The 72,089-nt window shown below is 32.1% G+C and overlaps 1 protein-coding gene across 2 annotated transcripts; it reads right to left on the bottom strand.

Moving 5' to 3' along the window:
- Positions 1 to 46,287: 46,287 nt before the first annotated feature.
- Positions 46,288 to 67,189, bottom strand: LOC106709857 (elongation of very long chain fatty acids protein AAEL008004). Of its 2 annotated transcripts, none has more exons than XM_014501748.2 (7): positions 66,997 to 67,189; positions 52,754 to 52,819; positions 48,942 to 49,132; positions 47,539 to 47,619; positions 47,031 to 47,193; positions 46,805 to 46,941; positions 46,288 to 46,619 (listed from the first exon to the last, which is right to left on the bottom strand). In XM_014501748.2, exons 1-7 carry the CDS (start codon positions 67,001 to 67,003, stop codon positions 46,326 to 46,328), a joined length of 939 nt encoding a protein of 312 aa, XP_014357234.2. In that variant the 5' UTR covers positions 67,004 to 67,189; the 3' UTR covers positions 46,288 to 46,325. The 2 variants fall into 2 exon arrangements, with proteins under 2 accessions (XP_014357234.2, XP_014357235.2); XM_014501749.2 differs by lacking the exon at positions 66,997 to 67,189 and adding an exon at positions 53,684 to 53,764.
- Between the last annotated feature and the right edge of the window lie 4,900 nt (positions 67,190 to 72,089).

The following is a 72,089-nucleotide window of genomic DNA, read 5'->3' as shown; positions in this document are numbered from 1 at the left end:
TTGACTGAATGTTTAATTTTGCAGGTCCAAGAATACTGAAATCCACATCTAAAATAGTCTTCTTTTTATTTTTGGCATAAAAACGATCCAGAAAATAAACAGCATCCTTCTCCGATATTACCACTAAACTGACTAAGATTTTTCTTAAAAATCGTCTGAGTATTTAATTATAGACTCTTCGCAGTGGAAATAGACCTTAAACCTACTTTAGCGCGTGCATCACCAGTCCTAAGTATAGTTACAAATAGCGGCATTTGAGTCAGCTTTTAATATGAAATCTGAGACAGAAAACATTGAATGTAAGATAATAACGTAATGTAAATGTTTTTATTCGAAGAGATAATTATGAGGTAAATTTTTTAAAGTCTGAAAGTTAGAGAAACATTAAACATCAAAGGAAAAGTTTTAAACAATTTAAAGTTCACAATTGTTTATTTAATCAAAATTCGTTCAACAATCAATGCAAAATACTTTAAATAGATCAATAACTGAGTAAAAGATAAACGTAAAACGAGCGAATAAGCACTTAATAATGTTTAAAAGAGCCACGGACAATGAAGAAGAGAAACATTTCCTTCGCCACGATTCATCAAAGATTCTTACGAAGTAGAAACGATGATTGTATGAAGGTATAAAGTAGAGACTACGTCGTATTATTGTGTTTAGTCGTCTATTGTGAACGAGAAGAAAGGAGTTTAATAAAAAGGAGCGAGCGGCGGAGCTGAGAAAGCAGAAATGCAATATTCAAAGGCACGACGACAAAACACAATATCAAACAAATGATTATTGCTTGCATATCTTTCTAAATATAACTATTGGTTGTACCTAAAAAATGCATCTCAAGTGTTAACAAAGCGACAACAACATGTCTTTAAATTCCTGATTAAATATTAATAATGATAAGGCAAAATTACTTAATAATCCGTGAATAATCTTACTAATATTATAAATGCGAATGTTCAGATGTATGGATGGATATTTGTTTGAAGGTATCTCCAGAACAGCTCAACAGATCTCTATGAAATTTGGCATAAATGTAGAACATAGTCTGGAAGAACACATAGGCTACTAATGTTTTTTTTTGTTATTCGGGCGGACGGAATCGCGGGCGGCAGCTAGTATAGTATAGCTGTTATAGAAGTCTTATTTGGAAATAAAATCTATTGTTGATGTACTTATGGAAAGTTGCATTTGGTATAATTGAGCTTCTTAACTTTGCTATTTTGATCATCAAAGGAATACGTGAACTAAAATCAAGTGAAGCGTTTGTGTAAGCGCCGCAACATTCAAAAGAAGTAAAATGGTAAAGGTACGTCTGCCTCGCTTAAGTATCAGCTACAGACTTGAATTCCAATAGACTTCCAATCTGCGGAACTTTAGGTATTTGAAATTCAGTAAAGCTCGCTTCGAATACGAATACAGACCTTTTACGAAGCTCTCGATAGTATTTTACTTGCACTAGAAGACGTATCGGAAACCATTAAATGCGTACTTGATATAAATAAAAGAAAATCTTCGCAGCATTCAACAATTATTACTGAGAAGATTTCACAAAACTCTTGACGTTTCTATTGAAAGAAAAATCTTATAAGCGAATTCACTTTTATTAATTTTAGCGCAATGTTATTGCATTTGTTTGCCATAAAAAGAATATTTTTCCAAACATTGTTTAAATTGATTTGAATGTGGTTTTATTATTCTGACACGTTACTCCAACTTGTTAAAGTGGCCGTATTGAGTAACAAAAGGATAACATCACTGAAAACAAAGTATTGAAGAGTGGCTTTGTCTAAAGTGACACAAAAATATTGTGCAAATAAAACAAATGAAGTATGAACGTGTTTACTTTTATTTACATTAACTTTATAGGTATAACTATAAAGTAAATTCTACTAATATCTTCATCACTTTGTCGGTTTTAATTTTAGTTGAACATTAAAATTTCCTATAGAAATATTTGAGCATGTCAGCTATGTTCAATGGAAACAACAGTTGTCCATTTATTAACCTTCATTTCTTTGTTCTGATGAGCAACAGTCTTTCTATTCATCTTTTTCCGAGTATAATGAACTTCTTTTTGAAGAATTCTTCAATTTGTCGGCTACAAGAGTGATGAGGGTCGTGTATCGTGAGCGCAGACACGTGAAGGTCACGTGAAACATGTCCTGACATATTTCGGAAGCGCATTGTATTCTTTGGCTTCTTTGATCTTTCATCAGGACAGAGAAATCTTTGTAACATTTTTATATTATTTTCCTTAATTATACAGTACCTTAATCATCTTGTCAAATAATAATAGATAAATATTTTATAAGTACCTAAAGAACAGAGAAGAAAAGAGAAATGGTCAAGTTTAAAACAAATAGCAGTCTACTCGCTTTCGATCATCACAGATGATTAAATCACATCACCACATATATTATGAAAAAGAAAGAACTAATGTTAAAATTTATACAACGATCAGGTTCAAGTTGCACTTTACTCTTTATATCATAAATTAGACCTTTTTTAATTTCTTTCCAAACAAATTGTTCCACCCAATTATCTCTTCATGGGATGTTTGAGTGGATTAATGTCCTCTTTCATGTTATTTTAAAAACAAACTTCGCTACATTTTAGTGTGGTATAAAAATAACTGTACTTTTACTCTACGACAAGGGTATTTCAAAATGTTTGTATGTATCCTCTGTGGTATTTTCACAGGCCCCCTTTGTCAGTGGTGTGTCAGAGTCATTCCGTTTTTCACTCAGCTAAAAGCTAACAAAAGATTGGACAGTCTCTTCAGGCACGTTTAAATAAAAGTTATGAAAAAGCTTGTTGATACAAACTTTCATTTAGAAGGAAACCGTTTTGTTTATTTATGTTTTTCTACAGTGGTATGCAATAAAATTATTTTTATAGTGGTAGTAAACACATAGTCAAACTAATTTTATTTGATAAGTGAACTTTGTTTTATTATTCCTCAAAAGTTCTTAAGTTTTCAATCGTCGCGAAAATGACTATTAAGTAGCTTTTATGATCTTAAAGTTGATTTGAATTTACTAACTTAAAGTTTTTCTATCAAAAATAAAGCTTTTCTTCTCCAATAACATCGACGGCTCGTTTTAACTTTAGCTGTGAGGCATTTTAAAATCCCGATAGATCGCCCGGAGAAACCCCTCCCTCCCCTTCCATCCCCGAGAGAATCGATATCGTTGACTTATTATATTTTCCTGTAATGTTGAAGAAAATGCCGACGTCAAAATTGTTTTAAATTTAATAGTTTCATTTTATTTATAGTGTTCTTTAAAGATTTATTCCGGGACTTTTACGATAGTTAGTACTCAGCTTGCAGATGTAATTGGAAGTTTTAACATTGTATATTACGAAGAAGAATTCATAATATCAGCATTGTATTTTCGATAACTTTATTTTTTTTGGTTTCCCGACCTTAAACCTACGTAGTATAATTATTATTATGTGTACAAAAGAATTTTCCATCTCGATATTAAAGGGATTCAATAACAAAATGAATCTCCTTTGGGTTTTGGCCCATTCTGTTACAATCATCTAAATATAACCTTTTATATCGTTACAATGTATTATCTCTGATTTTTTGGAAGATATAGGGATGTTATATAACTTGAAGCTTTCTCAACGGTTTCTTTAATTCCATAAAACCGTAGTAAAATGTTAATGTTTTTTAAATTTTATCTAAAGTAAATTGTGTCGTCTTCTTTTTTTTCCCAGTTTGCTGTCGTTGCAATTATCTATCTATATATATAAAAGAAAGTCGTGTTAGTTACACTATTTATAACAATTCAAGAATTCAATTATCAAGATCGGTCGAACTAATTTAGCTGAAAATAGATGGGGAGGTAGCTAAGAACTAGGAGACGGACATAGGAACTTTTTTTATCTTCTGTGCATTTTTTTTATTCCGCTCGGACGGAGTCGCCGGTAAAAGCTAGTCTATTTATATAAAAGAAAGTCGTGTTAGTTACACTATTTATAACTCAAGAACGGCTGAATGGATTTGACTGAAAATTGGTGGGCAGGTAGCTTAGTACCAGGAAACGGACATAGGATAATTTTTACCCCGATTTCTATTTTTTATTCCGCGCGGACGGAGTCGCGGGTAAAAGCTAGTTTTGTATCAAAAGTTAAAGTTCAATCTTTAAAATGTAATCAAGGCCAATTCATCGCACTACCGGAGCAATATGAGTGGAACATGTATTTTATTTTCCGCTTTTATTAATATTTCAGGCGTTTTATTGAACGACGCGACGTGAAATTGAGTTCCGAGTTTTTCCTTTTCTTTTTTACTATATAGTTGAGTACAATTTCACCCTATATATGGCAAAGTAATATTTTTAATTTTAAACTTAATTTAGATGCTGATAGAACTCTGTATCTTTTATTGGTGCAATAATTATTTCGACATTGTTTTTATTCGATAATTAAAAATATGATCACAGAAGCACAATATTAAGCCAAAACACTCGTATTGGTATCGTATAACAAACGCCCAAAGGCTTTCACAAAAGGCCGGGAAAGCGATTATAAATTGCAAGTTGATCCTTTACGAGGTTCGTCATGGCCCTGTACACAATATTCCGGTAGTGGAGTGTCGACGCTCGTCCGAGCTTAATTCCCCGTGTGACATCACTGTGGCCCCACAATCGTCTCATATGACGTCATCTAACATCCTCATAACGTAACGAAGCATCTAAACTCACTGCCACAAACTTAGCGAATATCCAGTCAGTATGAAATATCAACAGAAGCAGAAAACAAAAAAAACTTTTTGCCACGAAAAAAGATCAAAAATATCTGATTGAGTTTCGTATAGATTTTTTTTGTTACAATGTGCTGGAAAAAAAATTCTACGTACTCAGTAACAAAGGTTAAACATTTAGGACATACGAGGAGGTTTGGTATTCTAAAGTGATCCAAGTTGATGATTTGAATGTCACAAAGGTACTCACTGACACTGCTTATTATAGAATATGCACAGAAACTGAATAAAACAAAACCCCATCAAGTAATTGAAGAGAGTTAATCGAAGTTATGTACATTATTTTTGCCGCAACAAGGAAATACATGTTTTAAAAGTAATTCGAATTCAGATGAGAACTCGCTCGTGGCCAAAGTAAAAGAAACCAAAGTTGTACAATTTATCATGTGATTGTGTTTACGAAACAACAGCGAAGTTTAATATAAACAAAGGGACAGATATTACGGAAATTTAATACAAATTAGCCTGAGAACTTTTTCGCAAATACACAAGTAGAAAGTTTAAATAGAAATTGTAATACGGATAAATTAATTTGAAAGTAAATACATAAGACAGCAACACCTCCTAAAATTATAGGATCATCGGGTAAAAGATCGAACACCTCCCCGTCAACTATAACTAGATTATATTAAGTACTAGCTTTTACCCGCGACTCCGTCCGCGCGGAATAAAAAAATGCACACAAGATAAAAAAGTTCCTATGTCCGTCTCCTAGTTCTAGCTGTTTCGAACACCTATTTTTTATATGTATATTGAAAAATCTAGCGCTTGACCACAATCCCACCCGATGAAGTGATGATGTGGTCTAAAGATGGTACGCACTAGCTTTGTAAATGCCTATTCACTCTACTTTTGAAGGCCCAGACGTCGAACTTATTGTGGTATTCACATTTGTAGTGTTTAATATTGTTTGTGAATTTGAACTTCGAATTATTGACTATAAATACACGATACTGAACAAAACGTAGTGGTCGTGCGAGACAAGTCACAGCCAGCGGCTATCAATGTATCTGAACTATTTGTGTTTTAGCTTGTATCAGACATGTAACTACACTATACTGATTATAATGTAATAGTAGATATGTTTTCTCTCTTGGTATTGCAAAGATTGGATATAGCTATCTCTGTTTTTTCAAAGAGTATGAGTGAGATGGTATATTTTATACAGTGGATTCCCACAGAAAATTGTTGTATCGTAAGTTCCATATTCAAATTAAAAACTGTATCATCCATGGACCTTCACTGTATTTGTATGGTTCGTCTGAAAATACTGAAACTAAAATAATTTTATTACATTTATTCATAAGTTTATATTATTTTTCATTCCCTACTATTAGCAATCGGAACCACTTCCCGTTGTGTGATTTTTTTTTAAATTGGTACACACCTTTAGTACTGATGACGCATTTTTTTTATTCGGGGTGATTGTAAATACAAGATGTTCCAAAATCCGTAACACAATGGCTGATGACATTTTGTACACACCTCAACATAGGTATCAAATGAAATGGTTTGACAAGAAGAGTACGAAATTGGCAATGACACATTTTTACTCTCCCCTAAACATGGACATCAAATGAAAGGATTTGCCTAATAGAACAACGTGGTGAAGATCAAGTTAAAATATTTACTAAAAAAAAATTTTCAGCAATAGTTTTTAAGACTTCATTTTTTCTTTTTAAATACATAATGTGAATTATTATACGCAACTTAGGTAACGGAAAATACATTCTCATTACCAATTTTTGCCTTTCCTAGATTAATTTAGAAAAAATATCTAAGGTCAGAACTACGAGTATATCTGTATCAATATTAATCATCTCATAATTTATCTTGAGCAAACGTAATTAAATCAAAATCAACCGTTGTTTAATTAACATCCTCACATTTCAAAACAGAGCATTTAGACTAAATAGAAACAAAAAAAAAAAATTATTACATTATCTTCGTATCTCCAAATGCGATGACTCAGAGTGTACCAATTAGAAAGGGTCTTAATTAAAATATCTATCAGACAAAGGGTAAAATTTACTCACCGACTATAAAAAAATCCTTTTCAAATTATTAATTATCTTTTTAAAACTGTATCTCACTGCACCATCCCGTATGTCACATGCCACTCAACTTTACGAGCGTTTAGTAAGATAAGACCAACATGACTATTTTCGTACGAACTTATAGGGTAGGGAGCGCGCACATCCACCCCTCACGACAGTCACCACGCAACTGACTCGACTGATATGTTCTGCTGCATCGAAACATGGCAAAGATTCCGGTCTGTGTATTCAGCCATGAAACTTGGCGATGCATAAACTGACAAATAAATTATAGATTTTTATTGGTAATGGCATGAACTTTGATCTGACCTCCATTTTGTTTAGCGAAGTATATATTTTCATAAGACTTTGCGGCTGAGCTTTTATAAATAAACGATCGGTTGATGTGTTTGTAATAAAATTAAATCTTTTTAACAGATATAGATTTTATACTTCCGTTGATTTATTCGTTTTAGTAACTTATTAACGATTTTAAGCACTGCGTATGATGGATATATTTTTTGTTTCTTTTCTTCATTAAATATTGTAGAGTGACTTCTGATGTGATTAATATTTGCGATATTTTAGCAAATATGATTCTATGTATGTCGAAAGAGTATGGTATATATGTTTGTACATATTCTATTTTTATTTAGAGCATCGCTTCAAGCCGGAGATGATTTTGATCCGTTTTAATTAATATCGACAAAATAAAAACACTTTGTTTCCAACATAACGCGATTAATGTTTCAAAGCTCTTTATGGCTGCGCTTAATTATATGTCACTGTACACTTTGTGATATATTAAACCAGAAATGAAGTTATATCATATATGAAAAACAGAACAGAAAAAGAGAGCGTCGGTGGCTCAGAAGTTAAGCACTTGACTTGCAATCAGCAGGTCCTGGGTTCGAATCCCGCCATGTACCAATGTGTTTTTCGATTCTCAATTTACATAATGAACATTTATCCGACGTTCTTACTGTGAAGGAAAACATCATACAAAAACACATAAATCCAGGTTTGTATAAAATCTTTGTCCTCCTATTGAGACTAAAATGAAAGACAATGAAATGGGAATCCATTGCAGGTGCGAGTTTTCTTAGAAAATATACTAACTTAGTTTAATTAATTCAAGAACAAGATGGATGGTACAAAGATGCAATTTAGAGAAAACGTAATTTCTCCTAAATTAATCCAGTCTCGAGTCTCATCGGGACATCATATCGATCCTCTTGAAGTCGCTGTAAAGCTTTCCGCTGACACCGCACCGATGTTAAAGTATTGAAATACGTATATTTACGGCGGTATTTGTCATTTTATGCTTCATAACGAAGTATTGGATCTTTTTTTATGAGAAAGGTTATCATGTTTTTTTTTTTAAATACACTCAAGCATGTAAATAGAATTTTTTTTTCACTGTCTTCTTTAAGTCACTGGTTTTAAATAAAAATTCATTTTTTTAATTACTGAATATAGACCCAACATATCTCAGACAAAAATTGAACGGTACCAAACTCTACTGTGAAATTACTTCGTGCATCAATTGTACCACAGAACCTATACCTTTAGCGGTATAACCACATAAATGCGGCGAAGGCAGATCAAACAAATGACTCTCGTCTGTCCCATTGACCAGATGGCTTCTATGTGCGCTACTCTGTGGCTCGCAGGTGCTACGTGTTGTTTGTACTGTGAAATTCCTCTGTAACCAAAAATGTTCATAAAATCGTGTAACAATATATTATACTAAAAGTAAGCAGTTACTTTGCTAGATATGTTTTACAGTCAAATCTCGATAAATGTCAACCAACCTTCAAATGTCGTCATTTGAATTTTCCCCCGTATTAGCTTTCAGGTAGAGTAACTAAAAGTCGATGAAAAAACTCTTTGAAATATTTCACGCGCAACGCATTTAAAAAATAAATATTTTATGATATCAACAAGTGAGTGAAATTAAAAAAGAATAGTTTAATTACAAGTTATTAAGTTACTTTTTGATACTTGCGATAGTTATATTATATATAATGACGTTCAAAACAATTAATTTTGCCGCAAATTGCGAGTATAAGAAAATAGTAATTGTTGAAATAGTTCGACATTTGGTTAACAAACACAAAGCCTCTCATTACGTATTCATGAAAACACATTTAAATAAAGCGGCAGGATACAATGTAAATTTTACTATTCCCTCTACCCACATAAAGAGGTGTTAGCAACGAGCCCAAAATAACCCTAGGTCAACAGAGACTGCACTCAAACACGGCCATTTTACAACCAAGACGCCAAGTATTCGATCAAACGTTCCAACAAATATTTGGACCAACATCGATACAGGAAACTATATGCACAAATGTTTGGACCAAATGCGGGTAGCGTTTGGCGACTTGCCAATAGCCATGAATCATCGTACGCGGCACAAACCTACGGCTATTTGTCAGCATTACAAGACCGTGGCCGCGACGTTCCGACTTCACCGCGTCACACCAGCGTACTCGTATGAGTAAATACTATCGTACCTTATGTTGTTTTCTGAGAATTTTATATTTGCTTATATCTTATATATCTTATTAATGCGAAAGTTTAGATGGATGGATGTTTGTTTGAAGGTAACTCCGGAACGGCCTAACGGATCTTGATGAAATTAGGAACAGATGTAGATCAGAGTCTGGAAGAACACATAGGCTACTTATTAAGTTTTTTTTTAATTCCGCACGGATGGAGTAGCAGGCGACAGCTAGTAGATAAATATTTCTGAGATTTTTACTCGTACAATCGCATTTCAAAAGTATAATGACATTTGTAATGACATTACATAATATTAAAGTGTTTTTATTTTTAGGAAATACGTGTTATTTTGATGACAATTAAAATTGGTTAAGGAACCGGATATTAATATTTTTCCACAGACATTTATCATTTATGACACCATCCAATGAATACGTAAAAACAAAACGTGATCGCAACGTTTGCAATTTCAGCATCAGTCAGTTGTGAAGTTGTGATGCATAAAATGTTGTTTTACGTTTGTAAAAGTATCTATGCATTTTGATTTGTAAATTTTGCTATTCATTTTATGTTTCTAGCGGTGTTAAATTAAATAAAAAAATTTAATAGTTAAATTAAACGGATGGATTAGATTTTTAAATCTGATTTCCATAACTTATATTATTGTAAACAGCTATTTTTTTTTGGGATTACTGTTGGTCTTATTGTGATTTATTAATTTTTTTGTTATTTTCAAAGTTAAGAAAATTCCATAACTTCCACTAAGATTAAGCTCGTTTAAAGGTAAGATTTTAAATCTTTTTACCAACGAGGAAATAATAAATCTCAAAGATTTTAGCGGTGGAGTCATAATTTCTGGTGTAACAACATTAAGGGGATCTAATTTACTTTCTGAAGGCTAGATGTCCTCACGTTGTTCGTAGCGGAGGCGGCACAGCGACACAGCGGCACAGCGCAGTGCAAACGAATGTAATTAGGACATCGCGGGCGGCGAGCTCTGAAAAATGTCTACAAAGGTTAAATGTATAATTTGCATCGCGTTGTTAATTTGATGGTACAAACACAATGTCTTGGAATTAGTGGTTACTCACTTTTTACACTTTCCATGTATTATTCCACGTTATACCTGAACGGCTGAGAAGGCGTTTTTAGGCTCTATAATAAATTTATTAAACTAAAGAGTTCCTTAAAAACGAGAGGGGGTTAATTTCTTCTAAGACTAACGTAATCTTTTTGTATCAAGGATTCCATATTTTTTTTTAAAATAGCAAATATAATAACTGTCACTTTTGCAATATGAGTTTCTAGATGATAGATAATGTTAAGTACAATGCACCAGTTCATAGTATTACAGGCACTACGTATGTATATGTATGTAGTACGAGTAAATAGCAGAAAGCTTTAACTAAGAAACTACTTTATATGCAAATGAAATCCTATGTTCTCTATCATTAGATTGCAAATGTTAAAAACAGAATTACTCGCTAATGAAAACCTGTTTTAAATTAGATTTATTTTAAATTAAATCTCTCTACATTAAAGCTCTAATATTATTTAGTCAAAAAATTTCCTTAAGTATCTCTCTCTTCCTCTCGTTACTTTAACCATTTAAAAAGTAGAAAAGAAGGAAAATAGCAAGTTGAATGTGATTTCACCGTTAATGTGGTTAGTTTCATTATATTTCAACATTAACTGTTCGGTTAGGAGCGCGTCAAACCGCACTCAAAGCGTTGAGAATATCACCGAGTTGTACGAGTTACTGTTACATTACTACTCACATAATTAATGCATCCTTTTAAATTATATTTCATTTTGTATTGTCTTTTGTATACTTTAAATGTACTAATTACAACAAAAGTATATTTTATGAGAGAGAGAAATGTGGTAAAAATGATAATTACAGTAATGTGTAGATAAAATTTTTGGATATTTAGGAATAAAATAAATTAATACGTACCACTGAACTACTACTGAAAAACTAAAAAAGGGTAAGAACCCTACAGAGAAAAAGGCAGATTGTATTTATTTATTTTCCGTGGTATATTTTGTTAATTCAATCTTGAAATCGTAAAATCAACCGAATCATCCATCAATTCCCGATTTTAATAATATTATTAGATTAACTTATACTACAGCTTTTTTGTGATTTACTACGTTTGATTTTTTATCATAGAATTTTCGTCTTCAAAAGGAATGTTTTTTGGCAAACCGATGCTATTATAACAATGAAACTTACAAAGTGGTACTTTAATAAATATTTCATGTACTTGGCTAGAATTGTACAATTAATTTACTTCAGAAAACGCGGCTGTAAATTTTACCTTATTTCATAGGAAGCTGAAATTGTGCAAATTATTCGCGGACAGAGAGACCTCGCGTGCCGCATAATAATGTTCTATTAAAAGGAATATAAAACATTTTTTGGTATTACAAGTTTTAAAACATGATTAATTTGTTAATTAACGGAAATTTAATTAAAGTTACTATTTTAAATTAAAAAAAAGAACATTAAATCCACACTAAGTGTCACAAGCGAATTTATCCGCGAAGAATTGAAAAAAAGAAAACTGACAATTCTATTCCAGATTGTGATGGGGCCGTTCTGGAGTTGGAAACATTCATATATCCTTCATCGACTTTCCCGTACATTATATTATCTGGTATGATGAAAATCGCGAAAACCTTGTATTGCCTCACTTGATTGTATTAAGTGTGACTTGTGAATAATTCAATTTAACTAATAAATATTAAGTCATGTTAATGTTAATGTGATCAATAGAGTGTTCGCCGGAGTGCAGGTTGTAGATATACCGAGTGGATTTGCAGGGCATTTAAAATAAATCAGGCTTTATTGGCACCGGGAGAGCCGTATCAATTCGGAAGATATCTATTCAGAATCTATGCCAAGCGTACGTGCTCTGAATACCGCACTAATATCATATATGTGTTGTGCTAGAATTAAACCTCACTTTTACTACCCAGATTTTTTACCGTTAATGTTGAAAACTGAAAAAATATCTTTAACAGTTGGGTCGTAAAAAGAAATATTTCTAAGGAGATGATAGTCGAAGGCTTCAAGTTTAAAACTTCAGTGTTATACCTATATCATTTTATCATATTAAATTTCGGAAACTCCGCAAATAATCTTAAGAATACTTGAGCTGTTGACTACACACTCAATTCCCAAATAATATGCGAGGTCGACACCCCGATACCCCGAGGGTGCGCCCCTTGGGTTCCACGACAAAAAACAACATTAGGGTAACGTGACAAATTTGCAAATTGATCTCTATCGAGTATATTAGTGGTTAAAAAGGGATATATAAATATATAAATATTACAAATGTTATGTTATTAATATTTAACTATAAATTTAGAATAATATCACAATCAATAAGATTATTTATGTGTTATTTTACTTTAATTTTTTAAATTATGTATTACATAGAGCTTTTATCATGAATCAAATTGGCAAAAGTGTTTATCGTAAAGTGTTGTCTTAACACTTACAAATAGAAAAGTATTATATAAATCTTACTAATATTATAAATACGAATATTTAGATGGATGGATGGATGGATGTTTGTTTGAAGGTATTTCCAGACCAGCTCAACGGATTTTGATGAAATTTGGTACAGACATAGGACATAGTCTGGAAGAACACATAGGCTACTTATTACACTTTTTTTTAAATCAGCGCGGACGGAGTCGCGGGCGACAGCTAGTAATGAATATTACTAACACAAAGTTCGTGGTATTATGATCCCACGCAAGATTGTTTTCTTTAAAAACAAAATGACAGTAAATAAGGGTTGTTAGAAGTTATATTGTGTTTGTAGCCAACAGCTGTGTAAGGAATTAAACGTTGTTAGATTTATTTGTACAAATTATAAAATGTTCTCGTGACTTTAATGTAAGCCTAAATGAATTAGACAAATTTAAAACTTATATGTGCATAAAGGAGTGTTTACATTCGTGAAAATTTTAAACAAATTAAAAATCATGTTTTAAATAATGTAACTAATCGGTGTTTTAGTTTGCATTCTTCAAGGATATCCGACTAATTCGTATAACAGTATATGTATAAAGTTGAATTTTATAATAATAATAATTTTATAATAAGTAATAATTTTAACATGTAGTTGACATATATAAAATTATTCATAAAATTGTATAAAATTATATAATGTTTATGAAATGAACATGTCTCAGTGGTCACACATGTGTGTCATAAAGTTAGCGACGGCGACATGAGGGCGCGAGCCCTTCTAATGTTATGCTTCACATGCTATATGAGGGTCTTTGAGCAAATTTTTAGCAGACTATATTTTTTATTTGTTTCCATAAAACAAACAATCAAACATTTCGTTAAATAAAGCAGTAAAATAATACCATTTTATGAAATGGGCAATAGAAAAAACGTTTTTATTTGAACTTCGGGTTCGGTTAAATCGTTACGAAGTACTATTGCATTTTTTGTGTTATTGAAATATTAATTTTCAGATTATTTATGCCAATAAATTAAACCAAATTTTAATATCGAAACTCGGGACCTAATTATTTAAATCACATTACATCTAAACTTCAAAATAGCAGTTGTTTAAACTGATGTTAAAACATTGTACTACATTAACATATAATAAATATAAATAAATAAACTAAATGAACGAAACATATTGTTTATTATTCAGGGATAAAATTTGTTGTGATAAAGTTTTGTTGAGTCTATACTTTCCAAATTAATGTGTACAATTACAAGTACATTGTAATTTATTCAATTATTCGTTTTGCAAATCCAAAGCGAATCAAATGTAATTTAATTATCAGGAGATTGGATATCGACGTATATTTGCACAACTGCTCGAATACGTATCCCTCATGTCTGCTTTCACAGTGCTTACTTTGGATTCCTTTTATTTGTAAGTACGTTATTTTAAATTTAATTTCAACTTAGAAATGTGCAAACTAAAATATTAATAATTAAATTATAACGTTTCTAACTAAGCTTTTGCTATAATATGGCTTTCGATAATATAAAAGGGTTGGATTGGAATCCACGACACCTTGATCAAATGACTGTACATGTTACCATTAAGGTATTCTCGCTTTGCAATGTTCGTATGCGGTGGAAGTTGAGAAGCAGTAAAGCCGCGTGTTATTATGCTGTGTCGTGCTCCGTTGGCATGTAGCTTGCATCTTACCAACTAATATGGCTCTCTCGATGCAAATAAAGCCTGATTTATTTTAAATACACTGTAAATCCTCTTGAATTTGTGTACATTGCCTTTACAAATAGCTTTTAATGTATCTGTTTCTATGTTATTTGGTTGAAATTACTTTGCAGTTACAGTCGTGATACAAAACCTCAATTCAAATGCAAATCAGGAAGCCTAAATTGTATAACTTTACCTATTCGATAATAAGAATTTCTTCTTATTACTATAACAAATTAATCAACTACAATATTTAAGTAAATGAAAGGTTTAAAGCGGTTTTTTTTTGCGATTCACAACGATCATCATTCGATCAACGATTCTGGTCATTCGTGAATAAATACTATTTCGCAAGCCAATCTAAAAACATTTAATATGGTCTTAATTAGATTTATTTATTTATTTAAATGGCAGACTTACAGCTAGAAAACAACAGTATCATAAACAAGATAGTTATCATACAGCTAATTACAAGTCCACACTTATAGCATTGGCATAACTAATTTGTAAGTCAGCACAGGAAATATAAAAGTAAGTAATTCAATCACTGCTCAAGTTAATAGTTAGATGAAAATAGTTGTTCTTTAAGTTTCATAAAAGAAATGATAAAATCTCAACAAAAGTTTGTTGTAAAAGTTATAAGAAGCATTGTACGTATTCTGTGAAAATTTTAAATCGCATTTTATATGCGTCTGTTCCAAGAGCCCATGTCAAACAACAGTAATAACTCTTGCGAACATCTCTGTTGGGAATTGATTGGAAACTAATACTCCAACATTATACTTTTTCGTTCCATTTTTTAAAGTAAAATTATTTTTCTTTACGACTTAGATTTTCTGATACTAGCATTTTTGAGCGTAATTAATTCGAGAATTGATTTACATTTTTCCTGAGATAAAAATCTGATGACAAAAAATACGTAAAATAAAATTGTTCATAGAGAACGATTAAACTTTTCCAATTTAGTTTATTCAATTTTTAATCGAGATGAATGTATAAACAGAAGAAGCCGATAAATAATTGTAAAAGTTTTATTATTTGCATATAAAATGTAAATAAATAATCCGCTGTTTTCTATCCAATGAACCGTTTACATTGAAATATTTAATATTGAAATGAAACAAAAATTTGATTTTGAAATTATTCATTAAATGTTTGTTTAATAGTTTTATTCGGGAAAATAATACGAGTTTTGTTAGACTGAGTATTAAATCAAAATATTACTTAGAACAATTGGAAACAACTAGATCACAATGGTGTCCTAATCAATACCGGATTTTTTTCCTCTTTAAAGACAGAGAAACATCATTGCATGCTACATGTGTAAATTTATAAATGGCCAACACCACACATCATCATTTTTCATTTCCTTTTTACTGTTTTTCTAAGGTATTTTCGCACTTAAATGGAATAATAACCAAACTTCATTTAGATTTATAGAGACGTTTTTTTTTAAATAAAAATCAATCACGGCTTCAAAGGGTTATAAACTTTAAAGATTTTAAAAATTCAGACAGTCAATAAACTTTGTTGGATGGCAAAAAGTAAAGTTTAATTTTTTTCAATAATTATAATTAGTGAAGTGATTTAACTACCTCTATAGGAAATCTGTAATATGCAGTCACATTGAAATGCAGCACGCGGTTCTTGATGGATGAGTCATTGGCGTCACACGGACCATGGGCGACGGCGTCTGATCGATACGCTCTACCTGAACTAACACCATTTATTTCATACATTTTTCAAATTCAGAAAATGGATTCAAAATTATATACACATTTACGATGGTAACTTGTACAAGTTCATATTTAAATGCTTCATTTCGTATTATATTAACGAGAAGAACTCGTTTGCCGCGCCACGCAAAGTTCATTCACTTTCACGGAACATATAAATCAAATGTGGGCCACCATTCTCTTATTCCTATATTGTGCAGATTACTGCAGCATTTTATAAATAAAGATAGCTCCATCGACATATTCTACTATAAATTACCAGTGTTTAAATCCTAAATCCTCGACATATTAAATCCTAATAAATTCGCAAACGTCTAATGTTTTGTTTGCTAAATAATGTCATAGGTACACGTTTTTAATTCTATACTTAAATAAAACTAGCTTAATTTAATTTTACTCTGTTTTGTTAGTTAGTTTATTTTGTTTCTTAATTTGATTATTTATTCATCGATACTTGTGTTGTGTTTATCTGTACGTAAAATTACAACTTGCCTGAAACTGGCTAGTACTAGTGCCTAAAACTGATATAAGAAAACTTGTTCTTTTCTTGATGAACTTAATATATAAATTAAAATTAAAGTAAAACAAGTATGTGAATGTTTCTAGAATTCTAGAATAATATAGCGTTAACTTTTATATTGTAAAGTCCAAACAATATCTAAACATACTGTATTATATCTCAGATAATACTGAAATTGTTCTTTTTATTTTACAATACTATGCTTGTGTTTTTTGTAATATTTAAATTACGCACTAATTTGACAGAATTTCTGACAAAGCATCGGTTTATTTCTACAATCTTTCACATTAATAGCTTATTAACTTCTTTGATGAATAATGGTGTGCAAAAAAAGAGTACAAGTTTCATTGTATTATGTAAGTGGGGCGCGGCTTATTGCTCTCCGATGTACTGAGTCCTCGGTTATTGGGAAATGTAGCGAGTATGTACTTTATTTGTAAACTGTTTCTGCATGAAATTGACTTATTACGAATGTTACAATGCCTATTCAACATGATCTGGGTCACTTGTATTTAAATGTTATATTCTATATTTTTTATATCTTATTTAATTGGACTCAGCATTAAATGAGAAAAATATACGAGGTGGATTACATTTAATGCGGGTTAAAAATGTATTTTTTATTATTTATTAACAAGCGCATTTGTGCGTGCTTACATTTTATAATTATTTGCTAATTATGTGTCATAAATGACCGGCTACAAGCTATCGTTACTTCATATTTATGAAAAGGACATAGCTGTCTTGGTCATTGTGTCAACAATTTGCCAAACATTTAACGTTCAAAAAAGAACAGCAAATCAAGTGATATAATGTTAAAATAGCAAAATATTCAGATTGTTTAAACTTTCGTGAAACATAATAATTAATTAATAAGAACGGCTTAACTCACGCTTGATCGTACGGTGACGGCACCGACTAGTTTCGGACCCGTCGGGGGTCCATCTTCAGGGCGAGTGTTATATAAACACCGTCACCAGATGATCACACGTGAGTTAATCCGTTTTTAATTTATTAAATATTCATACATTTCAGTAGTCATGCATCTAAAAGTACAGTCGTAAGAAGTAATGAAGCGTCTCAACGCGACTGTACTTCGAGTTTAATCGTTCAGATATGACTCCGATCTTAATATTATCACGAAGCTCTTAGCTTCATTTAAGAAAACGATCTCCTTACTAATTATACCTGAGGAAACAAACGTCCCTATTAGATAAGGTGAATGAAATTTTACATATGTAAACTAGAATTATAGCACGGTATTACGTATATAGTATCAATAATTAAAACAAGTCAATTTCAATAAGTACATGAAACATTAGCTTAAATTAGTAACATGAAACTAGAAGTCTAAAAAGAACCATAGAGTAAAAACATAGACGTACAATGAAATATAAAAGAAAATCATCCTTGGAGTGTAACGAAACTAATCATATTAACATGACTATTACATACAAGATTAAATTAATATTCTAATCATGTTGGTTAGTAATTTTGACACACATTTTATAATATTGCCACATATGAAGAGTAGTTCTTTAACGTTTCCGTCAAAGAAGCTTATGGGATTAGCGATAGGCAATCGGCTCACAGGCTGTTATTACTTTTGCACTTACACTCTGATTGAGTTGCTTGTTACCTTCATAAGCCGATATATTTTATCCGTAAATCGAAATACGGCGCTTTTAACACACATTTTTCTTTGAATATTCTGAATCATTTATTAGCTTTTAACGCCCTCCTAAGATTACCCAATATGTCCCTACTTATTTCAATCTTTTCCAAATAATAGAGAAGCCAAAAACAAAGCAAAAAGAGTACATCATCGTTTATGGTCTTATATTTTTTGCGCGATTTCTAGCCTGCATCTCCTGTAAGAAAGGTTAATTGACAAGGATAAGATAAAACTTTAAGAGCGACGTTGGAGGTATACGAGTACAAGTCGTAAAACACTTGACACGCAAAGTGTTCCGGCGACGATGTGCTCGTCAGTTTTAATTGCCTCGCAACGTGCTAACTGATAAAGTAAGCACAGACGCAAAGTAAACCAACATTAGTCATTCCCTTATTTAACATTGCAAATGTGCCTTTTCTTATTAACGAACACCCTTTGTCTTAGTTTCTTGTATCAATAATTCAAATTATAGTTGGTTTGCAAATTACAAGAATAATTTAAGATAGTAAGAGATCAACACAAAACTAAGATCATTCAGCAGTTTCCTCGTATATATGCTACTGAAATAGCTTTAATAAAATTTGAGAACACATTCGTAACTTCTCTCCTTTACCACCTTCTACTATAAAAATAATTTTACAGTCTTGAGACATTTAATATAATCTAGGGCAAGCATTCGTCAATTATCGTGTCCGTCGAAGCGTCGCTAAAGCAAACGGTGACATCGATCACGTCACCAAACCCATTATTTGTACCCCTGACATTCTGACTGTCATCAATCAAATAATGTCTGCAAGACACGCAATTGTACGATACCCATTAGGCTGTGACGATTACAATGTCTCCACGCAGATTCAATAATTTTGATAAGAAGATACCCTTTAGAAATGAAAATGAAAATGAAAAATGAAAATGAAAATCTTTATTATTGCACACTAAGTTTACAATATTCAATGTTGCCTTGGCTCCTTAACTAGTGAAAACTGTATTTAAGGAGCAAAGGACTTCCCTTATGTGAAATTACATTGTTCTTAGTGAAAATTATAGATTTAATTAATTCAAACAATAATTTAGAATAAACAATCAAAAATCTCTATTTTCCTTTCCCGTGTTTATTGTTATTATTATTTTTGTTGCGTGGGTGTTTAAGTGTGTGTGTATGCATAAGTGTGTTTCTGAATGTGGCTGGTGTGTATGTGAATGGGTGTGTGTGTGTGAGTGTGTGTGTGTGTGTGTGTGTGTGTGTGTGTGTGTGCGTGTCACAAATTAAGTAAATCACTTATGTAATGCACAGTCAAGGACACTTATTTGCTACTCATTTAGTTGAACTATTGTTTGTCGTAATTAAGTCAAAAGATTACTCATTAAACTATAGTTCTTATGGCGACAAACATTATATTTGAACCTATGGGGGAAGCGAATTTAATACTTTGACTACAATCACATACTTGTCAGGTTTGAATCACGTAATCTTGTATACGATCAGCTTGAACTTGAAATCAAGTCGCGTAGAGAGGGATGTCTACAGTCTCAGTCCGCTACGAGTACGTGAGAGAGGACTTTACAGCACTGGCGCTGACTTAAAAAGTCAATTCTGGTAAAATAAGAACTTTAAAAAGACATCTAAACAAATGAAGTGCTATCACGATCATCGTCAGGACTTAGATATTGTACGAGATGACTTCACAATTACCTGGGTAAGACGAAATAATTTTTATTAACTTATATGTTGATACAATTTCCACATAAAACACTAAATAGCAATACTCAAATAGAACAAGAAGAGAGGGTCTATCACAAATATTTGCGACACGTGCCTTCGTAACGTCATTGACAAAATATGTCGAAATTTGTATGAGATTTGTTGATATCTTTTATGCCCGGTAGGGGCGCTGCACAAATTGTACGAAAACGTTCTCACAAATATTCATGCAAAAGCCATCAGGTTTAATACAATTTAAACTAAACCAGAATGCTCTATTGAGGTCTTCAATTAATAGGACCTCAATCTATAAAAAGGACAAGGTTCTATTTTCATACTATTAGGTGATAATGTCAAAAGGCTGTAATTCTTTTATCTTTATTATTTACTATATGTGAGATTATCATACGATCGTTCCGTGCAAATAAAATAATAAATTGTCCGTTTGTTAAAGTAATCCTTTCATTCCGCAGCCAATTTAATCAGTTTGGACAAACCGAGGACAATACGTTTATTCATAATGGCCCGGTGTGGCGGTGGGCGGCGGGCGGCGGGCGGGCGGTGGAGAACGAATAGTTTAGTCTACGTGTGAAGTTGGAATTGCATTTACCTTTAACAATGATAAAAAATTATTAGGGTTCAGTGTGTCTTCATTCAAATCTAAGGAAGCCAATTGAAATCTCTGACACCAAGTTATAAAAACGTTTTCTTTTACTCTATTTAATTCGACTAGTTATTGCCCACGTTTCGTTGATAATAATTATTTACTCAGATTTTATACTCCATTTAATACACAAATAAATTCTGTGCCTTGTACGAAATGCCATTTACTTTTATTGAAAATAAGTAAACAAATTCCGTAATTGTATATAAATAATTAATGTATAAAATAAATAATGAAAATAAGTAAGCAAATTTCGTAATGTACCTATAATGAAATATAAACTTATTCAGACTTGTTTAGTTCAAAAATGTTTTTAAAACAATTTGACATTGAAAGCTAATTCAAATTGATGTTTTCGACAGACTTTTGTGTACAAATTGCCAGTTTTATTTTTGTTTTTCAACGAAAAATATAGATTTGTTTCAAGCATCACATTAAAAATGTACTATTTGCACGGTCATAAAATATTCATCTGTAACATATTTATTTGAGTTAATATTTGAGTTATTAGTTATTAATCGAGTTAAGTACATCATACAAAATTTAAACAATTTATACATCATGGGTTGCTAAGCCAAAGTTGGTTGGAGACCAAAATAGATAACAATATATTTTATACAAAGATAATGGTTTCAGAAACCAACAAGTAGTTGGTCAATGGAATAGGAAGAAATACGACGCTAAGGAGACCAAATATAATTTACCTCCACAGATATTATTATTCTGAAAGTGACCTAGGTCTGACTAGACACGTCGACAGAAGAGTTGATAGAAAATATAGTTGTTAAAATAAAATGTATATAAGTATAATAAACATTTACCTTTGGTAAAGAAAACTATTTTCTATAAAAAAATTCATAACATTATAATTTACGACTTAAATTATTACCCTCTGCTGATACCTATCAAAACTGAGATTTGATGTTAAGAGGGCAGGTTAATTTTATTAGTAAATATTTCATTATTTAAAATCTGTATGTTGTAAATAGTGATGAACTCTATGACTGTGTTGAAGTAATTAGTTATTAATCTTACTAATATTATAAATGCGAATGTTTAGATGGATGTATGGATGTTTGAACGTATCTCCGGAACAGCTGCATGAATCTTGATGAAATTGGCGTTGAGGTTGAGCATGGGAGAACACAACTATTTAAGATTTTTTTTTAATCCGCGCGTATGGAGTCGCGGGCGACAGCTAGTATTGAAATAAATGCAGCGAACAACATTAGTTTAAAATCGTCGCACTGTCCACAGATAACTTACACCACATAATAATGAGAGTTTTAATCATGTGCGAATATTTCGGTCGCGTGAACTTCGTTAATGACTGTGGCTTTTTATTAACGATGCGGATACGTGAGAGTGGGGAATGACGTGTTGACCGAATTAATGACTATATATGTTTATGTTATACGAAAATTTCAACTATATGTTGCATATGATACTTGTATTATTCACAGATAAATAAATGACCATTGCATGTGACTCATATATCAAGTAGAGATGAGAGATTTGTAATATACTAAAATAAAAATTAACATTATTTTATATCTTACTAATATTATTAATGAGAAAGTTTAGATGGATGTATGGATGGATGAATGGATGTTTGATCTTGACGAAATTTGGCACAGATGTAGAACATAGTCTGGAAGAACACTTAAGTTACTTATTACGTTTCTTTTTAATTCCGCGCGGACGGATTCGCGGACGACAGCTAGTATGTTTGTAAAGGTGAAGTTTTACATTATACGGCCACGTAATTTATGTATTGAAATAGTGAGAATAGTTTCAGTAATGGTGCGGGCGCACGTGGCTTTAACGCGCGCCGTCTGCCGGTTGTTATGGTTACTAATTATTGTGGTTACAACCAAATGCCAAATATAAATTATACAAACAAATATCTAACTGTTTATTTTAATGTATTAATTTAATCATTTATTTCAGACGTCTTTTGACACTTAATCTCTCAACAATTTAGTGAATACAACATGTGAAATCCAAGTAAGAAAAGGGCTACGTTGTTAAGAACAATCAAATTAAAATAAAATGTTGTGTATTTTTGTTAATTTTTTTGAAGAGTATGCTAAAGTAATTTAAATATAAATAAAGAATAAATTGAGAAAATGTTGTTTAATGTAAATTAAAGTGTTTCTACTGCACAATATACTACTTTACTAATTTCGCTTTTGCACAAAATTCAGCCTTGGCTTTTTGACTGATTAATAGCTGTTGCTAGACCTACGACTTGCGCCTTACATTGTTTCAGGTTCAAGTACATTTTGTAGACGTTTAAATTAAGTGAAATGTAACAATTTGTTACTTTAAGTAATTGTTGCTAAAGCTACAAAATATTTACCTTTTTATTGTGTATTTTTAGTGGGCGATTATTTTATTTTTACGATTTTATTGTCAATAATAAATTAAATATTCCCACCTGAAAATATATTTTAGCAAAGTGCTTAATACGTGCTGTTGCTACTTTATATTGTTGGCGAATAGTTAAGTTCAGTTTGTGTTCCAAATTTCGGCACATATTGACTAGCAAGTAGAGTTTGAGTTTGGCTTAGTTCAGGTACAAATAGATTAATGCCTACAGCGCTTACTACGGTAAAGTCTACGTTTATAATCTTTAATGCGAAAAGCTTCTTAACTACAAAGACTATAATTTTGAATTTAAATAAAAAAAAAAACATTAGTTTGAAAAACTTAAGCAACAAGCAAATGCTAAGAGTAACAAGTTAGTAACTCTATTTTCAAAATCCGTTAGTTTTAAGGCTATAGTTTATAATGAAAAGGACAAACATGAAACACAAAAGGAAAAAAGAAAGAAAATACATTAGAAAATTTCATTACGATGTTTTCCTTCATCGTAAAAACGTCAGATATATATGTAAATCGAAAAACACATTGGTACATGGCGGTATTTGAACTAAGGACCTGCAGGGTTGGTCAAGTGTTTAACTCCTGAGCAACCGACCTTCTTGAGATGTAGAGAATCGTATTATTTTATTAAACCCACAATTCCTAAAACAATAGGACTAGCTATAATCCAAGACGTTTTGATGTTTTAATCAAATAATGCATATGGAGTAGACTCTTCGTTCTGAAGGTCTATCGTCTTCGTAACAGAGCTCGTAGTAAGACTAGATTCCAGGAAATTTATACAAGCGTCGTATCAAATTGTTTTACTTAGAACCTTGCTTCGTATTGCGCACGAACGGACGCTGCGAAACAAGGAGCTTTGTTTTGCCAAAAGTTTTTGTTGGCGTTCTATAATAAATTTACGAACAAAAGATGAGGTTAGCATTTAAAATAAGATTATTGAGAAAATTTAAGACTATTTTCAAGTGAATTTCAGTTTTTCTAATTATTAAATTTAATTAAGTTTATACATTTTTTTATTTCCTTTTAATCTTGATTAATAAAAATAACTAACTGTACTCTACAATATATCTAGTTATTTATATAAAATGCTATTGCATAAAACGGTAATTTCGATAATATTCATTTTTATTATTTTCAACTTTTTGCATGTTATTTGCATGTATTTCTCAAAATCTCATAAAATATGCTGATGCAATAAATTTTCCTTATCTAAGTTGTCGGCACTGATTACAAGCGGCGGCAATTGATTGATGAAACGGAAATGACCGCAGACAAAAGGGAATCGATGACGTACCATCCGACGTGGAGCTCAAGGCTGTGCCTGAATCAAGGAAAAGAGAAAATATCTCTCACTAATCTCGCATCTGTTAGTTTTTAACCTTGCAGAGATAACCGAATTTCATAGCATACATAACTATAGAGTTTTATCACAAACGAACGCCTGAGTAGTCTGTGGGTAATGTAATGTGAAATCAAAACATAGCGCGTATGACCTTCATAAGGTCTGTTATAGTATTACTTTTATGTGCCGCAAAATTGACTAATTGACTATTTGCTATTACTGTAAGACAGGACAAAATATAAACAAGATAATCTGACGTTGTTCACAATTCCAGGGTGACATAGTTATTACATCTTGTATAAGATATGGTGAGAAATATACTATGTATAATTTATTGCAATCGTAAAATTTCGCTTGGAAAAAATGCGTCGGCAAAGTGGAGCCGTAAGCGCAAATTGCTCATAATTATTCATAGCGTTGTAACCTCATTGGCCATCACGATAAAATTTGATTTACTTTTCTTTTAATATCATTTTTATTGCCCGATGACAAAATGTTCTTTGAGTTAATTTGGTTTTGATTTTTAAAAAAATACGAGGCACGTTTTGTCTTAATTTTTTTTATTATATTTTTCAAAAACCAATATCAAATTTTATTTCAAAACACTCGTTACTACCTTTATAAATATAGAATTCATTTCAAATTTCTACTACTAACTCTCGTTACCTATCTTAATGTATAAGAACACGTCTCATCTTTTAAGTAAACTGATACCATGAAATGCCGGTAAGTTAGTAACTTCACTTTAAAGTAACTTACGTTTAACTTGATTCAAGTCCACAAGCACTCACGAGTCAATGCAATTTATTAGAGCAGTATTGGTCACAGGAATGAGGAAGTAGACTTCAACGTCCAAGTTAATGATTATACTGACAACTTCCTACATCTGCATTTTAATTGACATAGTACCTATACATGTCGTAGAAAATGTACGTCTGGACTATTAACATTAGGTTAATCGATCGGTGTAAATAGAAATTAAATTAAATTGAAAACTTTACAAAAAGACAAATCAAAAAACTACGCATGTGTAACATACAATACGAAGCCTGAGAATAGCCTCTATATTACTTTATTTAACTTGCTTTTCTTTTAAAATTATAGACTGTTATTGTTTTAAATTTTATGCGTATTGTTTTAAAAATAGCGATTAATAAAGGTTTAAATCTTAAAACAATATGCAGTGGAGCTGACAAACTGTTGCTAGATCTATAACCCTTAAGTGCATTACAGTCGGAACAATTCACAACTGCAGTTCAAGCCAATTCAAACCAGTAGCATCTAACTACATTTTAACTCGGGGCAGATCCGAGTGACGGCTGTGACACTGTGACATTGCAATAGTAAATACCGTCAGGAAAGTCACCAGCGTTCACAATGACACGACTTTTGTAGTCGATACATAGATTGCAGACTAGATTCTTAAGAAACAATATATTTTATGTATATATAAGATTTTTAAATGTCAAATATTTATTTAAAGAGAAAATTAAAATATTAGATTAAATATAATACATAAAAACTAAAATATATCATTAAAAGGTGTCCCTTTAGGCAAGGTTCCGAAGATACTGGCAGCGTTCCCCCTTTGAATGGCTAGACTAATTCTTTGTCCGAGGTAGCTGCCAGCTCTTCGGTCTCCTGTGATGTCGACTAACCTTTTTGCTGTTTCTTTAAAAAGCCTTCTAGCCCCACGGACCAAGGGTCTTGACACCGAATGGGACAAATTCATATTCGGAGCCGAGACCCCTGTATTTGTTAGCCTTAGCCTTTTCAGCCGCTTCACAAGCCGCACCAGCTCTGTTGTTGGTTCCATGAAGATGGGATGGGGCCAGCGTGTCTGAACAGGTAGCATCCCATACCATATATAAGATTAGATTTTACCCTTCATTTTAATATTTCAGCAAAATTTAATTGTACGTATTCCACTTATTTTCGAAGTTCACATCGTCAATATGTAGAAATGGTGAGGAATAATTTTCCTCGGAATCATAGTAAATTAAACTAGTTTTCATATAATGGTAAATAATAACGGTTCCGTGCGTAGAAGTAATACGATTTTGAGTACAATAATTAAAACCGTTTATTCAAGAAAGTGCAAGAGACATGACCGATAGACAAGCGCTAGAGATGGCGCCACGAGTGTTGCCACAGATAGAAGTACAAAGTGATTAGGCGTTGTTTACATTCTTCCAACACCGTGTAATGTTATGTAGAGTGATACCACAATACCTCTGAAATATATTGATAATAAATGATAACAAAAATTGATAACAAAAGTAGTTAGTTAAACATTTTCACGTGGAAATGATTATTAATAATTAAAACATGAATACACGATCGGGCGAACGTAGAATGTATCAGATTTTCAAAATATCAGCAATTAAAAAAAAACAATTAATTTTTAGTCAGCCCAAATATATAAGCTAATGTTTTAATGAATAAAGCTAACCGATAGAAGTTAGGTTAAGCGTTAAATTCTATAGTGCACAGGGAAGAGGATGGGAAAGGGGATAGCTACCGCTTGTGTTCCAAGAATTAATTGAGCGGAATCCAAACTAAGTTTAAGTTAAACTATGTCTCACCCGGAGGGCAATATGTGGCTGCATGTAAAACGCTACCTATTCATCGGAATTTATACGACCGTTTTCTATCGGTATAAGGAACATGGAGATTGAATGAAGGAATGTTTGGATGTTCTAAGTTTAAATTTAAATAGATCAGATTTAAAGGACTGAAGATTGAAAGAAGCATAACCTTCAACAGCCAACTAATGAATGAATTATTGTATGAAGAAATTAATATAAGAGCGAACGAATGAATGAAAAATGAACTCACTATCGAAACAACAAAAGGCGGAATAAAAACAATTGATTGGAAAATTGTTAAATGAGTTGATCATTTTAATAAAATAGGCGTTGTGAATAAAAATAGTTTTCGTGTTTCAAATATCCTTTCTTATATTAGAGAGACCTTTGTTTCTTAGTAAACATACCGGCATATTGAAAGAGATTTATTGGCGTGAACGTCGCCGGGAGATCTGTATGCATTGGCTCACAGGGTCCGTTTATCAGAAATCCAACAGATCGGCCAATAACTTATATTGACAAGCAATTGATCAAATTTCCTACAAGATGTATTTGAGATCTGAGCCCCGAAAGTGGATAGTTAATTGTCGAACTTTGATATCAATAAACCATTCTGTTAAATGTTAGGATAGTAATTATTTTAAAACTACTTATCATTATCTACCTTTATCATTTAATTAGGATAAAAAATTGAATTGATTTGAAAAACATAGTTATTATGTTTATCCAGATATTACAGTAAAGGAACTCGACTCGACTTAACGGGGGCACAGTCGCGCCCCTAGATTATATAGAGAAATGTAAATTGGTCTTGTTCTTAGAGATTACGTGTACCAATCGGAAACGCTCAAAGATTGGAAGCTTAGCAATTGATTGATTACTTTGTTGGGTAATTCTGTCGTGGTTACCTAAATTGCCTGTATTTTTTTCTGTAAATCTTATATTCTGTTTCAAGAAAGATTCACAATAATAGTTCAAACAATTCCTAGTGGCGAGTCAGGTCCTCGCAAAATGGAAGTCCGTGGTGTCTGCCTACCTCACTGTGTTACGGGCGTGTTGTTGTTTTATTTAATTAACTTTCATTAACACAAATATATTGGCTATATTAAAAAGTTACTTTAAATTCAGCGCATGATCCGATGTCGAACATTTAATAACGTTATCTGATTTAATCCGCCTTTAACCTGATTACAGATCTCCGGCAGTCGGGTGACAGCAAATTGTGTTAGTACCAAGTGCGCCGTCTTTTTAGTTGGGCAAGAACAGATAATCTTACAAAGTAATTAAGTTTTATAAAGTATAGATTATTATTTTTCATATACAAAACATATCAGATAGAAATAAGACTAAACTGAACCAATATTATTCAGAGAAGAGTAATTTTTGACTTAAAACTTTGCATTTTAAAGGTAATAAACTCTAGAAAAAGACTCCAAGTTGCAAGTTCTTTGATCGCTGCTGACAGATTATTTTACAAAAAAGAATTTGAATAGAAATTTTAATAAAATGCGATTGAATCTCACTTCCACCTCCGCCTCCGCGAGCGCTGCAGGTAATCCCTTTTCAAGTTTTGTCTATAAACATATTTTAACTTTGGAATCTTTGATGTTATGCAATAAATGGTGCCGACACCGGACATATGTACGTGTGTATTTTAGCCGTTTTCCATATTAGTTTAAGCAATAAATAATAATAAAAAAATAATTTGAAATACCACGAATAAGCGAAAATGGTTTGAGATCGATTATTGAATTCGTCCGTAAATCTGTACGATATATTGAATTACAAATGATTGTATACAACTTGTAATCAGTTTTTATAAAAATTGACTTGAGAAGTACTTTATAAAAATTTGTAGTTTAGTAGTAGAACAAAAGTAGTTGAATTTTCGTTGAAGACGAACTTAGTCAGTTTCACAGCAAGTAGTTGAATAAACTATTTTTAGTTTAACAGCAATTTTCTGCGACTTTGTTCGGAGCCACTTTGGACACGTCGGCACAAACCGTCTTTGTTATGATCAAAACTAATGGTGAAATATGCTGAGCTTGCTTTATTTATAACTTTTCCATTTTCCATCATTTTTACGAAAAACAAGAACTCTTTTGTCGCAGATCGGAGATGAGTTAGTTTATATTTTACTAGCTTTTACCCGCGACTCCGTCCGCGCGGAATAAAAAAAAAAAAAAAAAACGGGGTAAAAATTATCCTATGTCCTATTCCTGGTTCTAAGCTACCTGCCCACCAATTTTCAGTCAAATCGATTCAGCCGTTCTTGAGTTATAAATGGTGTAACTAACACAACTTTCTTTTATATATATAGATTTATTTCAGATACAAGTTAATTCGAAAATGTTAGTAAGTAATATGCAGAAAGCTGATATTTTCTATTAAATCTTTTTTATTTCGTAACTTTAATTTGAATATTTTAGAAGAAATGAAATGATTATAATTGTGCTAGTTACTTTTGGCATTGAGTGTATTTGTTATTGCATTTTTCTAAAGTTATCTTGGTTTTCTTGAAAGGAATCACGCGATTTTTAATTTTTTGACAATTTAAACAATGTTTTATTGATCACTAGCTCGAGCGGTATTAAAAATAAATACTTAATTAGTAGCATATGTGTTCTTTCATGGTATGTTCTATATCTATGCCAAATTTCATCGAGATCCATGCAGCCGTTCTAGAGATACATTCTAACAAACATCCATCCATACATCCAAACATTCGCATTTATTATATTAGTAAGATTTTCGTGTTTTTATTCTCAACTATGTTTATAAACATTTATTAGTCTATATATCAAAATCCGTTGTCAATCTGTATGCATTGTCTGCGCCGAGCTATACATAACGGATCCCACGGCCCCGGTCATAACTTACATCGACAACCTATTGATCAGAATGCGAACATATTGAAGGTGTTACGACCTCCACTTTAGTTAAATTGTAGGCTGAATGAATACAGCACGTCGTGCATTTTGGAAGCAGCCAAATAACAAAGGGATAAGCTACAAATTGGTTGTTAAACGCAAGAAAATAATGAAAAAAGATAAGTGCTTAGTTAAATCAACAGTTAATACAGAAGAAGTAATAACTGTACTTCATGCATATTTCTAGTGGTACTTCATCACTTTCTACTTCCTATTCAAAGACGATTAATTTTATGAACAACGTCTATAGCTGCAATGCAAATTACCCATTCGCTACTACTTTATTTGCTATTCCGTGCAGAGTTCTGCGGAACTCGACAAATAGAGTGTTTACTCACTAAGGCACTTATTAGTCGATACAAAATAAATGAAGATGTATTGAACATGAAATAAATATTTGTAAGGAAAGTATAGAATACTCATTTGTAAAAATAATAACGTGAGGTTTATAACGATCGTGAGGTTTAATGCAAGTTCATAGAACAATTAAGTTTAACTTCACATAGCTCGTGTTCGTTCTGTCGTAGGCAGGAACCCGTAAAATTCCGTCCAAGGACTTGGAGCCTCATCAAAGGAAAATACATGGAGCGTGAAAATTAATTTTACCTTGAGTTAGCGGTATGAACATATAAAGAAAAAGTAACGAAAGAAACTGATTATTTAAAAATTAAAACATGATATTACTTGTTTTTGTTAAATTTCTTCACAAAAGAAAAGAAACGCATAGAAATGTTAAACGCGTTCCGTTTCTCGAGATGAAAGAATATGGGTAGATAAAAAGAGAGCAAGTTTTTGCAATAATTCACATTGCAATAATTTGGTGTTTTACAAATGGCAGAGAATTAAGGAACGTTTCTCGCTGAATACAAAGTGTTCTACCAAATGCAAATAAGATCGGCGGATTTCAGTTCAATGTAGGTCCTATTGCCTCTAATTGAATGCGGCAACACTTTGCCTGCTTTAGAACATTTAGATCAAGCCCCGTAATATCAAAAATCGACACTTTATCCAAACAGCCAGTAACTGGCTTTTAAATAACTCACGTCTCATAACTCTGTTTAAACAGTTTTTCAAGCTTTTATCAGTAAATTAAAACCAATTAACAAAATAAATCATACATACAATAATGTATACGTTAAAACCCACTTAAAAGCACAAGCAATTCTGTGTTTAGTCTGATGAGGCCGAATTTACTCCCCTTTCTCTTCTCACCCTTTTCTTTCTGTGCGTCTCCTTTTCTGTCGATTAAAGGTAGGTAACGCATCTGCAATTTCGGATGTCTATGGGTATTTTGAATATAAATAATTGAATATAAATATAAAGAATATTTTGACTAAAATATATATATATATATATATATATATATATATATATATTAATTGTGTGCTCATCGTTATTCAAAATATTTGAGTAGTGAGATTTTTTTTTATAAAATAGATATTATAGCTTTTACTTGTATGACCTGTAATTTATATATTACCAATAAAATTGTAATTGTAATTGTAATTGTAGTGGTCGCTTCACTATTTCCGCGAATTCAAGTAGCTGCTGGCTAGGTTGCCACCTTATAATATAAAAAAAAATCAAATTAACCTAAGTTTTCTAAGTCGAAGCAGATATCTATCAGATCTAGATGTGTCTGTATTGCTTGAAACAGTTTGAACTCAATTAAAACCTAATAAATGTACCTATTTAAAAAGAATTTCACTAATAGAAAACTCTTCTGTCAGCTAGAAATCTGTGCTACGTTTTTATGCATACCTTAGCAAAGCCGGGACATGTTGCTAGTAAAAATGATAAAGTGAATTTTAAAAACATTATCTATCGGGTAGCCAGATGGTACACGATCGATAGCTGCGCCCTCTCATCATTTCCTCCGGCGACAATCCCTCTTTGTCATCAATCAAATGTCACCGCCTTTAATCAGAACCCGAGGAACAAACTTGCTTGCTTAACAAACGACACATTTATAAATCAATTTTCATGGTTGATTTACGAAACTATAGTTGTTTATCAACGGTACATATGGAAATTTCAAATAAGTTAGAATCAAGTTAGCTAGTTAGAAACAAAATTATTTATGGAATTCTTATTACTAACTTTATTTTTTTGTTGAAAACAATTAAATGTTTCTGTCCTTGTTGATTTTAGTAGAGTACATGTACAATGTTGAAGGTAATAATTAGGTTTAGAGTTTGGAAGCAATATAGCAGGAACTTGCAGAACAAGCTGGATAGATTTAATGAACTCTCAAAGCCTTTGCTAAACTTTGGATATTACTAACATGCCGTACATCGACTTTGTTTATTAAAAAGACAAGGCATGTTTTTTTTATTAAGTGCATATTTGAGAATGACTAGGGCACTGAAGAATGTACATAGACACGCAGCTTAATATAAACTCCTTAACATAATATAATTAAGTCTGAAATTAACACTTAGCAAGTCAGAAATCTGAGTGGAGCAGTTGAATGCAATCGTATAAGGCAGTTGGCGAGTTGGCCGACGGCGACTCTGTTAGAGTCCGCAGACATTAATAAAGTCGGGAACTTCGGGGGCGGCGGCGGCATCGGAATTATAACTAACTGGAACACAACTCAAACTGGCTGAACTAATATATTGCTCATTGAATAAAACTTATTTCATTCCGTTTTATTATATAATTTTAATTTAAATTCAGTGCAATTCATTTAAAGATTTGTAAGAAATAACAATGTTTTTATATCTACTTTTAGATCCCAAACATGTTCGATGGTTCGATTGCGTTTTGTACAATCAGATAATAGCAACCGATCAAGCCGAGGTTCGGCCCTCTCGTGCACCCTTGAATCGGAATACAAAACGCGTAATGAGTAAACTCTCGGGGGCCCTTGAGCCCAGTTACTCCATGGAGCGTCCACCGAAGCGACCTAAGAGCTCGGTGACCTCCCAATCCGGTAATAATAATGAAGTAACAGCCTGAGCCGAGGCTCCTGAGGGAGCCCTCGAGACTAGTTACTCTTAAAACGCCATCTGCGCCCGGCCACCTCAAGCCCGGTGAAACTGTAAATGCCTCCTCAAGGCAAACAGTGACTACTCAGTCACAAAAAAAAATGCGTTTCGTTACGGGTTCGCTGCGGCTGGCCAAGATGTAAATACGTCAAAAAATCGATGTCATAAAAAATAAGGGAATTCTAAAATCCAGTAAAGTATCAAATAATTTATATAAAGGCGCAGATTACACGTAGTTTAGTAAACACTAGCTTTAATTGTTCGAAGGACTTAAGGTTAATTAATATCATTATTGTCTAGTCTAGACATAATGTTGCTAATTCCCGAAACTTCACGCCCACTTCTAACTTCAATTAAATACCAAACTTAAATTAAATCCCCAAAGTTTCCTTTCCAATAATTTGATGTTGAAATTAAAATCTAAACAGGCTTAGTTCATATTTCTAGTGGAATAATTTAGTACATTATAATGCCATCTAGCGATTCAGTTTTGAATTAACATTTAACGTATCTTAAGTTGAAAAATTTTTGCTATTGTACGGATGCGTTGATAGATGGCGCTGTATATTTTTTTTACTTTTGCTGTTTCTTTTGATTCTAAAATCAAATTTGTAGTTTAAATCCCTAGTAATTAAAACTTTGTACTTAATATCAAAATTTTTACATAATTTTTTTGGTATTTTTCCACCGTCAGTTTATGATATTGTTGCTTAGAAGTTGAAGCCACATAAAAAAAGAAACATTTCTAAAAAACACGATTGTTCTAAGTTACCTCCTGTTACTTGGGTTTTGCAACGTTGAAATAATTTGTTGAAAGTCTAGAATTTATTAATCCATGAATCACGTTTTAGAACGTTTTAGAGGCGGGTAAATTGGAATTGAAATTATGATTATGGCACCGAAAGCATGTTATTAGGGAATTAAAAGCGTTGCAAACCTATAATTACAAGATGTGTTGTTGCGAAAAACAATACCAAAACAGTTGTTTGTGAAGGACGGACCCACTCATTTGTGACACAAGGGGGAGACAAAGCTGCAGTTAAACTAACCACATAATTAGAAACCACTGTAATAAATTCTTGACGCGGCAATAAGTAAGGGCTTTTATATTTTGAACAATATTAAGTAAACAAAATTTAAATTAAATCGCGTTGGAAATATTCCTTAATAATTCGGATGTCTTTTTAGCTACATCTATGCCACCCCTGCACATGATGTTGGTAACATCGAACCGCAAAGGTGAGTAACAAAGCCGTCTCTTTGTTCTACAGGCGCGGGCGGCTGAACACTGCTTGTCTTAACAGGCGAGGATTTTTAAACTATCCATAGATGCGTTTATATAATATGCTTATTTTGTTTTTTTCTATCAAAACAAAAAAAAATTGCAATTGGAAATAGTTTTACATGACAATAAAATTTAAATTCCTTTTATATTATTACGGACTTTGAAATCTACGTATTAAGCTAGATTTATTTAAAAATTTATTGAAGTTTTCTACGCGCGTTTGTCATTGCTTTGTCTTCATACTGGTTTCTTCGATTAAAAAAATCAATTATAACAATTTTAATAAAATAATAACGGCTGTAGTCTGACCTTGCTTCATAAGCATCAATGACATTTTGTTGCTCATTTATAAGAACTTGTAACACACGATGACAAGATCGAACCTCAAAAGAAGCTTAACACCCGCAGCGCTCAAAAAATAAGAAAATAAAAACGTAGAGTTTACTCTATCATAAATCGGTGTCGTGTAGTGAGTATGTCTGTTTAACGATTCGTCACAACTAATCTAAACCACAAAAATTTCATATGAAAGCTGAGCTTCGCTGTCGTTCTGCATCTTCTTTACAGTTGTGTGTTACAGGCCTAAGTTATATAGCTTTGAGTCCGGGCGGACATAATTTTATATCTAAGTAAATAAAATAAAAAGTATTATTTTTCAAGACAGGATTTAGAAACCAGGTATTGGTGTTATATTTTATATAAATAAAACAACATACGTATGTTTTCTACCTATATGTGTGGGTTTGTATGTATAGGTACATAAGTTCCATTATGAGCGTTGGAGTCTTAAGCTGAGCCGATTTCGACGAGGGAGGTGTCATTCTATACGTAGTCTGCCTCGGAGTGTCATAGGTTGGCATCAGAATCAAACACATACAGTGTTCGTTGGCTATAACAATCTCAAATAGTCAAAAATGTGTTCGAAAAAACTAAAAGTCAATCGGGTTTTAATTTAAGTCAACTCTTTTTCCATAAACAAGGTGTGTTATCAAAATGTATCGTTAAATTTTATTTACATTTTAGACATGTTTTTAGAAATTACACAAACTAAAAATATTTGATATAATTTTGCGAAAATCCAAATAGTCCTAAATAATAGTGCAGTGGATCTAAGCCATAAATGTTTGTGACAATCGCTATCGTATCGTCATGGACAAAAACTTAATTAAAATTTGTGCAGCGTCTCAATCGGGCATAAAATACATAAAAATCTCATACTAATTTTTATAAAATTGACGATAACTATACGAAGACGCTCAAATATTCGTGCTAGGGTCACTGATGTCACCGACCTAATCGTTCACGTGTTTTCGGCGACAGACATAAAGACTTAAGAAAAAATTAATTGATTTGTAAACTTCTGTAGAGTTACAGATATTATTAGTAAATAATCGACAGACATTTTTATACTCGTATTAAATTATTATTAGGATCTATAATTTGGAATCCGGAAAATCGATGGGAATTTGTATACGCCATATAAAATGTAAATGAGACGTTCGTTTTAGATTTTGATTTATTTTTTTACGACACAAAATCTTCACCAGGTGTGTTGATGGGCAAGTTTTATTGAATTCCGGGGTGTTTTAACTAATTTTTTAAACAGGTTCTTGTCGATACAATGGCTGTTTTATAAGAATTAATTGGATTTTAGCAAAAGTTATATTGTAAAATTTAATATTTGCAAGGCCGACTAAATTCCGCGTACCTTGTACATACGAGTACTTCCTACTGTACCTAAATTGACCACTTTGTAATAAAACAAACAATATTATAATTAATTCTGTACTGACTGGACTTTCTTCTACCGCTTCCTATTTTTATTCGACTTCAAAAAGAAAGAGGTTATCGAATTGACTGTATTTTTTTATATTTATCTAATGACATTGACAACTATAAATCGTGTCAGACATCTTTTTCTAACAGTGAGTTTCTGAGTCCAAGATCTCAGTTTAAAACATATTGCTATTGCTACAGGGATGACGACATCGACGCTGGAAAGCATAAACGCTGTAACCCTTGAAATCGCGAATATGTTTTTTCACATTTTAATAATTTCAACCATTATCAAACGATAATGATTTTATTATACGTTAGCACAAACTACACAACATTGCTAAATACCGCATGCTTGTAGGCGTATCAGCACACGAGTTATGATTTTTTGGCTCTCCTGTAAAGTTCATACTTTCGGGGTTACAGCGTTTACGCTTTCCAGCGTCGATATGATGTTTTATACAGAGATTTTGGACTCAGAAACCCACGGTAATATGATAATATTATTTTGTTTGCAGTGTTAATAGCCCAATGAGATTATAATGTGACAATGTTTGTAACCAGTCAATATGAAAAAAGTTAAGTAAACAAGTATTACGGAACTAACGGAAAAGAAGAAAACTTATCTTTTCTTTTCTTCAATTAGTGCGAGTCAAGAAAACAAAAAAGTAATGAGATTAAATGTGGATGGCTATAAAGGTAGAGGAAGACCAAAGAAAGTATAAATGGATTGTGTGAAAGAGGATATGCGAGGAAGGGGGTAAATTCAGATGTGATATGCTGATAGAGATAAATGGATGAGTACATACTGTGCCGACCCTCCATAGGGGTAAGGGCAGGTTGTCGATGAATTAGTGCGAGTCAAACACCGACTTCAACACTATAATATGTGAAATTAATTGACGATAGCTTAAATTATTCAAAATTAATTTGCACAAAAACGAAAACTTTTTGTAGAGTACGAGGTAAATTAACTATTTCGATAACTATAAGTAAGTAAATGTATCAAGTGTACAAAATATCAAAATGTGATTTTTAATCACACACAAACACTGCAATTTTTTTTATATATAAATGTTTACCTTTTAAGCAATTTTGCACCGGTTTGACCTTTATTTTGATTTCCTGCACTACGAGTTTGCTTTTTAGTTTTCATAGTTGTCGTCAATATTGTTTTAATGTATATATATATACACTTACACACACAATATATGTTTATAATACAGATGGAAACGTTTGGATGGATGGATGGATGGATGGATGTATATTTGTTTGTTACCACGTAACTCCAGAACGGCTGAACCGATCAGGATAAAACTTGGGATAGAGACAGCTTGTTATTTGGAATAGCGCATAGACCACTCGGTCAATATTTTTTTTACTTCACGCGGAAGAACTCGCAGAATCTTCTATAATTTTGCGAGATATTAGGAAGTTAGCGACAGCACAATGATTACTTATTACTTTAAATACATTATAAAGTTAATCGGAAATCAAACAATAAAAAGCCATTTGTCATCGTTACCAACGGAATTTGAGAACAGGGTTTTTACGACGCGTTTAAACTTTGACCCTGCGGTCATAAGCTTCAACCTAATGCCAAACCATATTAATAATTTATACAAATTTTCGCTTTCAATTGGTTATCTATATGTTGAATATTTAATATTTAGATAAAAGTAAGGATTTCGCAAGTAATTTTTATTTAAGACAATTTTTATTGAAGTGGTGAAAAAACATGTATGTGCAAAATTTTATATTTACCTACGTGATTTTGAGAGAATTAAATAGGGGACTCATGAACTTTTTCATAATTAAGGATATAATCAGTCTATTGCTTGTGGACTCTTGTTTTCGCTGTTTACAGAATTTCGATTCGGAAGACAATCGTACAGCATGCAATTTAATTATATTACTATAGTAATTAATTTTAACTGATAAGATTATTATTAAATAATTTAAATTAATTTTTATTTTGTATTAAAAATTTAATTTATAATATATGTATTAGTTTTATTTCTCACGACCTCAGAAACAAATTATAATATTTTCTAACCATTACAAGTATTTACAATTGTTTTATTTTTTATGAATAAAAATCTGGTAATTTTATAAAATTTTAGTATCATCGCATATTATATGAGCGGCTCACAATTTACTATGTAATAATGACTCTCATTTGTTATTAGTTACGTTTCTATAATAAAAATGATGTAAGAATAGTAGATTAAAAATACTTCCTTGATCGAGGAACAATTTATTTCCAAACAGCCTTTTAAAATAACAGAAAATGTTAGTATTTTTTTAGTAGGCGAAGTTTCGCTTATATGTTTTATCATCCCAGATAAATATCATCAACTTGCCCTTATCTCTACGTAGGGACAAGGTAACCCCGATAACCGTAATAATAAAAAATATTGAGACATCTGTAAAATGAGGGGAGAGGTGAAAAGAAAAATTATGCAGTGGCATTAAATATTTGATTCAGTGATAACTTCCCGCCTATGTTTAGCAATGTCAGGGTAATTCTTCGCCAATAGCTATCGCTACGGACCCTACCAAAGTTAAATAATTCTTGAGTCCTTTATTGTTGTAATTTATATGTATTTTATAATTAAGCAGTGTTTTGTTACTAGCACGAGTCCCTTGTTAACTATGTATTCAATTTAATAGGTCAAATGTAAGTTCTCGTTTGTACATAATAAGTATGTATAAAAATGTATTTTATAACAGCAAAGCTATTATTATTACACAGTCACGTTGTACGCTTACATTATAAGCACAAAACAACTAAAAATGTATGTGCACATAAAATTATTTTACGTTGATCTTTGCCATCAAACAGCGAAACAATGTATTGTAACTGTTGTATTGTAAACTGTTTACGTTTCATTTAAAGAATAAGTAGTAATTATTACAATTGTAATGTTATTTAACATGCAAGTAGGAAATTATAAAAATTCTTGTGAATAGTGAGGAAGTCGGGGATTAACCAAATTAAACAGATGTTTCCCGTTGGATTGATCGGACTACTGATAAATAGGACCAATAGATTTTTTTCCTATTGTTTCAATCGGTAGGCCGAAACGGGAAACACCCATCAAAACGGAACAATTCATCAACATTATAATAGCAAAACGATTCCTAAAGTAGTCCAGGTGTACTCTCTAGAGTCGTTGAAAGGCATGGCGATGTTATATGATAGGGGGTAAATAAAGTTGACAGTTCACGATTCGAAAAAGCAAAATCACATAAAGGGTTTCGCCGAAACTAGTAAAGTTTTGAAAAGGGTTTACGAGACATAAAAGCTTTGGGAATCACTGATAAAACACAAAAGGTAAAACAGTTTTTAAGTATTTTCATTTAATTTAGGAAAGAATGAATTAATTAATTAAAAGTACTTCATTGTTATTATACTTTATTTTTATTATTTTTGCAGATTGCTTTTTCAGTTTAACATTTATGTAATATGTACATTGTACTTTACAAATAACTATTGTTCGATTTATACAATGTATATGATCATCATCAGCTATAAGACATCCACTTTGAACACTCTCATTCAATAGAATTCACCATTCATTTTTTGACAATATCTGATACAGAATTTTGTGATTCAGTTGTTATTGTTATATTTATTCAGCAATAATTCTGTACCTAAAATGTTTTTGATATCTGGTTTTATTTCGGGCATATCGTTAGTATTTGGTGACATGTCATCGAAACCGGCTTTCGAATATTTCGTAACAAGTGGCTCATCGTGAATACTGGTGTAACTGGAATCTCGTTGCTAAATCAATGCGAATATATGGAAATCAACGACCGGGTAACGCCCTTCCTGCTGTATGTTAATTGTTTTTTTTTAGTTCGGATCATTTTCTAGGCGTCAAGAATTTCCGCTTTTGCAATTGTATTGTTCGTTTCTTCAATTTAAGAACAATGTCTTTCCATTTTAAGGTTTCATAGCAAAGAACACTGTCTACAATGTCTCAATTTATTACTTTAGCACTTTTCATTTGCGCTTTTGGCTTTAGTTTGAATACCTTTACCTTTGACATTTAGCATTTGTAGCTACAATTAATTATTCATGATGTTATTTCTTAGATAAAAGTAAATAAAGCAGAATTCATTATAAGAAGTTGGAGGATGATGTCAGAGGCCTTTAACATATTGTTCGTTTTGTTATAAGTTAATATCGTGAATGACCTGTCTGCATTTCTTGACCTCCCAAATACCTGTCCTTATACCGGAATTTTGAGTGGGGGTAGCGCTCTCATTGCCAAATGTAAAAAATCAAAACTAACGATGACTGGCACCTTTGTATCTGAGTTCCCTTTGTTCCGTTCGTCAATGACCTTACAGCATTCGGAAATGCTATATCTAAGACATTTACGATTAATTTATTTGGTGTCCTCTACACTAGGGATGGCAAACCAATTGATTTTCAGTCGGAATTATTTGAGTTCTACAAAATTACAAGCTGACAGGTAAAGGTTTGGTACCCCTGCATTAGACTCCAGGGGTCTTACCAAAAATCTTAGACAGTGTTTCGAATACATTTTAGCTTAAACATACGTCAACCATTTTTATACCGTTTTTGACAAATCATGGTTATTGAAGCTTTGTAACCTACGCATAGTAGGCTTGCAAAATCAAGCGGTCAAAGGGTTAAACACGTATTTCACTAAACAGTGTTAACAGTATTGTTTCAGTACTTATCCAAACTAAATATAATTACGAGGAAAGCTATAATCACAACAGGTAAAATCTGAGAATTTTATTTATTTTTTGTAACGTTGACTTTCGCATTTCCTTTGAAATACGTCGAATTACTGTAAATGTTAAGCTTAGTAGGTACATTTACACCTGAATACCTTCAAAGATCAAGGACGATCACTCGTTTTAGCGTATTTTCACTTTCCAATCCGGCTCGTGTGTATACACAATTATCAATATTGCCAAACGGTTGTGTCAACACAATGTCAAGTACATCGACCACGTGTAGTGGGGACTTTAGTATTGAATTAGCCAAATTTAGTCAGTTATCGGGATCGACCTCGTAATTCGGATGTATTGCCCAACTGTTTGGTAGCAAACTGTATGATATTTGCAATGACTTGCGTTTTTATTATATGCCGAGATTTCATCATGTACCTAACTAAATAATAATGCAAATAATATGAGTGTCTGTTTATAAAAACGGATTTGAGTAAAAAAGTATACTAAAACGTTAATCTCCCGAGGAATAGCATAATACAACTGGCATATTGGAGCAAATATTTTAATTCAACATATTTTTTTTTCTTCTTTTTAAAATACCAACTCACGGAAATAAAGTGCAGTAAAATAAAAAGAATACACCAATACGTGTAAAACCGCGGCTATCAATTAGTATTTGAATAAGACCTTTGTAGACTGTCTGTCTTTATATACTTAAAATGTACTGAATATCTGCAAATAAACAATGATGAAGAAGTAAAACGTTTTTTCCAAAAATTATAATTAAAAAGCAATAATGCAATTTGTGAGGATCTCAATTACAATTCAATATAGGTTTTTCATAACATATTACTTTCAATGATACTTCGATATCTTACTAATATTATAAATGCTAATTTTTAGATGGATGAATGGACGGATGTTTGTTAGAAGCTATCTCCAGAACAGCTTAAGGGATCTCGCTGATGGCATTGATTTAGAATATAGTCTGGAAGAACATATTGGCTACTAAGTTTTTTTTTTAAATCGATGTGGATGGAGTCGCGGGCGACAGCTAGTGATAAATAATTGTATTGGATGACGCAAATTTTACTATGATTTGGCCTGAGAAATTTATATTACAAGGTTAGCTGTATTTTGAATATATCATTTTCAAAGTATTGTCAATTCACTTTTGTGTTTTATAAGACGTTATCATAGATGTTGACTAATAGTTTTAAAGAAGTCTGTACTCAACTAAACATAATATCGAGTATTGGTTAAGAAAAGCTGACGTTTTGCAACAAAGGCTTTGTGCCTCTAAAGTTTTAATTTAAAATTTCTGATTAACTACTACAAGTTTAAAATCAATGGATTTGGTATCTTATTTTTATTATTTGATAATTTTGTATAATTTTGATCCGTGACTGTGTGGTAAAGTCGGTTACCCATAACGAAATTATTATCTTTAGTGTCTAACTCTAATATAAAAGAATAACATTGTCTTCCGCAATATTTGATCATACGTCGCAATACAAGTAAGGGCTACAGTGATTGGATACTATTAACACTTGATGGTCAGTGAAACATGACTAGCAATTCGGGTCAGGGTCCAACCGCCTTGGTACTTGAAGAGGTGTTTATGTTTCTTTGGTACACGTAAGTGACTCTCTTAACTCAAATGCTTTGTGTTGCCAAACAAGATTTCAATAAATTAAACGCACATTTGTGGTTTTCAAATATCATTCCATTGTGATAAAATACAAAAGAGATAAAATACAAACCTAACCAACACAATGTTAACATTTCAATTTCCACTTTGATGACGCTGTAGGATATGAAAGGTAACTCAAGGCAATTTGTAATTGTAAAAATCATTTAATGCAAAATATTTACTTCATTAATACCATTCACTGGTTATACAAGAAAGCAACATAAACATTGAGATTCCAATGCGCGTAATTCATGTGCAAAACTCAAAAATGCAGGCGCACCCTGAGTTAAGGGTGACTACTAACTACGCCTTAGTCAACCACGCTGGCCCAGAGCGGATTACTTGATTTTAATAGAAAAAAGGCAAATTGAACCATTGCATATTTCTTAGTGCTTTGGTGTTAGTTTTCTTGGGATAATTACAGTTATTAAATATTTCAGATTTTTTGTGATTGGATTTTTCTTATTTGTTTAGTATATATTTACTGTAATAATCATTGGTGATAACTAGAAATGTAAAATAATAGTCCATACTTATCATTCACTTTGACGAAACAAAGATTAAAATACGCTTTTATAGAAGTGTTTCGCCACCGTGAGGTTTAACGTTTCATGAAATGTAGCTGAGTGTGTTTTGCTATCTTAAATATTATTATAAATGTAATTTTACATTAAAAATACTAGTATAAGATAATTGAATGTGCCACCAGGAAAAAATGACGTCAACTTATGTAAGAAAAAGATGCATTGTATGCAAAATTATAGTGCTTAAGTTATCAAATATAACATTGTCGCTGTTAAATAATTCGTATGGGTACATAAATAAAAAAATTGTGAAGTTTACAAAACCAAAAAGGACGATCTTTACTCCGTTTACTCTCTGGGAAGAAACCCAAATCCAAAAGGAGAGTTACGTTTCAAAATAAATCAATCCAGTGTGAGGCAGGAGATGGTCACAACAAGAAACAGTGGTAGACGCCAGCAACAACAACATCTGTTGCACGAATTGGTCGGCTCGCCCGGTGAAATACCAAGACCACACAGAAGACAGGCGTGAAGTGGAAGTAATTCCGTGTTTCGTCCGATTAGTGTGGTGACGGGAGCCTAATTTTAGTCCTCTTTCCCTTCCCACCCTTTTCTTATAAGGAAGGAGGGGAAGGGAAAGTGAATTTGTCGGAGTAGTGGATGCATAAGAAGGAAGAATATTCTCATTTTGTGGGTCCCTTCCTCCGTCGATTAGAGGTAGGTAACGCATCTGCAATAGCGGATGTCTATTGGCGGCAGTCGCTTCGCTATTTCGGCGAATAGAAGTGGCCGCTCGCTCGTTTGCCACCTTATGGTATAAAAAAGAATATACATAGGTACATACATACATACATCTTCAATCGTACAATAAATCAATCTAATATAGAAGGGAAAGTTATTTTTTTCACAAGATCACTGAATATCCAGTTTTACGTAAAATATTTTGCTTCCTCTTTATAAAGATAATAAATATTGACGTGCGGCTTCATCCACATGTGATTTCATTTAATTTTGATACACAAAAAAACTTTGTTTTATTGTTTATATTGCGTATAAACTTGTCTTGAAGCAAATGTCAAAATTCAAATACTCCAATGACAACGAAGGCCTACACCATTGAGTGAGAATTATCGTTACCATGGCAACCATCCTTGCTGTTATTTTGCTGTTGTTTTGTCTTTATCTCGCATAAAAATTCTTGTTTTAATTTACTCACCCCCTAAGTTTAATGGCGTGAAAATATATAGTCTACAGTGTCTCGTAAGTATAGAGATTCGTATTATGAAAAACATATTCAAAAATACGCTGTGATTGCTACGATCCTGCTTTATAAAGAAGTGTGTGTTTACGTTTTATTAGATTACTAGCTGTCGCCCGCGATTCCGTCCGCGCGGAATTTTTAAAAAAGTAATAAGTAGCGTATGTGTTCTTACAGACTATGTTCAACGTATGTGCCAAATTTCATCAAGATCTGTTCAGCCGTTAGGGAGATACCTTCAAACATCCATCCATCCATCCATCTAAACATTTGCATTTTAATATTAGTAAGATAATATTAATAGAAAATGAAATACCTTATATATAAAAAAACATTTATTCATTCGTCATAGTCTTTTGGTAACACATTGTAATTTTGTATTTTATTTATACATTCGTATATTTTAAATCATTTTAAAGCTGAAATAATACAAACCAACATAATACGTGTGAAACAAGTTTAAACGTTCCGACAATAGATTGAAAAAAACAATAATTACGTACAAAATTGAAGGAGGAAAATTATCTATCCAACATCAAATTAACATAGATTGGTTTTATTTTGATAAAAATCGTTGGAAGGTGACTTTTTCGGAAGATGTAAAAATACAAACGAGCAGTTGGACTGTTAATAAAAAGAGATAATTTGACTTGCATAGCATTTAACTAATTTAATGCCAAAAAATGCATATTATTTATCTTTGCATTTGGATGTCGGTAGTTGAATTTTAATAAGTTACTATTTCTTAACCTTGAAATTTCTATCCAATAAAATATCGTATCTAAGATTAGTTGAATAAATTCATACGAAAATTTATCTAAGAAATATTTGAATTAAAAAAAAATCTTGTTCTTGTTCATTAAAGTCAAAAGTTTTAAATTGAACAATAAGTTGTACGATTTGTTAATACAACATTAAAATGAAAACAATAAAAAACCCTGTAATATTGTGAAATCTCTACAATAAATGTGTGTTTTGTCCAATTACGTACAATTGAGCGAAAGAATATATATTTTTATTACACTATATCGACAACTTCGCCTACAATGTACATCTTAACTAGAATATTAAAACTAACTATACTTAAAGTATTACCTTTATCTATTTCAGCAAGATCTAGAATAATTAAAAATTAAAATTAATCATATTGCTTTTAAGTCATAAATTTATTTCTTGTATATAAATCAAGATTACATATATATTAATAAAATCACAGATACCTTTTTGATATCATATGGCGAGGTTTGCAAGGAAACTTAGTTTACAGTAATAAAAGGCTATTACAATATAAACGTGAGTTTTCACTGTTGTGACACTTGTTTTGATACATATTATCATTCTTTTTATTCATTTTGAAAAAACGTAAACAAACAAAACAAGTTTCTCTGCAGTGGAAACCCACAGAAATGTTTGCGACTGAAGAAAGTACAGTCGAGGACATTATCCTACCTATTTGCGGGGGAATGTAAATTGACTCCCAAAATGGAATTAGGACGAAACCTTGTCATAGCAAGATATTACATATATAACGGCTTAATTTTGCTTTCCGCTCTTTTGGTTTTTCCTACTATATTAAGTTGTAAGTGGGAAGCGAATATATATCTAAATTTCCTATAAGCCAACCTCTAAAAATATTAGGCATAACACAGTACGAAATTGTTGTACTTTTGGAAGCTACTTGAAGTATTCATTTATTTTATTTTGATCGCAAATGTGGATGGTAATCAAAAATCTTTAAACTAAAAACATATTCGGTGGAAATTATCTGTTTAAAACATAATATTTTACAAGACAAATATTTCAATTAGACGTTTGTATTGAATCGCTTTTCATATTTAATTATAAAACATTATCCGACATTTATCTGACATTTAATTATAAAACATTTGATACAGCTATTTTTATTTATCTTATAAAATTATTTTAGATTAATTTAATCTAAATAGTATCTAAATAACATCACATAAAATTATTTAAATTAATGAGCATTTTTATTCGCTAGCATTCTTTCGTCTTGCCGTTTGCGATGACGCCATTGCCGTTTGGAATGAAACCATTGCCGTTAGCTACGACACCTTTGCCGTTTACGATGATTCCGTTACTGTTTGCTTGTGACGTGAGAGTGTCAGTCTTCTTGTTGTCGATGTTGATGTAGCTTCTGTAGTAGAAGTTACCGAACATGTACAAGAAGAGTCCGGCGTTGAGCGCCAGTAGGAAGTTGATCGTCTTAGGGTAGTTGCAGTCGCAGAACATCACCACGAAGTTGTGGTAGAACACGATCACAAACTGTACCTGAACAGTATAAACATTTTCATAACATTATATTGAAACCTACGTAATGGTACCTGTATTTAGTAAGAAAAGACTTAAAATCAATATCAATGACAACACATTTTTAGAAGTCTATATCTAGGATAACATTATTTATAGATTTTGAAGAACGTGCTGAATCTAAGAAATCAGAAGTTGGTATTTACCAGTTGCAGACTAGTGAGGTGCTTCTTCCACCAAATGTACTTCTGGTACTGAGGTCCAAGGCCTGAGATCAAGTAGTATGTGTACATGATCACGTGGATGAAGGAGTTGATGACGCCCAGCAGGGTTCCGTGACCACCTACAAGATTAAAATTGTTTTAATAACATTACAATTAAAATACTCTGCAAAAAATAACAACAAAATGAATAGAAAGAATATAAAAATACCTGGCAGGAATTTAACTCCGATCCAAGCGCAAATAGGCATCATGGTGTGGTGGTAAAGATGCAAAAATGATATTTGCCTGTTCTTTTTCCTAAGAACGAAAAATACAGTGTCGAGAAGTTCGACGATCTTCGCGAAGAAATACCACCAAACCGCTCCCGCCATCTGTATAAAGGGAAAAAATAAATAAAAGGAACATGACTATTTTTAGTGCAAATATTTAGCTAGAATAAACAAACGTTAAAGGTTGTTGTTGATATTTTACAGCGTTTGTAAATGCTGTTTCATACACACAGCACTATCATTAAATAATGAATATGATGAAAAATATAAATTTGTTTTCATTATTTGATTTTTAATTGTGGTACAACTAATTCACTAGAATTTCTAGTTTACAATGAATACGGCACGGCGTCTACGTCTCAATGATTCTTGCAAAAAATCGCGACAAGTTATGAATTTGTAATAATTAAATACATTCCGACTATCAAAGTATGAATGAATACTTACTCTGAATGCTTTAGGGTCGTAGGAATAATCTACAGGCTGACAATTGAAGTTGTAGTCATTCCACCAGCCGGCAACTAGACCCTGTCACAAACGAACTTTTTACACAACTGTTAGATATTTTATTAGTAAATTTGCTGTCGCCCGCGACTTCGTCCGCGCGGAATAAAAAAAAAAACTAAATAAAAAGCTTATGTGTTTTACCAGACATTGTTCTACATCTGTACCATATTTCATCAAGATCCATCAATCTAAACATTCGCATTTATAATTTTAGTATAATATAAAAAGTATTCAATTACTTTGACAAAAAAGGAAAATTTTAGCAGGACATAACACAGCCGAATTTTACATCTAGTAGTGGCTATTATTTCTCTGTTCGTATAAGTATTTTTTTGTTAATTTATTATTTATTTAACTTATGATGTCTTTTTAAAACAATTTTATTCAACCACTACTTTGAATAAGTACAATATTTACTCGTATATCTATAATCATATATTTGCCATGTCTTTTAGCTCAGTCTAAAACGTCAGGACACGGATTATTGACATCATATTTACACACCAAACAATCGTAGACTTTGTCCGGTTCGACAGCTTCAAATATCTTTATCAATATAAAATACATAATATGAAAATATTTAATAGCCGAAACACACTTTTATTTTACCATACAAGCTATTAAAAACAAACGCTACGTTATTAAAAACAACATTTCTAATTAACTAACACTTTACTTTCTCATTCCGGTTATCAGTTAAAAATACAAACTCCATCTAGTTCAAATTTAAAATTCATTAAAAATTCATCCTAAAATTGTAAATAAAACCAGGATGAGTTTATTTATAGAATTCAATCTGTGTGACTTGTTATTGTAGAACATTATTTTTTAATAAGAACATCAAATGACGCTGAAGAAAAGCAATTAGTGCGCGTTACGTTAATAAATAATTAAGAAATAAAATGTTCGAGAACAAATAGAATACGGAAAAAATGTAAAGCGATAATTAATGTTAATTAATTGATACAATAGCATAAGTCACAGTTACATTTTTACTTAATTGATCTGATTCCAAGTTTATTGATCTTTACGGTGAATTAAGTTTTCCTTAAGTTGTGTGTAAAAAAAAAATATCTAATTAATTTAATTATTTTACATTGCTTTGAAATATCTCATAAGGTAATCCAAAATTTGGATAGTACAAATCTTGAAAGTCATTACAAGTAATGATGTTTGTCGATAATCATAACATTGTTAATCTTGTACATATTTTTTTTTATTTGCAGCGTCAATATAGTACTTGAATGATGAGCAACTTATCTCATTTTTATTACGAAGAACTATGAATCGGAAATTTTAGGTGTTTGTATATAAAAGGTACATTTTAAGAAATAGATAATTACCTCGTATACTAGGAAAATGCTCATGAGGATTTGTGTTATGTTGTAGATTATGATGGGTTGCTTTAACGAGAAGGGTTTCCTATCCCTCATATAGCGCGGGCCCACTGACGTGCAGAAGTACAGGTAGGTAGCCAGCAGGGTCAGCAGAGGCCCCGGACTTGACATCAGCCACCAGTTCTCCGTTCGAGGATCTGAGAGAAACATCAAATTATTATTTTTTCTATTGTATAAGCCAACGCTTCCACGATCCCACCTAATGTAAAGTGACGATGTGGTCCTAAGGTGGAATGCGTAAGCTTATTAAATGCATATTCATTCTATTCTTGAAGGCCTCCACGACATACTTGGACAGAATAACTGAAGTTGGCAACTTGTTCCAATCCGTTGCAGTACTTACAAGGAAGTAGTAATTGTTTTCGATAAAACTCACAATAAATGTTAAGAAAAAAAAAAAAAGTTATTTTTATAAAAATAACAATTTTAAATTAAATTTACAAAATAACGTAAACAACATTAAATGTTATTTAAAATTATGCTACGCTTCTGGAAGGTACATAATAAAGGTAAATAATTTGTGTTAAATGAATACTTGTTTTAACAATAATAATTTCTTACAAAAGCAAAAAGATTTATTATCTGTTCACGTCGACGATACTTTAACCCATTTTAGTAAATAAGTGCCGTTCAAATTTTGTCTAGTTACAATTATTTCGAATTTCCATAATATCTTGGTTATAAAATGTATAAATAATAATTATAAAGCAAGTCGCTTCCGCCGTTCTACTCTATTAATGTATTTTTCCATTTAAACATAGATGTAAACAATAACAAACTTTACGACTGGGAAGTCATTTAGTGTAGTGAGATAGTTAGCTCCATTTTAAATTAACAATTTAATTTAGTTCTCTGATATCGATATTCGATAAATAGACTTATTTATTTTTATAAGAGAAGGGGGCAAACGAGCAGTGGGAACACCAAGATATTCATCGACGCCCATGGACATCTGCAATACCTGAGGAATAGCAGAAGCGTTGCCGGCCTTTGAGATGGTGATACGCTCGCTTCTTGAAGGACCCTAGGTCGTAGCGGTTTGGAAATACCGCCGAGGACAGACCATTCCACAACGCGGCGGTACCCGGTAAAGAGCTACGCGAAAACCGCACGGTTGTGGATTGCCAGCCATCGAGAAAATTTTGGTATTATGAAAAGAGCAAGCTTTTTACTTGATCCTGTAGTAGAAGCAAAAGGAACACATATGCAAGCGTCAACAACTTAAAAAAATTAGTTGACGAACAATATTTTTATGTCATAATGTTAACATAAATATAATAAATGTTATAAAGATATAACAAACATTTATCCATTTACTATAAAAGCATCAAAGGCATGCGGAGAATATAAAATTTTGTTTACTTAACATGCCATTTCCATACAGCTGTGAGCGTACTCTGCATTGACTTACTACGAAGCCCCCACCCGTCCCCACCCCTCCTCATACCTTGCCGCTATCTGATGTAATGACTAACATTGCACGTGCTCAATCAATATTCGAACACATAACAGTTATTCTTGACAACAAACTGTTTATATACAAAATGAACTGGATCAATTAAAATCAGTATTGCAATTGCCTAACTTATAGGAGAGTAATGGTTTATGTTAGTTTTCCTTATTTATTAAAAAATACGGAGGAAATATTTCTTGTTGACAAAACAATTCAAATACATAACCAAAACAAATTGGAAATTAAGCTGAATTTTACGTAACATTAATATGCCGAAAATTATATATAGTATAATTAATATGCCGAAATATTAACACGGAAGCCGAAAAACAAAACAATCTGTGTTTGAAAATTCACTTATTAAGACCTACCACAAAGATAATTTTACGATATATTGATCAGATCACGTTGTGGCAAGTGCCCTAAGCTCGCACACTGCATACAAATGTGAAATTATAAAAGTATTTAATCTATTACGTATGTTAGAGAATCGAAGTCCTTCTGCTAATTTAGATCTAACATACACGGACTACTTCAAATTTCAACTTAAGGCAGGTAGCATTTTAGCAGTGACAACTAGCGTTGCCAGGCGTCCGGATAAAGCCGGACATAGGTAGGCTTTTTGATTGCGTGTCCGGGTTGTCCGGCTTTTGTTAGGCTTTTTACATTTGGCAAACGAGAGTGGCCGAGCGCCAGCGACGAGTGTCGACTGACGGTCGTCTTTCTACACAAATGTCCGGCCAAACTGACTGGTCTTTCTGGCTTTTAGGTTTGGCGACCTGGCAACCCTAGTGACAACAAACTCAAATGTGTCCGTGCTACGTCTATTACACCTGCTGATCGCTCAACGCCGTCTACTTTAAGCCTGTGTATGTCGGCCCTTACAAGTTCTATACGTTATCAAAACAAAGCATAACATTAATAGTGTCGTAAATATTTATACGTCAGGTGTTGTTTCATAATGCGCTCATAAATTAGAATAAAATTTGTCGCAGTATCGAATATTTTATTCGTTTGTATCCGTGTAACGATGTTATGACGCTATTTTTTTTGGGCTATTATAAAATATGTATGTATGGGCGTCTGTTGAATTGTGACTTCCTTAAGCTTATTTTTGTAGAATATTTATGTTCCAAATATTTAGTTTTAAAGAATAATTATATAACAAATGCAGTAGGTCTTTTGTACGTTGTCGTTACAAGACAACTAGCTAAAGGGTTCAATGTTAAATCAATGTTCAAGGTTTAATCTTACAACAAAGCTAATTACATATAAAGATTATTTAAAAATAAGATTGAAATGTGGCCTTTTCTGCTATATGGAGGTTGGCAATGCATATATCGTAATACAAAATTTCGACAATAAAGTGGGCCAACTGAGCAATGACTGCACCGGATCTGTGATGAAATTTGCACTAAATTTCTTCACAAAACAATAAAATGTTTAAAAGATGATCCAAAAAGTTGAATAAACTGTGGGTTTGTAATTGCACTGCAACATACACCTATATAAAATCTACTTGTCCCTGTTTTTTTGTTTATTTATATATTAATTATTAGTTGTATAAAGGCAATTATCGTAAAAAATAACCCGTACATAATATAGAATAATAATATTATTTTTATATCGGATCGGTAAAAATAACAATGTTTCTATAAAGTTTAGTTGGCATTTAAACAAGTTGTGTCAACCGGTAGAACTACTCCAAGAATTTTTATCTTCACAGTCAATAAGTGGTTTAAGTTACTAAGGGACAATTTTTTTCTAATAAAATTAATAATGTATTCAATGTAAATTAGATTTTCATTCATAAACGTATATTTTAAGTTCCTTCTATTTTTTATATGTTTGTAAAAAATTATGTCAAAAGCATAATTTTATACAAAGTTTGTAAATTTTTTTTCAGTTTATTTCGAACCGGGATTAAAAAAACAAAACTTAAGGATGGAATGGTACGTCGCTTGCAGAGATTTAAATATGAATGTTAGGGGGAACGGAATAAAGGTAGGTTTAGGCATTTTGCAAAGGAATTGAATACATAAATAATTTTAACCTAAGTTACATAATGCTATATTAAAAGTTAAACAACAAGTAGCACAAAAACCGTTTAAAAAACGCAAATCAAATTTAAAATTGTAATTTTTTGTTTGGATCCACATTAACATATTTGAATATGCATTTCTTATTAAAAACAGAATTAAAAATTACTAAAACTGTAAACTGCAGTACTTAAATTTTTTGCTGTAAACCGAATAATGTACTTGTATTAATTTTTTTTTGAAAACATATAAAACTCGCATCTTACCGCTATTCCTCTCCATAAACCTTTTGTAGGAGTCAACGAAGGACATATTGTATGAAGAACTTGCACCTGTAACAAACAAACATGTATTTATTTATTTATTTATATTAAGAAGCTAACATATTACATCGAAACATCTGCGAAGAAATTCAAAGATACGTGTTAAGTCGACCAACCCGCACTAGACCAGCGTGGTTGACTATGCCCTAATCACCCCTAACTTAGAGAAGGCTCCGAGCCACTCAGTGGGGACGTATAGTGAGCTGATGGTGATATTACATGAAAATTTACAATATAATAAAAAAATGTAATGCTTAATTTATAAGCATATACTCATATTTTATATTTATTCTAAATTTATATACCGATAGCGGACATTGTGAAGTACGTAAATTTAATATTGATTTCTATGAATACAGTAAAACGATAAATTTAACGACGAAATCTTGTTTTATCGTAAAGAATTGAAGAAATGGAAATTCTTTCGTAAAAAAAGTTTTTAGGAACCTCAGTCGGATACTTTAATTAGTATAATATGTACATTACAAACATAACAACAAAAATAATAGATGTCATATAATTATTTTTTCTCTCTGCCAGACCGAAACCGACGAAATAAGTTGTGTAACAAATTTTTGTATAATATAAAATTATGTTATTATTTAAAAACTATCGTTCTCAAGTATTAAGGATCATGAAAGCAAAAATGCTATCAAAATTAATACAATTTTTTTTTTGTATTCCAAAATAAGTATTTCGCAAAAACCAAAAAAAAAACTTACTCGTGATAGTATGTTATACAATACTTTAAAGTTATAAAACAGATAAAGTGAAGCAAACATATTGCAAATTGTAATTTGCAAACAAATCTTATCTATCAATATTACAAAACAAATTACAATTTTTATGTTTACATGATAAAATGATACTAACCTCTTAATATTGAAACAACTTGAATTCCTTTTCACTAGATTTAAACACTAACGAACGACACAGAATAATCTTTCTCCAGTAAGTCACACTTGGATACTGACATTCATGAATATGTTTGTATATAAAATTAAATTAGTCTATTGCAAAAGTTAGCCTTCGGATGATACTGGCCTACTTGTTTGTTTGACTTAGTCTTGTGTGAATTTTGATTTTGCTTTCCCTTTTTATTTAAATTCATTATTTAGCTAATTAATTTCTCGTTATCAGTTAACGGACTACATTTATGTGTCACCAGCACATCGTGAATACCGGTTGTTTGTAAATTGCCTCGGCAAGTCGTAAAATAGCCGCAAATGGTATCGAATGAATGTTTCAAAACTTTGTAATTGTAATGTGCTTTGCACGCGTGGGTTCGTATCCCATCCTCGTCGCCAATGATAAGTATGTGTAGGAGTAACTAAAACAACGCTTGCTTAGTGCAGACTGCTTTATTGACGTCACTTCGACATAGCGGTCGGGCGCAGCCGACCGTTCCAATATATGCATTGTGCATGCGCATACATAACAGATAGTAATTTCAATGGCCATCATTTTATTCAAGAAATTCACGATTTTAAGAGTTTTAAATAAAGAATATTACGAACAATATTTCTCACAATAGTGACTGTTAATGGTCTTAGTAATTGTAGTATTCCAATTTAATATAATAATCTCTTGATCCCACAGACATAGGACTGAAGATGTCGTTTCATGGAACGAAACGTTTGTAGTAAGATTTTTTTGTAATAATGAATAGATCGTAGATGGACGGACGATGCCTAATGCCCGAATTTAAAATGTCAATTTGTGAATTCATCGTTTGATATGCAATTTGGCGAGACCATATGCCTGGGCAAATTACAAACGGACGGCGCGCACGATTTTCCGGTAACATACTAGTATGCAACATTTACAAATGGACAATATTAATCGTAACCAATTGTGCAATTAAGTCATTATTAATAAATTAACATAAAGAGACCTCGACACATTCTTTAGTAATTTCTTTTCTAAAAATACTTTCAAATTTATTTGAAGAGTAAATTTTTTCAGGTTTCTAAATGATCAATAATATAAAATATTAGCTGTCGCCCGCGACTCTGTCCGCGCGACATTAAAATAAAACATAATAAGTAGCACATGAGTTATTCCAGAGTATGTCCGTTCAGCCATTCCGGAGATACCTTCAAACAAACATCCATCCATCTAAACATTCGCATATTATAAATATTAGGAAGATTTTAATTTATTCTTCTCATTTATTTCTATCAAAAAATTTCTTTTGTTTTCGTATTCATAAGTTGCTTTACGTAAAGATCAAAGGTTTCCAACAGATCGAATGCTCTTGAAGTGTTTCTTTGAATATGTTTCGGTCGATTTAATAGCTCTCGTAACAATAAACAATTTATAAAATTGTATATTGCAATAAAATATAATTTGCAAATAAAATAAAATTCAACATCTTACTTTATTATTCATCAAGACTATGGTCTATATCTGTGCCGAATTTCATCAAAATCTGTTCAACAGTTCCAGAGATATCTTCAAGCAAACATCCGTACATTCATCCACCTAAACATTCGTATTTATAATACTAGTATGAAGTATGATCACTTAAGATTTGCTCAAATCGTAATAATTTTCCAGGTCATTAACCTATTTTTTTGTCTACGACTTCAAGAAGCCCTCAGCAACCTAGACACCATGAATTCTATTAGCAAGTAAATGCGTCAGAAAATTCGCGTAAACGCGCTACTTCACGATCAAGGACATTAGGCCTAAAGCAAGTCACTAATTTATTCCTATTACTGTTTATATAATAATATAACCAGTATGTTATAATTTGCTTACGGCTGAATGTCCCATTATATTCACAATACCGGTCCTTCAACTGGCGATTCAAAATAAATAACATCTCGATCGGTCTTACTTACTAATTTTACTACTGCCTTGACAGAAATCACATTATTGACGTATACGATGACAGTTTCTGACCCGGTGGATATAAGTCAAAATAAATGATGACAATTTCTAAATGTCAAAGAGCGACCCTCTGTCAATGCCAAGAAGGTGTCACAAAATACTAGTCGTATTGTATTTTTTTCGTTTATGGAATTTTCTATACCTAAGTAGGTTTTACATACTAGCTGTCGCCGGCGATTCCGTCCGCGCGGTAGTAAAAATAACTTAATAATTTGCCAATGTGTTCTTCCAGACTATGTTCAACATCTATGGCAAATTTTATCAAGATCATTTGAGCCGTTCCGGAGGTACCTTAAATTTAATCCATCCATCTAAACATTCGAATTTACAATAGTAGTTAGAAGTAAAAAGTAAGATTTGACGGAACTATGGTGATAGCAGCTTCTCTCTTACCGGCTCAGACAAGTTCATTAATTAGCATATTTGTGGTTAGAAAAGTTATGAATACTTTTTGATGATCAGCAGTTGTATTAATTAAAATACATTTTCAATAAACAACCAGTGATAACTAAGCGACATAAAAATAAAATCTAAAACTCAATAAGTATAAATATTATCTTCCTAGTTTCGAATTCTCTTTTATTATTAATTTTTAGAATCGATTATCAACATAACATTTAATTATTTCCACAATTAAACAATTCAAGACCACATTCTTAAACTGTTCGTCCAATCCCCGTTCAGTTTCAGTTAGTACCCGGATCCAAAAACGTGACCTTGAAACAAAATATGCTAATAAAGTATGAGGAATATCATTTGCAAAGAATATATTCCAAACTATTATTATTTCTTACTTAAAATGTAAATTTAATCTTTGACAATTCAAGTAAAATTATAATAAAATAGCTGTCGCCCGCGACTTCGTCGAAATAACTTAATAAATAGCCTATGTGTTCTTCCAGACTATATTCTACATTTGGGCCAAATTTCATCAAGATCCGTTGAGCAGTACTGGCGATAAATTCAAACAAACATACATCCATCCAACTCAATGGGTAAGGTAAATATTTTTATGACTTAAATAAAAAATCTAATATGTTTTTTTATCAATCTTAATGCAACAATGTTCAATGATTCCGTTAGAAAAGCTGTTATTTGTAGTAGGTCAATATATTTAAAGTCGCCATTAGACGTAGAAATAATCTAATATTAAAATTACGAATGCTTAGATGGATGGTTGGATGGATGGATGTTTGTTACAATGTATCTCCAGAACGTCTGTATGGATCTCGATGTAATTTGGCATAGATGTAGATCATAGTCTCGAAGAACAGGCTGCTTATTATGTTTTCTTTTTAATTCTGCGCGGACGGAGTCGCGGGTGACACTTAGTTCTTTATAAAATATTGACAAATTACAAAATGTTGGTGAAGTGTTGGAGCAAACATTTTGCCATAAGGTCGTCACATTGAACTTGACAGCGGCTTCTGGCGGTCACATTACGTAACCTCTACCAACTCAACGCTTGCGGATTTTAAACATGCTGTGCTGCAGTCGCAAAACTTATTATTTTGTAAATTCGTTATGTTATATAATTCAATCGTCAAATATTGTTTGAACATTTTTAAAAGTCCGAAATTTGTCGGCTAGATTAGTATCGGTATTCACGTAATTTAATTTTAATTAAAATATTTTGGTCATTGAACTTCAGCCATCCGTCCGTTGCAGATATTTTCGTTTATACATCTTGTATTCAAAAATTTTTAATTTAAATCATTTACTTTTATATATGGATGTGGACCATAAGTGGTTCACTAGGTACCTTGTAGGTCAAGGTTATGAGGGTTTATATAATATCAATTGCACATTACGTGACCCACCACGAATGTATAATTATTACAAATACTAGCGATTTTATACCTTAAGTCCAGGTTGCAAGGTACAATTTCATTCGAAGAAAGCATAACGATCTATTGCTCATGCCTTTAATACACGATGCATGATTATGCATCATATAGGAAATGGTGTCAAAGACGATATTGTAATTAAATTTGCCAAAAAAGCGTGCGATACACTTCTGGCCTAGACTTAATTCGACCTTGGTCTCATAATCAGCCTTTAAGTACAACAGCCTATTTTAAGTCGGGAAGCACTTATAACAGAGAGGTAAAGACGTACCGGAAATCGCACATACGTAGACAATAGTTTGACAATGTTAAGATTGACATTGAACTTTACAAACCAGTAACATTTTGGGAAAACCATATTCTATTGATATTGAATATTCAGGTGAATATTTCATGGCACATAATAATACGTTTTTGGCTATTTGCTTACATTCAGGAAGTTAAGTGGGTTTCCTCGGTCTTTTATTTTTGTTACACACTTTTAGAATCGAATCGCAAATGCTTACAACTTGTACTTATTAAGATATAGTTGTCGCCTGCAGCTCCGTCTGCGCGGAATTAAAAAAAACTTTATAAGTAGCCTATGTGTTCTTCCAGATTATATTCTAAATCTCTGCCAAATTTCATCAAGAACTTTTTGGCTTAGTACCTTCAAACAAATCCATCCATCCATCTAAACATTCGCATTTATAATATTAGTAAGATAATATAAATCGTTCATTAGAGAATCAGTGTTACAATAAATAGTGACTAATTTATATAGAAAATATTTCATGAAGATATTAAGTAATGATTGATTACGATAACTTGGTGATAAAAGTCACAGTAAATTACTGATAACATGTTTATTAACAATACGTGAGATAAAATTCAATTGTTTCATAAAAAGACAAGTTATCATATTGTTTTTTCAACACAAGTGAAGATTTATATCAAAGTTTTGATTAGATTATCATTTCATCTGCGTTCTACAGGAAAGATAAAGGCAATGCGTAGTCAAGTTGAATGACTTTCCTGCAAATAGGAGGCCTAACGATCAATCCATATATTATTAAAAAAAATCAAGCTTACTATTCGTACCCTTAGTGTTCAGTAAGAATAAAAGGGGTTGAGAGATGGGGAGCAATTAAGACTAAGTAGGGGACTGGAATGAGGAGGGATACGAGTACGCAATCACTCATCTAAAATTAAAAGAAAGAATGAATCCGCTGGTAACTTTTCTCTTGTGATACTTAGAGGAAGAATATATATTATATAATAACTAGGTGTCGACCGCGACTCATAAAAACTTCTTAATAAGTAGCCTACGTGTTCTTCCTGGTTATTTTCTACATCTGTGTCAAATTTCTGGGAGATTCATGCAACCGTTTTGTAGAAACCTTCTAACAAACGTCCAACCATTTATCCAAATATTCGCATGTTAAAATATATTTTTTTTTTACTTATTATCTATATAACACATTTAAAAAACTTTAACAAATATGTAATATAAAAAATTGTATACTATAGGCTGCAAAATCCTATGACTAAGCCACCAGTGATCATGACTGCAGAGACAGGAACCACCTCACTATGCGCGTGGTTTCTAAAATGCATGGTGTCTGTTTAGCCAGAGCTTTCTAAAATGTTGGTCAAAGCTTTTCACTAATTTTCAGCTTTCACGAGATTCTCGTCATGAGCAATAGTCCCATCGACTAACATTACACAACTCACAGACTGGTCTATTGGCAGTAATAGTCATATCTGCAAAAGGTAATAAATAGATAAGCGTTACCAATATCTCCTTAATTTCACCACTTTATTACACTGTGAGTATACTATTAGTATGTTGACTACATTTGCTTCCATTAACTACATAACTATTTTTTAAATATTTCTGATTAACAGATTTTATATGAAAATTAAATGAACTCTCCTTTTTGCCATTGTCTTACAACGCTCGCAAATTTTCGTAACGACTTCATGTTTTAATTATGCGAATGGGTTCTTAAAAATTACACTGTGTGTTGTCTGGGGCATGATTATTGCGTATACGATAGACTTCGTTGTTGCTCTACAATAGGCCATATGATTACAACAGTAAACCTTCGCATAGCGTAATATCCTGTTCTTTAAATGCAAGTTGATCTGATAAATTAATTTGGAAATTTTACATTACATGTCACTAATGTCGGTCTATTTTTTTACATTTGTAGAGACGCGTTGGAAGGAAAATAAAATCATAGTTAAGGGTTATCCGGGAATGGACCACTATTGCCAACGTTGAACAATTTCGTATGGCACAGGACAGAGATGGGTTCACCGACAACCTCCTCTAATGTAGAGGCATTTGAAGAAGAAATATTTCACTAGTCGATTTATAATTTTAACTTTCCCCAAAACTGTTGCAAAAATTAAGTCAATGAGGTAGCTGCTTAATCACACACACAAATTAAAATCAGTCAAGTCATTGTGGAATAAAAAAAGTTACAAAACGAAATTATTTCATTGGATTCCGTAAAAATTTACATTTTCTTCAATGTTGTTTAAATTTAAATTAATTTTAATGAAATGTAGTTTTTTTTTAATTTTAAGTATCGATAATAGAATTATTTAACATTTTTGTAGCAAGTAAACGAAATCATAATTAGTTATTTCCTTTGCCTTTTGCTTCACCCAATTTCGTTTATGATATAAGAATGATTCGGCCAAATTCAAATAAGTAAAATTATTTGTAAACATAACGCAGATATGCTAATTGAATGGACTATGACATAATATTTTCAATTCAAGTTAACTTGTGACTTGTGACATATGAATATGTACGTAATGTCAATCTACTTGACATGCCAATAGTTGGATTAAAATGGAGGTATTGCTAGATTATTCCATCCAAAAATGAATTAAAAAGAAAGAAAAAAATACGAGTCATGGAAATTAAGAAATATTTATAATCTATAATTAATATCATAAAAATTTATAATCTAATTATCTTTGATTGAAGTCGTTAAAATGCATTTTTGTTCCATTTTCCGAACAGTCATTAGTACATTCTTACTTAATTTATAAATTGGCCGTGCAATGCAGAAAACAAAAAAATAAATCGTAATTTAGGTCTTCGAACCATTAATCATTCGAATGTAAAATAGTTTGGCCACCAAAGTTGCGACCTGCTTTAGAAGAAAAAAGGAGCCCGCTGTACGCAGATGGCTAGTCTATAACTTATTTAGTATATTACGTTATCAATCTTACAACATTGGTATGATTAATTTAAATTAAAATCACGCCCAACAAACTAAAATACGAACAGTATTCATAATTCTTGTCTCCTAATGCGTTTTAGTAAATCTGAGTCACATCTATCATTTTATTGACACAGTGTATGTTACTATCACAGCACATTATCAATCCATTACACATTGAACGCTTTTGACTGCCGTTCCAATTTATTATATTCGTAGTTACATGTACAGGTTAACTCTTGTCATATCACATAATAAGTTAACATTTTACATAAAGTCAGTTAAACATCTCATAATTACTAGACATGTTATTAACTGTTAATTTTTTAATACCTTTCTGTCTTTTATTGATCGCAAAAAACTTAGCAACGAAATGGCGCGAAATTTTTCCCGCGCTTTTAAATTCCGCGCGTCCAATATGGCTGCTAAGGATATTGGCAACTTCGTTACAATAGACGGAATTGCGACAGAAACTAATGTGTCAGGTTAATACAACCTCGCTTTGGGTTTTTATTAATGAGATTGCCAAAGTAAAACAAAGATATTCGTCAGCAGTTCGTTTGTATACAGCTTGCGACAGAGTCATTGACCTTCGGGCTATAGCCCATTGTTGCTATTTAAATTGAACGTAAGCATACGTATAATAATAGATAAGATTTCGCACTGATCATTAAACTTAAGTCATTCATTTTTACAAAGGTCGAAACTTTCCGTTTCGTAGAATTTTAATATGAAACTTCAAATCTATTTTTACTTAGTAATCTGTTCTTAAAGTTAACAATTAACTGAATAACGTAGTGGGAAAGTTAAAAACTTTTGTACCAAATAATTCAGACTTGTTTTTACTGTATGACTTTTGCGAGGCGTAATTAGTTGCATAATAAAAATGTCATGACATCGGAAACCTGTCCATTGTGATCGTGTCGTTACATTACATTTACAAACTTTAATGTCACCTGTTCGCGTATCTTGACCTTTATAGACATGTAGTTATTAACTAATGTGTAATTAATACGAAAACAAGAATCCTGACTGACTTTATAACACTCTAGGCAAAGTAAATATTGGAATGATTCTACCAAGACGTTTAAGTTACATAACATATGGTCACATTGCAATTACCTAAAAAAAAAAAATTAACGCGCTCAATAGAAAATAATGAATAATTAACTATGGTACTTGATGAGAGAAGTAATGTGAATAGTTAAAAAAAAATACATTTTACAATAATACTTCAGTGTCAAGAATCCAGTTGAATATTACCGTGTCCGTGTTTACCTAACATTTATATATAATGTATTCTCGAGCTATGTATTTGCTCGTCGTTATGTAATCGTTATGTACTGAGGTGTCAGCAAATAAACATGCTCATTTAGAATAAATACTCAAGAAATATTATTATTATGACGTTATTACTAGTTTTCCTATACGTTGTAACTTATTAATGTTACTAAAAATTTATATTTAATTTAGTTATAAACTACTAGTTTCAGATAGGAATAAATCCTTTTCTTTTTTAAAGGATATGTAAAGATTGACAAAAAATTCTCCAAGATTTAGTAATGTTTAAGTCGCTGTATAAATAAAATTGTATCATATTGTAAAATATAGGTTTTTTGTTTTTCATAGTTCGTATGTAAGTAAATAAAACTGCTTTTTTACTGAAATTTTGTGTCTGGGTACAAAATATTTAAATTTTAAATTTACTTTAATATTACAAAAACTACCTATGCATTTATTTGTATTTATATACATATATATTTACTAAAATATTAAAATATTACGAGTTTTCAATATCCATGTAGTTAATGAAATTAAAGTGTTTGTATGTAATATCCAAAAAAAAAAATCCTTCCGTGTGCATGATTTATTTGTTTTAAATGTAACGAAAAATAGATTTTTTAAAGTTTTATTTTCTGTCTGCAATCCAAGTTTGTTTCGCAAATCTCCGATACGGCTGGATAGATTTTGAAGGGACTTTCATGGGAAGATATAGCTATCTATAAGTTATCATTTTAAGCTGACGATGTCGCGGGCGACCGCTAGTACAATAAAAAAATGCATTTTTCCATGTTGCATTAAAACCGTGACGCTTGAATTTACAGAACAAACTGTTTAGAAAACTAAACTAACCAATATACAACTACAGTAGATGGGATTTTCGATGGACTTCATAAAACTGTTAAAGGAATACAATAGAAGGGGAATTACAAGATATAAGCAACATCGTTACATCTTTATGATGAGCAATTAAACGATATGATATCATCTAATTTCTCAAACTAATAGTAATATTAATTTACATTATGGACTCATGTTGCAAGCGAAAACATTAAGCAAAATGTGAGGAATAATTTGATGATTTTTACATAGAAATTACTTTGAAAAAAAAAAAAACATGAGTATATTACAAGACTGTAGAGTTACTGTATAATTTTACTAATATTATAAATGAGAAATTTTAGATGGATGGATGTTTATTCGTTTAACGGATCACGGTGAAATTCGGCATACATCTAAAACATAGTCTGGAAGAACATACTCGTAGTTTACTAATTAGGTTTTATTTTAATTCTGCGCGAACGGAGTCGCAGTTAAAAGCTAGTTAAAAATAATTGTCAACTAAACTAAAGTAACCATATGTTACCACCGCCAAAACTCCTGTACAAAACATTTCGTCATCTCTCGACTTTGTTTAAAATAAGAATATGTTGTTGAAATTATGTTTTGCCAGTGAAGATGCACGGTTATGAACACAAGCGTTGTGTTACGAAGGAGTTCATCTTTCGAAAACAGAACTCTTCGGTGTATTGAAATGAATTCATTATAATCATAATAATTATTAATATAAAAATAATGAATTTTATATTTAATAAAAAAAAACATGCTTTAAACTCATATTTTTAATGATCTTACTTGATCTTTGACTTTTTTTGCTTTTATTTTTTATTGCTTACAATAACAGATAAACATATTTTCAAAAACAATTATGTTTAAAACATTATCTTGAATCAAAGTAATGAAGTGAATACGTTAAGCATTGTAGAAAAAAACAATTTCAAACAAAATGCATTAAAAAGTAACATAAAAAACAATCTCACTCAAAAAAAATACTGTCGAATTGATAACCTCCTTCTTTTTGAAGTCGGCCAAAAATAAGAGTGCAAGCTAATGTTTAGTTTCTGATTTTTTTTGTAAATACGATGTCAGTGAACTTGTCTACTAATCAAAATTTATATAGCATGATAGTTGACATTCTTCTATTAGATTTTGGTCAATTAAATACCGCAATATCTGATTCATTGTGTAGCATTTTACGTAAACACAGCGCAATGCCTCTAAGGTAATCCTTGGGCGCAATATTTCAAGTAATACAAAGTAGCCTTGATATTTAATTGTATGGACAATACTTGTTGTATTTATATTAAACTTTTTATTTTAATTCTCGAGATATTAAGTTAACTTGTTTTTAACTTAAGTTTATAGTTTAATTGCAATTTTATTTGTGTCCTTTAGGTTTTCCCCTTCCGCATTTTTTATGAACAATAACTAGAACGGACTGAAATTAAAGATTAAAATAATGTTGGTCTGTCGTGAAATGTATCATTATAGTAAACAGTTAATGGCATAAAATCTGAATGACTAGTAAGTCGAATGTAAGACCCATTAGATTAAGTATGTGATCAGAGTTGTTTTGAACCTGACCAAAAAAGTAGAAATACACTCTTGGGCTGTCTCCCTTTACCTTGGTGGTTTACACAGGTTATCTAATGAGCCAGTATTTTATATCTATTGTGTATTTATACCAGGTATCAATCCGCCATCAGAAGACATGATATTGAACTACGAATAATATTAAACAATATCACCACATTCACTTTTTTTTTTTCATTTGCGAAGTCAACACAAACATTAATAACGTACCATTACTTTCTGTATTTCCTGTTTATATCTTTACCCCCGTGAATACGACGAGTGTGTACAATTTAAAATTTCAGTAGGCAATTAAAAAAGCAAAAGAAAGGTAGAAGTAGATCGGCTGCTATTTCTCTAGAGAACTGGAAACAAGCACCGAGTCAAGGACGCGACTTGCGACACAGTATTGTATGCGCGGGTATGTGTCGCTTTCGCAAACGTCTCAGGTTCGATTCAGTACATCTTTTTATGTCGATACTTACTTACTAATACTTATTTAATTCCATGCGTAATGCTAACCGTATGACATGTAACTAAACGCCGAAATCAATATTCAATCTCGAAACAGTTTTGTTTATCCGTAGAGATTTAATCTATTTTTTTTAATCAAACTAAAGATCGTAAAAGTAAAATGAAAGACATCATAAGTATAGTGCGATAAAATAATTTTTGTAATCTGTTTCATCTTACTTATATAATAGCGAATGTTTGAATGTAGCCATCCATACATGTTAGAAGGTATCGGAACGGCTGCATGGATCTCCCTGAAATTTGCCACAGTCTGGAAGAATACAAAGGTTACTATTTTTTTTTTATTCCGCACAGATGGCTAGTTCACAATAATTGAAACAGACGTATTTGCAGTTTTCGAGAACACATTCCGTGATACTCTTAAAGTTTTTGATTTTGTACTCTAAATTACTTTCTAAGTTCTAAGTTTACAGCGAGTCACGCAGTACACTTTTTTACTTATTATTTTTATTATAATAACCGCATGTGGCAATTCGTTACTCAATATTAGAAGGAGTGTGAGTGACCCAGTGAGCATAGGCCAAAGTAAAATACAATAGCTAATTAGCGCCCCCCTGTCAATGTCAAGTGTTAAATTATGCTTGTCTTGTTTTAAGTGTCATCTATTATGTTTACTTAGGTTTTATAGACCGAAAAAAAATATCTGACCTGGTGGGCATAAGTCAAACGAAATCACGATAGCCATCGAGCACCCACTTGTCTATGTCAAAAATGTGTCACAATATCTTTGTCGTACTATTGCCGTCTTGTTTTCAATGTAATTTTCTATGAATAAGTAGGTTTTACATATATTCTCAAGAAACAACAAAACAGTTTATCTTAACAATGACACCGCTAGAAATTGATCCATGCATTGTATAATTGTACTGCATAAGACATAATGAGCACATTTACATGACTCATGGCGGAATATCCCTACACGGCTAGACTGACTTGCTTCTAGTAATTTGAACTCTGTATCTTGATTGTTGTTTTTTTTTTCTAAATCAATCGAGTAATTTCCATTTTGAGATCAGGAAGTTAACTACTTTCTGGTCAGCATTTTATTAGCCTTTAAGCGACGCAGTTGACATTAGTAGTATAAAATAACAGGTTTTCTTTATTAATTAATTTTTATTTTAAATTTTATTATGATACTGATCGAAAGATAATATATACATTAATTCTGATGTTTTTATTTGGCATGCATATCGCCGCAATCCTTTTTTGCGTTTCTTATTTTTGTGATATATTTAGTTATTTTTCGTTGTTATAAGCGCGTTCTTTTCCCTCTGACAAATAAAAACCAACGATGAGGTCTAAGTTTACTTGTGTGCTCATTTTGTGAAGATGTGTAAATAATTAGGCCAGTAAGCGTTCGTAAATATGTTACAATTATTATCTTTACCTCACCCCCCACGAAAAGTGACATAATATTTTTTGTACCCCGCCACGGTGGCGCAGCGGATATTTGCTTAGTCCGTTTATATATAGTTAAAGAGATATTTTTTTTATTGTCTGGCATGTTAATTGACCGTACCTCTGAACAGATTTGAAACCATCTTCGAATGGTGATACGGCACACGCTAAGCCTGCAACCCTTTGTCACACTTGAATATTTAATACTCTATGAAAAATTGTTTTTTGGGATCATCATCATCAGCTCACTATACGTCCCCACCGAGGGGCTCGGAGCCTACCCCAAGTTAGGGGTGACTAGGCCATAGTCAACCACGCTGGCCAAGTGCGGGTTGGTTGACTTCACACATATCATTGAATTTCTTCTCAGATATGTGCATTTGATTGGCTTTGTCACCATCACTTCTGCAACAACGTCTGATGTTTATTGGCTGGACCTGGATGCTTTTTTATTTATTTACTTTATTGCCTAAAGGTTTAATTTATGATATTTTATGTTTTGTTTTTAATTTGAATCATAGCATATACAACCTGTATTTAATAATATCTCATCAATTTTAATAATTAGAAAAAAGGTAATTAAAAAATCGTAACTTACCGTTCATCTTCAACACATCTACACAAAACAGCACAAAATATAATTGTTTGTGTAATATAAATACACAATGAAATGTAACACTTGTATCACAAGTTGCGCGTTTCTGTCATGCGAGGAAGCGCGGGTGCGTGTGCTGGTCTGCGCGCTGTATGCTCGGATCGAGGAGTGCGCACGCGCAGCCTCCGCACTCTATAATAACTGGTCTTACTGAGATACTATGTGAACTTGACGATGACGATAGATCAATATCCCGCAGTTGGCAGATTTACGTCAATTCATCAAAGCTTTGAACGACTACTATGTTCTGAAATTTAGTTGATAAGATTTATGATTATTATTTTGCAATATACTGTAGGATGAACTGCTCACTAAAATTTAAATCGGAATGAGAGGTCAAAAGAAAAAAAAAAACGATACATTTCAAATGCGCTGAGGTCAACGATCTTATGAAACTGGCTTAAAAAAAATAATTTCATAAATCAATTTAAACTGCACAATATTGCACCAGGCTTTAATATACTTGAATATCAACGTTTTTAATATAAGAAATATGGTAATCGTTACAAGCAGACAATAAACGAGCTATTATCTTGTTTCAACATGGATTTTTCAATTTTTTTTATAGCATTCATAAACATATATCGAAATGATTCTATGAACTAAAAAAATAGCTTTTACGCAAAATGCTTGCAATGTCGGTCCGCTACGTTTATAGTGGTGGACGCCGCAAACTAACATCTTTTGACAAATCTGCCGAATCATCCAGTAAATTGCTACTATCTTACAGAAATATAGGTATAAAGTAGAGTATTCTCTCTTTCGTCTGAAAAGTGACGTGACGAATTTTAGTTTTTATACAATGACGATGACGCGCTGTATTTTTCGGATTCAAACAATTAAAAAACGTTTAGAAAACAAGGACATTTTTCATGCTCTGGGCTTCGTCTTTCTGGATGGATGTTTGTTAGAAGTTATCTCCAAAACGGCTGCATGGATATAGCTGTTATTTGGCTTAGATATAGAACATGGCCTGGAAGAACACTTAGTCTACAAATGATGTTTTTTTTTTTTAATTCCGTGCAAGCGCAGACGCTGGTGACAGTTTATTTCCAAAAATGAAGTTTGTGAGTTTCTAAAGTGGAAATAAATTCAAATTTTAGATGATTGCTAACACATAAGAATTTAAATATTGTCATAATTATTTCAGACAATACAAAAAGCATCTAAACCTCTGAATTCCTAATGGCGGTGGTATGAAAGTCCACAGAGCTGGGCATTAACTCGTTAATCCGTTAATCGTTAATTAACGAAGTTAACATTTTGCTTAACGGATTAACTTTTAAGTTAACTTCAAAAAGTGTTAACGCTTTTGTTAACTTCCGTTAAACTCAACTTCCGTTAATAAAAGTCCGTTAATCGTTAAATTAGAATCTTAGAGACGTGCTGTCATTTTGTTTAAATTACGTGCCACGCCACGCTCGTAAGTTCAGCTATGTTGGGCGACTGTCGGCGACTCGAATGGTAAACGAACGAGTTGATAATTGATATATGTGAAGTTCGCGTGCAAGTGTGATGCATCAGAGCGTCCGGGAAAGACATGACCAACAGGACAAAATTAAAAGAAGGTTCGAAATAGTATAATTCATTACGAGTATATAAAAGAGAGAGTATGTAAAAGCCAACATTCCGAACGCTCTTCGTCCCTGCAATACGCCACTTTTTGAGCAACTGTATTAAACACTTTTACTCGTGCTTTTTCTTTAGCTTTTCCAATCTCGTGCGTTCTCTTTCCCAACTGTCAAAATAATGTCTATTAAAGAGAAAAAAACCAACCACGAAATTTTTCCAAAAAAAAAATCATTGAAGTTTTAATGATTCATGCAAATATTTATAGAAAGAACCTCCTAATTTGTTATAATATCAGATTTAATGATTTGATTCAATGAATTAGGTTAGGTTTCATTTTATTTAATCTCATTAAATTTAATTTCATTTCATATCAATAAAAATAATCTACTAAAGATTTGGCCGTTTGGGCATAGTTCCCTTTGCCTTCCCAGAATGGGTGAAGAAAACAAAAAAAAAATCTCTGGCGCCATTTTTCAAACATTTTAGTTAGTTGAGTTTATTGTGTTTTTATTATTCTATTAAACTGCTTCATTTTTCGCAACTATATTAAAAATAGTTGTTTAGTACACGTGCGGAACTGTCATTACAACTTGTTCCAACTGTCAACCCTCACCTTCGGCTGCGCCTCGGCTCGGGTAGACATTTGTCGGTACTCTTTGCAATGACAGGCTTTCCACACTCGTAATGAAATATACTATAATGCATTCATACTTGTCTCTTATACTAATGTGTTATAGAATGTATAGTCAAATTACTATTTTAAACAAGTGTCTCCACAATAAGTGTGAAATTAGTATGTATAATTTTGGTATGATTAACTGTTAACGATTAACTTTAACTTGCGTTAAATTTTCGAAAATGTAGCGCTTTAACGATTAACGAAGTTAATTTTTTAATTAACGAATTAACGATTAACGAAGTTAACTTTTCGATTAACTGTGCCCACCTGTGAAAGTCCAACTCCTTATTTGCATATTCTCCAATGCTGCGTTCACTTTTAGGCACCCGAAACAACTAAACAAAGAATAAGTTAAAAGTCAGATCGGAATAAGATCATTACTTAAGTTATTTTTTATTTATCTTTACCCACGACGTCTTGAAACCAGTCATTGGGGGAGCTATGAACTGAACACCATGAAAGTTCAACGTCCTAATGTTTTATAGTCATCGAGTCATTTATATGTAATTTATAAAATGCGACGGATTTACCTGGTCGCGGTTCCAATGTCAAATTGATCCAATGATTATTATTTAATGGTCCCGTTTAAAATAAAATAGCAACAATTTTCTGTTAAGCACAATTGCAATGTGAATTTTAAAGTATTTAATTAACTGTAGAACACTTAGAAATATGGGTTCACGTATCTATGAACATCCCTACAGTTTTCATTTTACACATCATCTTATGGCTCAAGAGTTCCCTCGGCGATGCTGTTGTGTTTACAAAGAGGTAGTAATATAACAATTAAGTAGAGCGAATTGACCATATAGTAATTATACTTTTCTCTTTATGAGAACTCTTCATCACTCCTTCTAAGGAAAAATATCTTCGTAGCTCCAAGGAAAGGTTGCCGCGAGAACAACCTACTGTGGGTTATTTTCCATCAAATACGCTGGCCGGCCTTTCTTTTAAATGTTTAAAAAATGTAAAATAAAAATGTCATTCCACGACATCGACACGACATTTTAACAATAGAATTTTAAGTACTAGTTTAATTTAATTTCGTTAAACAATGTGACAAGAATTTTGGTACAGTTCAAGGTTGTGGGGAGTCGTCGTGACTGCTGGAGGCGAGTCGCAAAGGAATACTGTCTATGTTGCAATTTTTTAAGTCAAATACTTAATACATAGTCATAATTAGCTTCTCGAACTGGAAGTTTTGCACAGTGGTGAGCCTGTAACATCAACATTGGGTGCACAAATGGGCCGGATTGATTGGTCAAATACCACGACAGAACAGAAGACAGGCGATGATTGTGCGAGCTGGAGGTCTGACTGTCGTCTACGTGCCCTACCCACCTTTTTCTTACAAGGAAATAATGGGAAGGCGAAGAAGATTTGTAGGAGAAGGGAACGCAAAGTAATTGGAAATATTCTATATTCTCTTTGTGTGCGTCTCCTCCTATGTTGATTAAATGTAGGCAATGTATTTGCAATTATATACGTCCATAAACAGCGATCGCTACGCTCTTTCGGCGAATTCAGATTACCGCTCGTTTGCCATTTTAAGAGAAAAAATCTAAATATTTAAAAGAAAGTCGTGTTAGTTACACTATTTATAACTCACGAACGGCTGAATCGATTTGACTGAAAATTGGTGGGCAGGTAGCTTAGAACCAAGAAACGGACATAGGATAATTTTTACCCCATTTTCTATTTTTTATTCTGCGCGGACGGAGTCGCGGGTAAAAGATAGTTATCTACATATATAAAAGATAGTCGTGTTAGTTACACTATTTATAACTCAAGATCGGTCGAAATGATTTAGCTGAAAATTGATGGGGAGGTAGGTTAGAACTAGGAGCCGGACATAAGAACTTTTTTATCTTGTGTGCATTTTTTTTATTCCGCGCGGACGAAGTCGCGGGTAAAATCTAGTTTAGAATAAATGAATAAGGCCTGATTGGCTAACTTTGTACCCCAATGTTTTACATATAAAATATGTCTTGTGTTTGAATAGAATCAAAGGGCAAGAACTGAATAATAATTATTAGCAATGAACTGATTACATTAACATAGAATGTTTATTAACATTACTTTGAAACGTGATCGCGCGTTGAAAAGACGTTTTTCTTACGTCAATAAAATATGTAGCTATTTTGCTAAACAAATTTGTCCCGACGTTGTACACCGTTACTCATTTTTTCACTGTAAAAACTCAACTGTAATTTTTATATTAATTTGCTTGTTATTACAGTTAAGACGTATCCATGTATTTTTATACATATATGTAAAGCTTATGAAATTAATGATGATAAAAGAACTTCTATAGACCGGAAAAAAAAGTTATAAATATATCGACGCTGGAAAGCGTAAACGCTGTAACCCCGAAAGTATGAACTTTACAGGAGAGCCAAAAAATGATAACTCGTGAGCTGATACGCTTACAAGCATGCGGTATTTAGCAATGTTGTGTAGTTTGTGCTAACCTATAATAAAATCATTATCGTTTGATAATGGTTGAAATTATTAACGTGTGAAAAACATATTCGCGATTTCAAGGGTTACAGCGTTTATGCTTTCCAACGTCGATATAGTTTTGGTATTGCTGTGTGAAAGCGTACTCTATCTTTAAAAAAATTATGTATATTAAATCCAGGGACGTTTTGCCACACAAAAAATCAAGTCAGGCTTCGCAAAGTAAAATAAAATCATCTTGGCGACACTGTTTTCCTTTTACTGATACTATCTTACAGTAGGTTTGGCCTGCTGTAAAACTTTTATATACACGAATTGGCATCCC

This window comes from Papilio machaon, chromosome 6 (assembly GCF_912999745.1).
Source record: "Papilio machaon chromosome 6, ilPapMach1.1, whole genome shotgun sequence".
Taxonomy (NCBI): Eukaryota; Metazoa; Arthropoda; class Insecta; order Lepidoptera; family Papilionidae; genus Papilio; species Papilio machaon.
This window is presented reverse-complemented; position numbering and strand designations above follow the sequence as displayed.

What these genes read in the sequence shown, in the direction of transcription:
- LOC106709857 (XM_014501748.2), bottom strand. An exon ending in GCATTTTCCTAGTATACGAG is followed by an intron (nt 47,620 to 48,941) that starts GTAATTATCTAT and finishes CGTTTGTGACAG; the next exon opens with GGTCTAGTTGCCGGCTGGTG. An exon ending in ACCTCACTAGTCTGCAACTG is followed by an intron (nt 46,620 to 46,804) that starts GTAAATACCAAC and finishes TATACTGTTCAG; the next exon opens with GTACAGTTTGTGATCGTGTT.